Source organism: Ambystoma mexicanum, chromosome 9, assembly GCF_040938575.1.
Source record: "Ambystoma mexicanum isolate Mex_15411 chromosome 9, UKY_AmexF1_1, whole genome shotgun sequence".
Lineage (NCBI taxonomy): Eukaryota > Metazoa > Chordata > Amphibia > Caudata > Ambystomatidae > Ambystoma > Ambystoma mexicanum.
Window position 1 is genome coordinate 1,206,685,197 of NC_090931.1, and position 72,089 is coordinate 1,206,757,285.

Genomic DNA, 72,089 nt, shown 5'->3' on the forward strand with positions numbered 1-72,089 from the left:
GCAGAAGTGACGCACCCAGAAGAGATGCAAATGAAGAAAGAATTTAGATCTCATAGAATCTGATGACGAAGTAGCAAAGTGAGAAACATTTTGGGACTGAGATGAAGATTGCACGTGTGGAGAAGCACTGAAGAAAATGTAAAACTATTTTACAAATGTACAGACACAGTAGTGCAATTAGACAAAGTAATCGTAAGGGTGGCTACGTAGTGAATAGACTGCAGGCAATGTGCCAATGTATATTTATAGGAATGTATAGAATCTGGATGTTACACAACGCATTTTTGCAAACTTGGACCCTGTGAATGAAAGGGCTGGAAGTGTGGCGCAGCAGAATAAGAATAGCTGACGGTGAAGGAAGATTCGAGAAAGCTTGCCTGGCCCAGTGTCAAGAGTCGGGGCAGCCGAGAGCCTAGTTATGTTCTCGAGAAGATACAATAACGTGAAATGCAGGCTGGGCACCTGTTTGAGGTGTAATGGAAAACCGCTGCAAGTGCCAAGATTTCTTCATTTAATAGTATTAAATACAATGAAGGAGCTCAAAAACATGGTCTCCAGTCACATGATCAAATGAAAATAGACTTTGGGAGAGCTGCACCGAGACCAGAAGATAAGGCCATGATCCCACTCCCTTTTATTCTCAGGCATAGTGAGCCTCTGCAAGGCTCAGTTCTAACAGATTTAATTATATGGCAGACCGCAGAAGTGATGATGGATGCTGGGCTAACGGGATGGGGAGGCATGACCAGGCAAACCCCCAGCACCTGGTGTACCAGGTTGTGTGCTGCTAGCGAGTGTAATATTCCAGAAGGGTACAAGCATGCCAACCAATTATAGAGGGCCACGTAGTAAAGAGCCCTATAGTTTGCGAAGCCAATAGTACATTGTGTATTAGTCTGACACAGAAGATGACTTGCACTTGGGGTGGGCTTCATTGTCCAGCTGATCTTAAAGACCCAATCAGAACCCTGTATCCCATTGAAAGTATATGTAGATGTTCCCGTAGACCAACCACAATCCCTAGTAGTTTTTCTTATTTAGCCACGTAGCATGACATCACTTATGATGAATTTTTTGCATAAAATGATGTTTTTTATGATATGTTTCTGCAAACTCGTTGAGCGAACTGTGCAGCGTCCTTTGATGTCTGTTGTACACCCTGTTTTAAAGACTTGTCATTAAAACAGACTTGATTTTGCCAACTTCCTGAGTCGGTCTGATTATTGATGCATGAGTAAGATCTGCATCCCCATCCATCTCAGATACTGTTACCTCGTCTTAAAGGACCAGTCCCCGGGTTCATTATGGTTTGTCATTTACCGATTATGGTTGTATATGAATTGTTCGAACTACAATTGTTCGAATTACAATTGACCTTTGCACAATTGACCGAATTGTGAAGGTCAATTGTTACATATATGCCCATTTTATATATAAATATCAATATATATATATATATATATATATATATATATATATACAGTCAATTGTGCAAAGGTCAATTCGGACCTTCGACTTTCGGTCAATTAGGTAATTCGAACAATTGTGTTCGAACAATTTTGGTAATACCACCGATTATATAAGAAAACATCTCTCCTTTGATGTATTGCCTGACACACTGACTAACACATTAGAAAACAAAACTGATTCACTGGTTGTGATGTTTTTAGCAAATTGCTCCTGTGGAAATTGTCAATTTCATGGAACTGTCAAGTTCCCTATTTAGGAAAAGGTGATCATGTACAATGTATTGATGGCATCTTGAATTAATCAAGAAAAGGTCAGGCGTGAATTAATTTGTGAACTTTAGTTGGTAGGAAAACATTGTCAGCACACATTTGTTATTCTGAAAATTGCTGTAGGTTCGAGAAAACAATAGTGCTATATTGGGAATTACCCTACTCGATCCATTTTCCTTAACACAGTACAATACAGTCATCAACCCTAGATAAGAGATCTCTCAGTACTACAAATCCAGGGGGTGATAATTTAATAAACGCTGCAGCAAGAGTAACGAAGGACTTCAACTAATCCTTCTAATCTTTAGCAGTCAGGCGAGATAATGTAGTTCACACTAACTGCTGCCAAAGCCTCATTCACTTCTCTCTCTTTCTCTCGAACTCTTTCTTCCTCTCTCCCCTTCTCTATCTTTCCATCTCTCTCTCTCTCTCATACCCCTGCACCCAAATATGCAACGACAAACATGCGCGTGCATGTGCACAATCACTCATACCCATACATCTCAAACAGCTGAAGTAAAACGTGTACAAATAGGCCACAAGTTCGTCCATACCTTCTCCTGCTCCAGGTCAGGAGCCCACTTATTGCCCACGCTTCAATCCACGGACAATTATCTCGCCTGTAGAAGTGATGTTGTTGTTCAGATGGGACACTTCACATGCTGGTGAGTAAAGGGGTGCATCTGGTGACCAGTTTCCCCATTATTCTGCACCAAAGAGAAAGGGAAAAAAGGCAGGAACAAAATACAGAGGGATCGGAATGTTCAGAAGGATGACAACTTAGAGCGCAACTTTGGGATAAAAAGCATTCAGCAACAAAATTAGATGATCAATTAACTAGCTTTCAGATTATCAGCAAGATGTTACTGTGAAAAATATAAGTAATGATGTACTGTGAAGTTTCATTGGTAATGAATCTTACTATATTATTGCAATTTTTATACAGCTTGGCTGCTCTCCTAAAAGTGTGCTATTCTGACTGGCATTGGTGCACACTTCTTCTAAAATCCTTTTGGTAAAGAACTCCAAAGTATTAACATCATGTTCAAGACTTCCCATATCACCAACAAAACAATTACAACCAAAGCGTCACGCGAGTTGGCCCAGAAACTCGCCATCTCCTGAGGCCAGCGTAGCACCAGAAGCCAGCAAATAGCCAGCAGAGAAGGAAAGAACTTCAAGAGGGAAACCAAGAAAACAGGTCCTTTCCTGCTATGCACCCTGCCCCGAAACTTCTGCCAATGCGGAGGAATCTGACCCTTCCATCCTACACTTCAAGAAGAACCTGCAGACTCCGAGTTTCATAGAACATCTCATGAAATGCTGATCCCTCTGCCCAACATTTGTCCTCCTGCTCTGGAGTTCCCCCTCTCCTCTGCTCCCTATAACCATTACAGCTCCTCTGCTACCCCAGCACCATACCTGTTACTCCCCAGGTGTGACCCTTTTGTGCTGCACTCTGTTGCTTCCCAGCAAGATGTTTGCCTTATAAATTCCTTAAATACAGGCACATATACAAGGACATGGTAAGAAATAGCAAGGAGGAAACAATCTATTGCTCAAGAGCTACAATATTGTTGACCCCGAAGCGATTTGGAATGTGATATATTCCTCAAGGCACAGAGGCAGGACTGATTTGTGACATTGTGGGTGCATTGAATCAGATAAAATTGTAAAGCACTCTGTGCTGGATGCGTTTTGCATCTTTATGGAATCTCCTCTACTGGTGTAATTTACAGCGAGGAAAAGATGAAAATATCTTGACATGTCAGTTTGATCACCCTGAAGCTAGGATGTATAGCTCACAGTAAGATGAAATACGGCATAGCCTTTCCCGCACTAAACCATAATCTCCTTTACTCCAAGTCGAAATAACACGGCCATTATATGCAGCAGTCAGGGAAATTGACAGCCAAATGCTGCTATTAAATTGACTAAAGACTGACTTTAATAGCTATTGATTGTGTGATCTATTTCTTAATATATTCACAAGTTGCTAAAAACAGAGGGTAGCACTAACGTCCACAACATCCCAGTACAAGCGAAAGGTCAAATGTTTTCAGTTTTTAAGGGCCCTCAATATTCTTGGTTGACTGGATGAGAAACAATGACGGCACGGCACGGTGCAGTGAGAAAAGATAGTGCCACATTGCACTGCACTTCACCAACCAACTACCTGTCCAGGTATTACTTCTGTTAAGATGAAAAATAAATTCTTGGTGCCCAGGGTCTGAAAGTTGCTTTACCATTCTGAAGTCACTGAGTGCTGCATCCCCCAAGGGCTGCCACCGTCTAAGTCATGACGATGTGCCCAATTGTTTTCTAATTATCCCAAGGCATGAAGACATGTTTGCTCTGGCTGAAATAGCAATGAAAAACTAAGCCATTCACCTACATAAAAATGGCCGCTGACAGTGAAGAATTGTATTTATTTGCCAATCACCTCAGGGTGAAATGAAGGCAATGTGTGAACATCAGAGTCGCCTTGCCTTTCAGCCCTGGACCTTGGAGAACACATGAGTATGCCATGCAACTCTTAAAAGCAGTCAACGCCTAGAGCAACAGTAGACTTAAATCTAGGAACGGAAAGTAGAACTGGAAATTTTATTTGGTAATTTGGGTATACTTCCTTGTTTTGACCTAAGATGTGCATGCTGTCATCTATTAACAATACATGGTAACAGCAGCCCAGGTCGTGAAGGATATACAAAGGCTGGATTATGCAGTTTCATTTCATAAGAGCATAGCCTAAGATTTCCTGCCTCACACAGCAGCTCCATAAAGGCCCTATCAGGCCTCAAGAACTTCCAGGAAGCCTGGTCCATGTCTGGTCCATGGCTTTGCTTCCAGGAATGCCATGGCTGAAAATCCACACTCATTAGAAAGTAGCCATATGTCTTTCCATCTTTCCTCTCCATAGAACCAGGATAGTTTTGGGGATAGAAGAGTACTAGAAGGGTGCTGCTGAGCCAAAGATAGGGTTCATATCCTTACAGATGTTTAACTAAGGAGAAAGCCTAGGTTGCTCTGAAACTACTGAGATGATAACTTGGTGCAGTATAAAAATGTGTTGTTAAGTAGAAACAAAACAAAAAAAGGAACATTTTGCACATTTTGCAGCAAGTTGTGAACATGGCAAATTCGCCTTTCGGACTCCCTTGTAAATCTTGTTATTAATATGATTTCCAGCATGCAGGGCACCCAGATCACCATATCTCTTGCCTGTGAGCCTGTTTTGGGGCATATTCTCTCCTATTTGGATGTCTGGCCAGCTGAGAAGCCCCTTAGCTCTGATCTATGTATGCACTGGTGTCACTTTTGTTGGCTTATGACTTAAAAGCTCCCTTCCATGATACTAAGTCCTGTGAGGGGAATTTCAAGTGGCATAACGCACTGTACATGGGGGTCAAAGCGTCATGGTAAAGGTCAAAACATAGTAACATAACATGATTGAAGGGTTCCAGTCTTTCACTGAATACACAAGGACAGACATCTGGCCCTTCTCTCCTTACAAACCCTGTTTGGGGGCACATCCACCGCCTCCTTTCTCATAGTCTACATAGGGAGCTCAGGCTGTACCTTCATACTATAGAAGGTTCAGCATTACTATGCTTTGATAGTCTACTTCCTGTTAAGGCACCACCCAGCCTCACTGTGAACTAAAATAAACTAAAGCATGACATGACATGCAAACATCTCTTAATAAGTGCCTTTTTGACATCAATGGACCAGGCCATTGTAACTTTACAGTATCAGCTTGACCACTCCATTCCCTTACCTTCTGTTAAGAACAACCTTCACCCGTATGCACTGTCTATCCTTGACTATCCCTCATTTGGCTCAGGTTTGGCAGTCATAGAGTTAACATTCTGGAGTTTGCCTTGGGGTACAAAGCAATTTGTACCCAGAGACATCCGGGCAAATAAGCCCGCAATATTCTGGATTTCCTGAGCAGATTCTCGGGTCCTTTTCGGCTCCATTACTTTGGGCCTCATTACACGGCAGGTGCTAAAAAATGGGATTTACCGGCATGGCGCTATTAGCGTGTCCGCTCTCACAGGAGACCGCCAATAGCGCACCATTATGAGTAAGCGGACACGCGCATAGGGCCATGCCGGTAAATGACCCTACCGCCATGGCGCTAAAGCACCTTACCGGGCCCGCCCAAAGTGCTGATAGCACCTCCGCCCTCACTGTACATGCTATTTGCGGTCACCGCTATTAGCGATGACCGCTATTAGCGGTGACCGCTATTAGCATCGACCGTTAAATAGCGGAAGCGGAAATAGCGTCATCGCACCGGAACGGGAAAGAGCACGACGGCCATCTTTAAAAACACAATCCATTGCCATCCTCTGCCCCCTGGACCATATTGGAGTAGTGAACTGTGTGAAATCAACCGTGACACCTGCATCATGCCCAAGGCCCTGAAGAAAACATGTGACAGGCAGTGGAAGGAAAAGTACACCAACGAGGAACTGGTCATGTTGACGCAGACCCTTGCAGAGCATGCAGAGGTCGTCTTTGCAAATGATATGCGCCGCGCCACCTTGCTCAAGAAGAAAGCCATCTGGGAGGAGGTGGCAGTCAAAGTCAGTGCCGTGGGCACCAGCACGCGCACTGTGCGCGAATGCAGGAAGAGGTGGGACGACCTCAGGCTGCGGGTGAGGGGCATCCTGGCAGAGAACCACCGCATTGCCACTGCTGGCGGAGATGGCTCCCCAATACACCTGAAGGAATGGGAGGAGACATGCGCCAACATGATTGCCACCGAGAGCATTGAGGGAGTGGGCAGCATGGAGGTCGGCGTGGCTACCACTTCTGATGCAGGTGAGTGTACACATGACAGGATGCGGTGTGAATGCACAGTCACCCCCATATGTGAGCCCAGACCCCACTCATGCATGGACACACATCCACACATGCACCCATCCATCACCATGTCAGTGTCAGACCCAAACACGCACACATCACCAGAGACAAGTCCCAAACTCAACCATGCATGGATGAGGCACTGAACTGGCACATCACCTGCATCCACAACTGCTAAGTCCCAATGTCCACAACTGCATAATCCCTGTAATTTACATTGAGTATATTGAAACGCAACCAATGCCATCCCCCTTCTCGTCCCTGACAGGCTCACATACAGATGGGGAGGATTCTGCAGATGCATCAAAGGCACCACCTACATCAAAGAGGCCAAGGGCACAGGAGCCGGAGGAGACCCCTGCAACATCCAGGGGCAAGGGTGGAAGGCCACACCTGAAGAGTGGCAGCCTACGTCACAGTGCCACTGCCAGGGCAGCAGTAGCTGCACCACCAACTGTGGCCCCACCACCGGAGGCAAACCCACTGGCAACAATGCCAGACACCCAGGGCCCACCATCAGCTGCGGCAAGCTCTGCTGGTGAGGCAGCCTCCACTGGACCCCAGTCCGATCCAGAGGACACCCTACTCCAGCACATGGAGATGCACACCCCAAGCCCCCCAGGAAGCCCAGAGCCCATGGCATCCCAGACCCCTGGTTCTGATGGGACTTATGAGGACACCAACCCTGCAATAATGTCACCCATGCTACCATCACCTGTTGCATTGGAGCCATCTGTGGGCACGGCATCCAATGCACGGTCGCCCGGCACTGATCAGCAATTCACCGCCATCCTGCAGCGCCAACAGGAGCTGACCGTGCTGGTTGGGCAGCATGTCGCTAAGGCAGCAAATCTCACCGAGAAGATAGTCCAGACGGCGAGGCACTCCACTGAGCGCATGGACGCCAACACGGACAGGATATGCAATGAAATTGCAAGTCTTAGGGAGGTGCTTGTCCGCATGGCAGACACAATGGACCGCCACTTTCACCCACAAGGCCAGTCTGCCCCATCCTCGACTTCCGGGTCGACTCAAACAAGCCCCCTCAGGCGCTTGATGAGAACCACCAGGCGCACGTCTGGCAACCCTCAAGACCCTTCCAAGGACAATTGCAATTAGGGGGTTGATGGGGATACTCCGGTGTGCATTGGCCATGGCAGAAATGGCAGAGACATGAGGGACTGTTGTGGGGGGTGGTGGGAAGGGTGTCATGGGTCTGTTGGGGGGGGAAGGGTGTTATGGGTCTGTTGGGGGGGGGAGGGTGGTGGGATGTTGTGGGGGGGGTGGGAAGGGTGTTATGGGCCTGTTGGGGGGGGAGGGTGGTGGGATGTTTTTGGGCTTGCACTACTACACCTTCATGTCACTCAATACACTGGTTTCTGAACAAAACACAGGCTTGGACATCTTCATTGTGTGTGTGTACTTCATTGGCGACAGGGTCCATTGCGTGCTTCAAAACATACACCAGTGCATTACCCCCCATATCCATGTGACAGTACGGAAACATGTTCCTCAGAATATTTGGTTCATCAGATGCTGTCTCACAGCACGTCCCTCCTGACCATCCCCTCTTGCAACACCTGCATCCCCTTCACCTCCGTCCTCATCACCATCATCATCCTCATCAGGTGCTTCTATTTCAACGTCAGGGGGCAGTGGCACATTCCGTCTGATACACATATTGTGCAGCATGACACATGCCATGGTGATCTTGGCCACCTTCTCATGTCCATACAGGAGAGCACCACCAGACCTGCTAATGCACCTGAAACGTGACTTCAATAGTCCAAAAGTCTGCTCGATCACGATGCTGGTACGGGTATGTGCACGATTGTATTCCTCCTCGTGCCTGTTCTGTGGGTTCTGTACAGGTGTGAGGAGCCAGGGCTTCAGGGGATAGCCCGCATCACCTGTATGGGGGAATGAACGGGGTCCTGTTACTGTTCACCTCAAGATCGGCCTGTTCACATCACACAAATTGACATTGCATTGTGATTCACGTACTAAATTGACAGCATACATGCAGATGGTCTGTGTGACAGCAACGTGCAAGGGGGAGGTCGACCCTGCAAGTAGAAATGCCACATTCATGCCTCCAACAGTAATTGACATGTCCTGGGTGAGGCCAGGTTTTAGGTGTCCCTGGCCCATCCAAATTAGGTAACGCACTGCTAGTGTACTGACATCCTGACACCGATCTTGCCATGCTGTGAAGCATCACTTCAGTGGTTCCATAGGTGTGTGGTTCAGTGCTATGTCTAGGGGTGATCCCTTTGCATGCCTTCAAGGGCGCGTTGCTGGATTGATGTTGTGCTGCACTGAATCTGTATTACGGTCTTGACACCGTTGCAGGTTTGTGTAATATGTGGCGTGGCATGATGTGCAATGTGGATGGATGTGTGATGTTTTGCAACCTGCATTGTTCTCAATGTTCTGCACCTTCGAATTGCATGTGGGTTCCTCTCAAGTACATTGTGGCCTTCCCTGAAGGACATTGGCGTACATCTTTATGTCCATTTTCCCTACGGACGCCAGTCAACACCCAGTTGGAGTATGCATCTCTCACCCCCCATTCACACCCAGTTGGAGTATGTATCTCTCCCCCCCATTCACACCCAGTTGGAGTATGCATCTCTCCCCCCCCCATTCACACCCAGTTGGGGTATGTATCTCTCCCCCCCCCCCAAATCACGCAGCCATGTGCTTGCCCTGCTACTCACCAAGTAGCCACGAACGTTGTCCGGTGTGTCGCTCCATGTAGCGTGGGATAGTTGAGTTCCGCAGAACCATGGAATCATGTGTTCATCCTGGGAATCTGGCACAGCAATGTGTGATTATCTTATTGGCGTCACATACCATTTGGACATTGATGGAGTGGAATTGCTTCCTGTTTCGGTAGACTACTTCATTGTGATGTGGGGCCACCAATTCCACATGGGTACAGTCGATGGCCCCGATGCAACTTGGAATGCCTGCCAGTGAATAGAAGCCAACTTTTGTGTTTGCAATCTCCTGGGCAGTCTGTGGCATGGATATGTGTTCAGGTGCATGCTTCAGGAGTGCATCGAGTACCTGGTTCAGCGTGCGTGAGAATACTGGTTGTGAGATGCCATGCATCTGTCCCACTGTATGCTGATAGGTGCCTGTGTCCAGGAAGTGGAGCACACTCACCACCTTCAGTAGCGGGGGGATGGCAGTTCTGATGTCTATGAGGCTCACAATGTCGTCGTGGATCATGTCCACGATGCTGGTGATGGTAGCCCTGTCCAGACGGTACAGGGTGTGTATCTGCTCAGGGGTCAGGTTGAATGGACTGGCCCTGATCCTGGGTATTGGTGGGTGCCTCTGTGGTATGATTAGGTGGCGATGTGGTGCCTGCTGTGCCTGTCTTGCCCTCCTCCTCCTCCTCCTGCGTCTCCTTTGTGCTGCCTGTTGTTGTAGCAGCTGCGCTGCAATGAGGTCCTCCAGGCCATGTAATGCTGCCAGTATTGGAACCATCTTGGTGTGGGGAGGGGTGTGGGAAGGGGTGTGGTGTGCTCCTTTTGAGCTGCCACAGTCTCCATTGCCTTCACCTGTGGTGATTTGGTGCGCCTGTGGCAGGTGGGAACACTGCTCATTTCCCATAACGGGTGGTCCGCGATGCCGGTATTTGCACCATGGCGGTATGGGGTTTGGGGGGATTTACCATGCCGCTATTTGCATGTACACTGGCCTTGTGATGCTGTGCTAATAGCGGCATGGCGTAATTTACGGAATGGAGGGTCGCGCGCACGCGGCGTGTCCGCTATTAGTGGCACCGTAATTAGCGGTGCCGCTAATAGCGGTGTGCGGGGTCGTGATCCACATAGGGATTTAACATTACCGGTAAATCATTACCGGTAACGTTAAATCAATACCGCCTTCCGTGTAATGAGGCCCTTTGTGTACTTACAGTGCAGGGTGGACTGGGAACTAAAAGAGGCCCTGGAATAATGTTGAAATTGTCCTCATACTACACATTTTCAGCAAGCCCAACTCTGTTCCCATGAAAATATTTGCAAATATAATTGGGTGCCACACAGCGGGGCCTACCGGGAAATCTCCAGAGTTCACTAGAGGCCAGTCCACCCCTGCTTACAGTTTATAAAATATGCCTTTGAAACTCAACCGAATTACCAGAAAACTTCAGGACATATCTACCACCTCCCTAATGCAGAACCGTGATCCAACTAACAGGCATTACACGCACCTATGCTATCACAAAGCAGTTTCCCACCGCTGTCTCTCTCCCTCCCTGTGTTTGTAGCATCTACTTCCCTCTGTAACATCCTCTTATAACTCCCCCTCTCTCTTTGTGTTTCTTCCAGCAGACTATGGTCTGGCTACCCTTAGCGGGGCCACAGTGCATCACTCTACAGACAAGCCTAGTCTCTCTGATGGCACGTCAGTGGTGATTTGGCATAGTATAAAAGCATAGTAATATAACATAACACATTAATATGATGTAAGTACTTTAAACGTTCGCTCCTAGCTCTAGAAAAGGATGCAGTATTTTGACCATTTGATTCTGATCTATGTTCATAACACTGGATTTACACATGCGTAGCCTTTTCTGTGGGCCTCATTACACGGAAGGCGGTAATGGTTAACGGCCACCGTTAATGGTAACGGTGACCGTTAACCATTACCGCCTTACTACGAGGTCCCTTAGCGGGTTGGTGCTTTAACGCCTGCTTTTTGCAGGCGTTAAAAACCAACCCGCTAAGGGACCTCGGAGCTAATTACGGCACCGCAAAATTGCGGTGCCGTAATTAGCGCCTTCCCCATTCCCATAGAGCCCTATGGGGCAGAAATGGGAATGGGGAAGGGCAATGGCGGAAGGGGGATTTACCGCCCCTCCAACCTTGGAATGGGGCGGTAAATCCCCTTTCCGCCAAGGCGGTGCCGGTATTTTACCGGCATGAGCCATGGCGCTAGTAGCGCCATGGCTCACCGCCTTCCGTGTAATGAGGCCCTGTGTCTTCCAGCTACCTTAAAACATGCAAGCATTACGGTCATAGCAATGTTGGCCTACTGTTTAAAAAAGAAAAACATGTCATACATTTAGAAAGATAAGGGGCCTCATTACACGGATGACGGTATTAGCACATGGACCAAGGTGCTATTAGCACCTTGGTCCATGCCGGTAAAATACCGGCACCGCCTTGGTGGAAGGGGGAATTACCGCCCCATTCCAAGGTTGGCGGGGCGGTAATTCCCCCTTCCACCACTGCCCTTCCCCATTCCCATTTTTGCCCCATAGGGCATAATGGGAATGGGGAAGGTGCTAATTACGGCACCGCAATTTTGACGTGCCATAATTAGCACCAAGGTCCCTTAGCGGGTTGGTTTTTAACGCCTGCAAAAAGCAGGCGTTAGAGCACCAACCCGCTAAGGGACCTCGTAGTAAGGCGGTAATGGTTAACGGTCACCGTTACTATTAACGGTGACCGTTAACCATTACCGCCATCCGTGTAATGAGGCCCAAGGACTTTTAGCATAATTATTGACATGTATAAAATATGCCTATGTGGTGTTGTGGACACGAAATGTACGATGGGACACATTGAACACATGCATAACTAATGCATGTTGCACATTATGCATACAAGTGTTACTACTCAAAAAGAAAAGGCACTTGCATCTAAAAATGTAGACGTGCCATTGTTTCTGCTATGTAATGTAAAGTGCACAATACATAAGTGTATAAAAAGGAACTTAAACGTTACACTCTGTGAATTCCTATTTTCACGTTCCTGAAAATAATGTAGCCATTGAGGTTTTCGCTTCTGATGCGAAGGCTGTCACTTCTAGAGGACATGATTCTCAGTCCGCAACCCACTGCCACATTATAAATTGACTCCTTAGGTGTAAGTTGGGTTAAATTGTGGGAAATGCTTTCAGAAAGGTTGATATGTGCACCGGAGCAAGTACCGTGAAAGTACCGCTTGGCCACGTTACTCTGGACCAGTCTACTCTTCCTTGCTGTTTCGTCTCCATTCGCTTTTATTATTGTGGACTACCTTGCCCATAAGGCTCTTCTGCTTAAACCCTGTAGGCGGAGCTATAAATGTCAGGAAGCGTGCGCACCACTTGCGCACACCGGAGCAAGTACTGTGAAAGTACTGCTTGGCCGCGTTACTCTGGACCAGTCTACTCTTCCTTGCTGTTTCGTCTGCATTCGCTTTTATTATTGTGGACTACCTTGCCCATAAGGTGAACAATAACTCTACTTGGCTATAACATCACCAACGTAAAAAAGGAGAAAGTATTTACCTTTATTTGTTTTCAGGCTCTTCTGACTAAACCCTGTAGACGGAGCTATAAAGGTCAGGAAGCGTGTGCACTTCGCGCGCGCACCAGAGCAAATACTGTGAAAGTACCGCTTGGCCGCGTTACTCTGGACCAGTCTACTCTTCCTTGCTGTTTCGTCTGCATTCGCTTTTATTATTGTGGACTACCTTGCCCATAAGGTGAATAATAACTCTACTTGGCTATAACATCACCAACGTAAAAAAGGAGAAAGTATTTACCTTTCTTTATTTGTTTTCAGGCTCTTCTGCCTAAACCCTGTAGGTAGAGCTATAAAGGTCAGGAAGCACGCGCACCTTGCGCGCGCACCGGAGCAAGTACCGTGGAAATACTGCTTGGCCGCTTTGCCGCGCTTGTTGCGCTTTTGCGGTTTCGAGCGGCACTTTCCGGTACCTGCCCGCTGCAATTACTGAACATGTGTCTGTGTTAAAGGCAAACGCTTAAATGAAGCAAAGTATTGCCTCTTTGAAATCAGGCATGCCGTTGCGGACAGCGATTCAAAAGAACACTACTGCTGGCGTTTCATTTTCCTCCCCGGAGTGCCCATTAAAACGTGTTCGCTTCTCCTCTAACAAATGCTCAAACTAAGGCTGCTCTCCGGAAAAAGGAACCAAGAAATACAGATATTCGTTCCTTTTGTCAGGAAACTAACATCCATGGCACAATTCAAATGGATAAAGACTCTGCATTACCTGCTTTGCGGACTGCTGGGGTATAACTGCCAGACAACAACACGGCTTACCCATTGGATTTAAAAGGCAATCAGAATACAGTAGAGCTTGTCGACAATTCTTTTAAGGTAAATACGAAACCAAATGTTAATGTCCCTGTATCTGTTATATTCGCTAAAGAAAATGTAGCGCTTACTGATAGTGCACTACTGCGTAGTGTCCTAACCGGTGCCGGTGTGGAAACTATAAATACTTCCGGATTGAGTTCCCCTGCTGATCCGGTCGTAATCGATTTAGACCCTGATGCTTCATGTTTTTCATTCCATATTTTACCTGAAAATCTGTCTAAATCACCGGACATGTTCTCGAACTCTAGTGGTTCTCAATCTGTTAAGCAATTATCTTTTGCAGTCCCAACTCCTTGGAGATAGGGTTCTATCCCCTAAGCTGCCCCTTCCATTAGCAAAGTCTTTCCCTCTTCCCCCATGGAGGTGGAACAAATAAATCCAGCAAATGGTCTAACTGAAAAAGCTCTTACCTTGATGAACTTTGCGATCCAATCTTTGGTAAAACTGTTTGAAACCTTAAATGCAAAGATAGCTCTCCAAGCTATACAACTAGACAAACTTTTGACCTGGCAACAAACATGCTTAATAAGCATTAAACACCCCGAAGGAACAGCAATTTCCACACAGGCAAAAATATAGAAAAATACTCAATCAACTATACAAGAAGTTGCATTGGAAAATAACAAAACTAAACCAAATGCCCTAACAGTATCTTTTATATCAACCCCAATTGTTGATCTACAGTGTGAACATGTTCAATCCATCACACAAGGCCCTAAAGAAATCACCATGGAGAACCAAACTCTACCAAATACAAAAACAAATTATGCCTTGTTTTCAGGGCCTAGTGACCAGTCTTTAGGTCCGAAAGACAAAACAAACAAAAAAAAGCAGTTCACGAAAAAAAGTCACAGAATGTCAAAAATATCAAAAGTATCTCTTCCTCCCAATCGAAACAATTTATTAAAAACTTGTCACAACCAAAATCTGTCGCTGCTACAGCCTTCAAAGCAAATACGAAAGAATACATGTTGCAAGCCTTCATAAAGAGGCAACCTGTTCCCCCAAATAATGAGAATCGGGCTCAATCATATCGACCATTGGATGAACTGGTGGCTGCCGTAACGGCTGCACCTGTTAACAGCATATCCTCATCCATTGAACCACTGAGATCAAGCAATGATACTGACACTCTGGCATCCCGTCATAGTGAAATAAGACAAGCAGTGGATGCCAATATGGCTGCCCTTCCTACACAAAAAGCTCTTAGATTTTGTCCATATGATAAAGATATTTTGAATCCGAATATCAATGTAAATGATCAAGGATCCCGAAGGGTTCAAATAAACCAAGAACCCAAGTCTATTCTACGAAATTCCACCTCAATCAGGAAAGAATCTACTCAAGCTCTAGGCAAAGAAGTGGTTGAGTCTAACACTAGTGCTTCAATAGGCCATTCTATAAAGAGACCTTAATCTTACTTCTAGAAGAGAAAAGTTCCCCCAATGAACAGGCCAAACAGGTTTTGGGTACAGTGGTGAAAAACGCTAAATCTATGAATCAATTAACTAAAAGGCCAACAATCCATTCACTCACATTGATGTGTCGCCCATTGCCATGTACTCAGTATACCTTAAACCGTTCTTCGGTACTTTCAATCTTTAGTGAAATTCCAGCCCTTGATGACATTGGTACAATTGACATTGAATTGGTTGAATTTGCGGATTTACCGAAAAGAACTTCAGTTATTCTATGGTTGAACTCTAGGGTGGTACTTAACACCATTTGGGCTGTCAGATCCCAACTCTTTGAATTGGGCTTTGTTGTATTAATGGGTCCTACATACTCAGAGAGTCGAGTATCTGTACAGCCCCCTCAAGAGACCTCTCTGATGAATGATGTTGGGAAATATCAAATATCATCGAATGATCATTGCAACTGTGGTTCAACACCAATTCAGAATTAGCTAGTAACTGCAAATTCTACCTCCATATCTCTAGTTAGCTGGAACTCGAGGGGTTTCAAGCATTTGATTAACAATAAGGAATCTATATTGGTAAAACATGACTTCATTTTATTACAAGAAACCTGGCTTTCGATTTCCCCTCTCTGGAACAACTATGATATCTTTTTGGTTCCACCTAAAAAGGTCAAATATGGTGGACCCACCTCTGGCATTCTTATTGCCATCAAACAGAGGTTACAACTAAATTCTGAAAAGTGGTTTCCTCCAAATCCATTCCTCCAGATGATCAAACTGCGGATGAAACAAACTGTATATGCATTAATTAATGTGTACTGGAATCCGGACGGGTTGAGTGACGACAGGTTTCTGGAATCCATGACTGAAGCTCTGGATTTAGTAGCCCAAGAAAACAATTATTGTCATATAATATTAGCAGCAGACCTCAATTTACATTGCCCTGATTCAGACCGATTTCTAGAACGAACGAGATTACAAAAATTGAATAAATTAATCAAATCCAGAAATCTGTTCATGCTTAACGGATCCCTGTCGTCAGACATCCCTCCTAAAGCAACCTGGCATAGATGGTCCTACTCAGCTATTATTGACTTCATAAATGTAGATGTGGTTTTGTTCTCACAAATATCGTCTTTTCAAGTTTTACATTCTGATCTAAGTGATCACAATATGTTAAATCTTTCTTGGGTACTCAAACGTTTGATGGAGATAGCTCCACGCAAATTATATTTAGGAAACCTAACTGTAAATACTGCATGAAATAGACTGATCTGGTCGGAGACAACACTGAAAGCTTTTAGGAAACATTATGCTCCTGAGGTCCTGCATGTTAAAAATGATTAACAAAACTCTTGTGTGGTATATCCGGAGTTAATGCAGTTATTTCAATCCAACTCTGTACAGACAAAGGGCCTCATTACGACCCAGGCGGTAAGTTACCGCCTGGGTCGTACATTTACGCCATGGTGGTTGGCGGATTTACCGCCCCATTCCAAGGTGAGTGGGGCGGTAAATCCCCATTTCCCATTTACCCTTCCCCATTCCCATTTTTGCCCCATAGGGCATAATGGGAGTGGGGAAGGAGATAATTATGCCACCGTAAATTACGGTGCCGTAATTATCTCCAAGGTCCCTTAGCGCCATGGATTTTAACGCCTGCAAAAAGCAGGCGTTAAACTCACCATGGCGCTAAGTAACCTTGTAATCAGGCGGTAAGGGTCGACGCCGTTTACGGCGCCGTAAACCCCTTAACGCCTGGGTTGGATTGAGGCCCAAAGTCAAAACAAACACCCCATTTGCATGTTTACAATCACGAGGTCAAAAAAATGAAAACTATTGTGAGACAAGAAAAGCGTGAAGCTCTAACGTCACCATCTGATAGCAGAACTAAGGCCCTAATACAAATTAAAACAAAATATAAGAACTGGATTAAAGGTATGAAGTCTAGGTTGTATCAGGAAGATGGCAGTAATATGCTGAGGAAATTGGGAAATTGTCTAATAAAAACTCTTCCCAAATATGGACCCAGCCACAGCTGGAAGTCAGGTGACAGTACAAGCAAATTCAGTAAAAGAACAAGATTGGATTGACTATTATCAAAAACTATATAGTCTACCAGACTCTACTATAACACATGAAATTCACACAGGGCAAAACTTTTTAGCTTAAATTATAATCGTGATGACGTACTTTATTACATACATAAAATCAGTCATTCAAGAGCTCCGGGTCCGGATGAATTGTCCAACTCAACTATGAAACAGTTTCCAGAAATTTGGGCTGACATCTTAATGATCATGTTTGATAACATACCAGTCTCCCAAAAAATTCCTAAATCCTGGAAATGCTCGATTACTATTCCTGTTTACAAAAAGGATGATCGAGCAAACCCAGCCAGCTATCGTCCGATATCATTGCTAGATGCCCCTGGAAAAATATTTCGTTGTATCATCTTAAAAGAACTAAACAATTGGTCAGCAAATAACTTTAAGAGAGATCCTTTCCAATCGGGCTTTGTTAGTGGGATGGGAACAGCTCCTAACATGAATGCACTTAATATGATTCAATCACAAAGTGCCAATCGGAATCAACCCTTATACCTCGCATTCATCAATTTTCGTATGGCCTTTGATTCAGTGGACAGGAATCTACTAGTTGCTAAACTAGAGGCTTATGGCTGTCCCTCATCATTACTGGCCCTAATTAAACAACTTCACACAGGTACCACCATGCAAGTAAGATTGTCCCATGAAGGCCTACTTTTGTCAGCATTTAACACCTTATGTGGCCTTAAACAAGGGTACATAATGGCCTTGATATTATTTAATCTATTTATAGTCGATATGGGGGTCTCTTTTCTTAATGTTATATCAGATGCTCCTAAATTGGGAAATCAGCGTATAGCCTGGATGCTCTAGGCGGATGATTTGATACTCATATCGCAAACCCCGAAAGGCCTTCAGAATCTGTTGAACGCATTGGCTGAGTTTGTTCAATTAAATAATCTATTAGTCAATCTTGAAAAATCACAAGTTCTAATCTGTAAAAACTCAAGAAAACAGAAGCGAAGCAATCATGTATGGACTTTACAAAATGTAGTCCTTCAAATTGTTTCTGAGTATAATAAATAAGTAATAAATATTAACTGTGCACAACAAAATAGCGAATACGACATATCTATTAAATCTTGAAAATAAAATAAATGTTCTGATTTCACAGGCAAAGAATCTAATCTTTAAATATGGCAAGTTTACTTACAAACATGTGTTACTGTTCTATGAACAAAAAGTCATCCCTGTTCTGTTGTACGGAGCAGAAACCAAGTTAAATGTACAAACAAAAATGTGGAATACCTTAGAGGCACGATTCTGGAAAACAATCTTAAAATTACCAAACTGCACTCCAATGCCGATTCTTCATCATGAGTTGGGTTTGGTTTCGTTAGCAGCACACTTACTTTGGCGAATGTGCAGTTTATTTCGTAAATGTTTACTGGGATCAAATGCCAACAACCTTTTGAGTGTGATAGCTCAACAGCTTATATCATCTTCTAATCATTTCACAATGGAATGGCGCAAATGTGTAGTAGATGCCATGGCTGAAGCTGATGTCAGCATAACTTTATTGCTTGAAAATCCATCACGTGCTAAGGTGAAACTATATCAATGGGACTGGATAAAAAATAGGTCGAACTGTATGTAATATAAAGACTTTGACACTGATCAACTTGGTTACAAAAGGTTGCGGTTCACGTCGCGCTATTTAGTAAAGTGTCCATCAACAGCTATAAGGTACACATTTTTAAGATTCCGGTTAAATCTCTGGCCCACAAGGGAAATTCTAGCCCGACGGAAGGCTATATTACTCTCTCTGAGCTACTGTCGTTATTGTAATGTGATTAGTGAAAAGGAGACACTACAGCATATATTGGTATCATGTCCCAAACTGAATGTTCAAAGAACGTTATACTTCAAAAACCTTTTATGCCTGTACAATGACGCAGGTGATGCTAATATTTGGCATCTGTTGTTCTCAACTGAGAGAATGGTAGTCATGAAAGATATAGTTCAATTTCTGGACTTTGTTTTACCACCAGAACACACGTCTTGAAGAATTATTCATTTGGTATTTGGTTAACTTCCAGACTAAAATGGAAACTATGAGACTTTTTTAGCTTGTGCTAGTACGATGTATTAGATCTCGTTTAATAACCGATGTCCAATGTATTCAATGAATTTTAGATTTAAATAATTGTTAAAATGTAATTTTCTTATTTCTATTGTTATTCTTACAATTTTATTATGTTTTGGTTTAATCTGTTGATGAAATACAAATAATCTGTATTTGAAAAGTTGATCTTTCAACTAAACCAAATTCAAATATAAAAAAAAAAATATGTAAGTATGGATTGGTAGACCAATGCCAGCATTTACAATTACATCCCCTAACATTCCCATAGACATCACCTAGGGCCATTTTTGTAGAGCAGGTTCTAATTTCTGAGCACATAGTGAGTGCCTGCGTGTGAGCATGCAATGCACTCTTGTCAGATGTATGGATAACTCCAGTTGATAAAAATGGATGGAAGTCAAATCAAGGTCCATCTCTGAAATAGGATGTCGCTGGTGACGAGGGCACATCTGGCATATGTTTATGTAGTGTATGTATAGGGTTTATACTCCCACAAACAAGCCCTCTCACAGCAGATAAAATTGCGGAAACTGCCATTTTCTATTTTTCTTAAACTTCTCATAGAGAGAGAAACGAGCAGAGCAGGCTAGCCTCCAGGATGTGTCATATATTTATGTACCCCTAAAGCTGCCTGTTAAACGAGAGCTATGCTCACAAATGAGCTGCTGCGCACATTAGAATGCCATCAGCAGCTTGGAAAGTATGAGACTTGCAGCCCATCTCCAAAACGCTCAAAATATTCTGTGTCACACACACCACCGTGCACGTCTCACGGCTCAGAATCACTTTCTCTCTGGGAAGTTAATTTGTGCAGATATCAAAGAGTACACCAGGCCATGGTCCATGTTAAAAACAACTGCAGGGTCAGCCTTTCTTCGCCAAATGCCAGTTGGGACTGTGGTTAAGGGTGGGTGGGACCATTTGTGATCTAAATGGTCTATGGAGCTCAGATGTGAATTGTCAGATGATGAATGGTGTGATGTCACGTGTCACGGGAGACCGGGTCACGTGTCAGGGGGCTGGAGACGGAAATACAGAATCACACAACTGGCTGTTTGGTGCCAGTCCGGGTTTATGCAGCGAACCTAGTGGTTGCGTCTTCCTTTAACACCGCGATTCGAGCTCAGGCCTAAGCAAGCCCATGCACCTTGCCGGGACTCTGCCGCAACAGAGTGTGCCCAACATCACACTGGTGACAAGGACGGCACTTTCCCCACATGCCCACGACTACATTTTTCATCATTGCCCGCCGAGATATGAATCTCCAGCTCCATCACACCACTAACGGCAGTGCTGCATTCCAGTAAGAGCTGCCTTCAAAAGCAAGCGGTGGCTGCTTCAAACTCCACACCTCAACGAGACCTACGTCCCTCATCATCCCTCTCTTGTGAACATTCCGCTCCTCACCCTCAGGTCCCAATGGCTCTTAACAGGATTCATATGCAGATTTCCGGCACACGCGCGTAAATGCCTATTACAGAAAGCGAGCCTTGATTTCAGGCCCCCAACATTCCAAAGAAGAATCCGGCAATCTGTTTACATCGCGTATGAATGAACATGGAATGTGAGCCTCGCTTTCACAACCTCAACGTTCTATGGGGATTCCAGCAACCTAATGTCATCGCGCATGGCGCATACAACGCTCTGGAGGCAGGCTACATTACACGCTCCACAAAACCATGTGATATCATCACGAAAACACTGGTGAGTGACTCCTTCCACTCCCAACAACCCCCAGTGGCAGGAGGTCCTCCATCAGCGTGCTCACCATGCAGTCAGCAAAATAAGCCCCACAGCTCTTCAAATCACAGGCTAGCACTAGCTCCAACGGGCTGGATGTGGCAGCGAACAATGAGGGGCACCTTGGGCTCCAAGTGACTGAACCACCAAGGGAGAGGAGCCGCTTCCCGCAGCCACGTGTGCAGCGAACCACTAGAAGCATGTGCTTGCACCTGCCCCAGAAAGGAACTGTATTTCCCACGCACAACCTGTGGCCCACCTCATAACACCATAACCTGACCATGTCCAGCACAAATGCAAGCCCCTCAAGGGCAAGTGCAAGTCTGCTAGAAGGATCATCAACCCAGACCACCCCGACCCAGCACTCACCACTTTCAAGGCACCTTTTGACCCATTCACTACAAGGGCAGCTATTCGTTGGGGCATCTGGTTACAACAATTCAAGATGCATTTCGATGGCAGGGAGATCACTGTGGCAGAAAGAAATGCACTTTCCTCCTACTCAACATTGGAGCAGCGGCACTACGCCTGTTTATCGCCATCCCCAACAACAGCGATGCAAATGACTACGACACTGCTAAGAATGCGCTTACAAACAAGTTCAGACCTGACCTTAATCCCGACTACGAATGATTCCACTTCTGTATGGCTAGGCAGCGGGAGAATGAGATTGTGGACAATGTCCATGCCCGCTTACGGGCGATGGGAGTCAGTTGCGAATTCCCCAACAAGGAATTCGCCATCCGTCTCCAAATAATCAACGGGATCTTATCAGAAAAGCTGAGGAGAGCTATCCTGTCAGAAAAGAACATAGCCCTATCTCGCATCCTCGAGATGGGGCATCTTCGGGAATGCACTGATGACCAGGTGGCAGTAATCGAGGCTGCAATCCAACGGCTTTCACTAGACAACCTGAGAAAGACAGAGAAAGTTGCAGCTGTCTTGAGACGCCAAAACACCTGAGAACCAGAAGGCAAAGGAACAAACCCATCCAAACCCCACATGCCTGAAGGATGAGAGAACTCATGCAAGTGGTATGGTGGCCCATAGCACTGAGGAGAAACATGCCATGCATGGGTGTGGACCTGCCGCAAGTGCAACCGCCTCAATCACTATGCAGCAGTCTGCCTACATGCCTACATCCACCAAGCGGAGGAGACCGAGAACAACCGCCGCAATGGCCACAAGTACACCGAAGAAGTTTGCCCCTCGAGAAACCTCCCGTCAACCAAGCAGGAGGGGGAGAGCGAGAGCCGTAGACCACACGCAGGGATCACCCAACATGAGTGAAAGTGAAGAGAGCGAAGACAGTACCTTACCTGACAGGCGGGACAAGGGAAGGCGAAAGAAGCCCAGCAGGAGAGTACATCGCGTACACCTCATTTCAGTAGTCGAACCCAAGAGGTCCAAACAGCGGAAAGACCATCCTGCACAGTCATCTCGGATGGCAAGCCAATAAAAGTGGTCATCAATACCAGCGCAGCCATTAACGTCATGCCAACAACAGCGTTTTACAAGCTCCACTCGAAGCCGGTACACCAAGAAAGGAAGGTGCAACTCTTTGCATACGGCTGCAAGAAACCACTGCTGGTGCAAGGATCCTTCAGATCAGATCTCTTGCACAACAACACTGCATGCTGAGCCAGGATCTATGTAGTCGACACCAGCTGTGAAACTCTCCTAAGCTGCAGAACAGCAGAAAAACTGCAACTAATCCACTTTGCGTTCAGCATCCAACACGCAGAGATCAACAACCTATTCCAGAAACACCAACAAGTGTTCCAAGGCATCGGCTGCCTAAAAGGCAGCTCCATCAAGCTACACATTGACCCCACCATTGAATTGAAGGCAGTGTGACACCGCTGAATACCGTTGCACATGAGAGAGACCGCGGAGAAGGAACTTGAGAAACTGGAAAGAGCAGGCATCATAGAAAAAACCTCAGGACCAACCCTGTGGGTGCCCCCCATTGTAGTGGAGCAGAAACCTCAACAACCAAATGCAGTGTGAATCTGTATTGACATGGGCCCCAGAAATGCAGCCATCGGAAGGGAGCAACACATCACGCCTACCATAGATGAACGTATCATCGACCTAACGGGCCCGACAATATTCAGCAAACTGGACCTCAGGTCAGGATACCACCTGCACAAACTAGCAAAGAGTCTAGGTACATCACAACCTTCTCCTCCCACCTGGGCCAGAGGAGATACAAATGGCTGAACTTTGGGATATCGTCAGCCACTGAAGTGTTTCAGCATGAAAACTGAAAAGTCCTGAAGGGCCTAGAAGGAACGACGAACATCAGTGACGATATCATTGTGTAAGGGACAAACAACAAAGAACACCACAAACGCTTGGCGGCAGTTCTGCAATGACTTGAAGACACCGGGCTAACACTGAATGCAGAGAAATGCGAGTTTGGCAAGGAAGAACTCTGTTTCTTTGACTAACTTTTCAACTCCCCAGGGAGTATCACCCGATCCAGCAAAGGTGAAGGACATCAAAAGCACCAGAGCCCCACAATCCGCTACTGAAGTAAGGAGTTTTATAGGCATGGTGACTTACTGCGCCATATTCATCCTGGACCTCACCACTCTAGCAAGCCCCCTCTGTGAACTCACAAAGAAAGACCGGAAATGGGAATGGTGGCCCATCCACCAGCAAGCCTTCCAACAGATCAAAGACTCGCTATCTGCATCCACGACAATGGCGTTCTTCAACATTGAAAGAACCATGGAACTCCTCGTCGATGCAAGCGCGTTAGGCCTGGGAGCCGCGCTTACCCAAATTGACACTGAAGGCAACATACACCCCATCGCACTTGCCAGCCGTGCATTGACCAAAACTGAACAAAACTATGCCCATATTGAGAAAGAGGCCTTAGCAATCCTCTGGGGATGCAGACATTTCAAAGTTTACCTACTGGGAAAGCAAGCAAAGGTGTTCTCTGACCACAAACCCGTCATCCCTATATTCAAGGGCTCTGCACCACACCCCCTGGCACGCATCGAAAAGTGGATGCTACAACTTCAGCCTTACAATATCGAGGTGGAGTATCGGGCCGAAGCAGACAGACCAAGAACAACAACATGCTACTGAAACCGATGAACACGTCTGTCACGTGGTCACCTGCGCCCGACCGCAAGCCCTCACCTTAGAAGACATAGCAGAAGAGACCGAGGCGGACACCATCCTCACCCACACCACGCGAGCCATCCAGTCAGGGAACTGGAAGAACTTTCTAGCCACAACCACCCAGCGCACGAAGTCAGCCCAGGAAAAGCTGCAAGCTATCTTCGGATTCCAACACAAACTCATCATAGCTCCCAAAGGAGTGATACTGAAGGGACACCGAATTGTTAATGTTAATGTTAATGTTAAAGGACATTTGTACCGCGCACTATCACCACCGGAGTGGTCCCCTGGCACTCTGGCGGCTCTGAAAGAGGACCGGAGGGGAGTAAGTAGGGGGAAGCTGGAAAAGTCCAAGAGAGCAGTGATGTGCTGTTGGCGGCCTCAGCCCGGTGGGTCCGTTGGCTGGGCCTGGGGTGTTTGCGGCCAGTAGTCATCGGTACTGTTGTGCAAGTCTATGTGTGTTTTAGTTTTGTTGTTGCAATGTAGTGAAGTTTGTGCGGTTTGCTGTGCTGTAAGTTTGTGGTTGTGTTTTGTTCAGAGTTTGAGAGATGTATGCGGAGGGTGGAAATTGTTAGTGCAAACTGATTAGTTGGCATTTCTATCCTCATTTGAGGCGGTGGGCTTAGGCTTCTGTAGTCTCCCCGATGGGTTTTGGGGGCACCCCAGTGTCTCTGTCCTGATTTTGGTCCGTTGGGCCTTGAAGGTCCCTTTCAAATCTGGCCCCCTCCTTATCTCCCTCACAGCCTTACCTGCCTTCCCTTCCCACTCATATGGTCAGTGCACCTGTCAATGTCCATAGCTCAGTTATTGTGATGTTTGATAATATCCAGACAAATTCACAGCACTGCACAGCAAATGCGGATGTTGGGTGGGGTTAGGCGGGGTTGTTACTCCATCTTTATAGGGTGTTGGCTGAGTTCCACTCTATACTCAGCGTCACTCGTCCAGGTGCCGTGGGAGCTACCCTGTCGGGTCTGGGAGTTGTCCGTGTTCACTCTAGTTTGTCATCCCTATTCCTTTCTGCTTTGGTTTTCAATTTGATCTGTGGTGTTGAAGAGCCAGGTTTTTAGTAATTTCCTATATTAAAGGTGAACTTTGGTGTTTCTTATTTCTTTTGGGATGTTGTTCCAGGTTTTTGTGGCTAAGTGGTAGAATGAGGTGCCTTCAAGTTTCTTCTTGAGGTATGGTTTAGGTTCCAGGCGGATGTCGTTGCTTGACCTGAGGGGTCTTGTTGGTTTGTAGATTGTTATTTTCTTTTGTAGGAATTCCGCTCCTTGTCCGCTGATTGCCCTGTACGTTATGCACATTATTTTGAAGGTGATGCAATGTTTTACTGGGAGCCAGTGTAGTGTTTTTAGAGCAGGAGTGATGTGTTCTCTTCTTGATAGTTTAAGGAGTAGTCTGGCTGCTGCATTTTGGATCTGTTGTAGTTTCTTCAGGAGGTATTCTGGTATTCTGAGGTAGAGGCTGTTTGCATAGTCGATTCTTGACATGATGAGGGCAACGATAGTGAGTGTTTTCTGCGTAAAGGAGAGGAAAGGTAGGATTCTTCTTGCCGTGCGGAGAAGGAAAAAGCATTTCTTGACTGTTGCATTTATTTGTGGTTCTAAGGTTAGGGTGTTGTCCATCATGACTCCCAGATTTTTTACTACCTTAGATGGTGATGGTGCGGTTCCCATTTCCGTTGGCCACGGGATGGCGGTTTCGTTCTCTTGGTCTTTGGATATGATCATGATTTCTGTCTTTCCTGGGTTGATTTTAAAGTTGTTGGCAGTCATCCAGTTGAAGACTTCTTTTAGGCACTTGATTAGGTTTGAATGATCGGCTTGTGTGTCTTTGTAGATGATTTGAGTATCATCTGCGTATTTGTGCATGTAATGTTGTACTTTTTGAAGATTCTGGTACTCAGAGTCTGATAGATGTTGAAATACAGTGGTGATAGTGAGGGTCCTTGTGGCACTCCACAGTTGTTAGCTCTTGGAGTGGATTTGAAGGCTTTAATCCATACGGATTCTGTTCTGTCTGCTAGGAATGATTTAGTCCAGAGAAGGGCGGTGTCTGTTATGCCTATGTCTTCTAGTCTTTTGGTTAGGGTGTCATGACTAACTGTGTCAAAGGCTGCGGAGAGGTCGAGTAGGATAAGGGCTGACGTTGTGTTTGAGTCTCTGTTTGTTTTTAGGTCGTCCCAGATGGATAATAGGGCTGTTTCCGTTCCTCTTGCAGGTCTGAACCCGACTTGAGCTTGGTCTACCAGGTGGTGTTTTTCTATGTGTTGTTGGTTTAGTTTGTATACGTAGGTTTCCAGGAGTTTTGCCGGGTAGAGAATGTTTGAGATCGGCCTGTAGTTGGAGAGGTCTTCTATGTCTCCACTTGTGGTTTGATATAAGCTGATTTGAAGGTCCTAGGTACAGTTCCTGTTGCTAGTGATAGGTTCAGAAGGTTTCTGTAGTATTCTGCTGGCGTTCCTTGTGCGAGGATTGGTTTGTACATGCCCGAGGGACAGAGATCCATGGGTGATCCAGCTTTCTTGCTCTGTTTCACCAGCATTGTGAATGCCTCTGCTGATATTTCAGGAAAGTTTTTTAGTTTGTGCTGAGGTTCTGTGATAGGTTCGCTTTGTAGTATGTTGTGGTTGGTTGGTATGTTTTGTATGGTTTGACGGATGTCATTGATGTTTTTTTTGGAAGTTGTCTGCCAGGTTGTTGCATAGTTTCTCTGAGGGGGCTGGGGTGTTGTCACAGCCTGGTGGTTTTCTCATCTCTTTAATTATGTTAAACATTTCTTTTTGGGTGTTGGTGGCATTGGTGATTCTGTCATCATAATGCCTTCCCTTTGCCTTTTGAATTTCCTTCTTGTATGCGCGAATTTGTCTCTGGAATAGTGTTTTTTGTCTGGGTTGTATTCTTTCCTCCATTCCAGTTCCATCTTTTTGTTTTCCTTATTCATGGTGCTTAATAGTGGGGTGAACCATTTTGCCGTTGCTCTTTTTTTGGGGTGAATGGTTTTTCTGGGGCGATCTTGTCAATTCTGTCTGCAATCCATTTGTGTAGTAGCTCCGCTTTCCCGTCTAGGTCAGCTTGCTCTAGTTCTGTAGTTGAAGGTTTGGTTAGCTCCAGTTGTTTGAATAGGTTGATTTCTTTGACGTGTTTCCAGTTTCTTTTGGTGGTGGTTGTGAGTTTAGGAGGGTGGATGCAGATTTGAGTAGGCATTGTACTACCAACTGCACTGGAAGAAAGAGCGCTCAAGCTAGCCCATAGTGGGCACCAGGGGCTCGTTAAGACAACATCATACCTGAAATCGCAGATGTAGATGCCCCACATGCAGCAACGAGTGATGGACCTTGTAGAGTCCTTTGCAGCATGCCAAGCCACCCGGAGAGCAGAAAACCCAGAGCCCATCATCAACGCCCTAAGGAGAGGTGGGACTCCTTCAGCGTAGACTACTGCACCATTGAAGAAGAAGGCTACCTACTAGTTCTGGTAAATGAGTTCAGCCAATACCCAGAGGTCGAACAAGTGGCGTCCACCAACGCAGGAACCATGATCCTAGCACTGGAGAAGATATTTGCAGTACACAGCGACAATGCCCCTCCCCCGTCACCAGCCAAGACCTCAGCATATGGCACAAAAGGATCACCCAAGGCTGGCCACAAGCTAACGGTGATGCCGAGTGATTTATGGGGTCACTCAACAAAGTAATCCACATTACAAAGGAACGATAACAACCCTGGTTAATTGCCGTGTACAGATTCCTTAGGACTCACTGCCAGACCCCACACTCCTCAAGAGGGATCAGCCCCACCGCGCTCACGTTCGGGTTGCCGATCCAAGCGGAACTCTGCGTACACCCAAACTGGGGGGCACCCGATCCAGACACTCCCGTTATAGAGGCAAGACGAGTGCAGTGGAACGAACGGGAGAGCTGCACTCGCTGCGCCAGCCACAGAGAGTTGCAGCCTGGAGACACAGTGCTGGTCAAGAACCGGCCCCCGCCTAAGAAAATGTCACTTAATTTCAAATTCATGCCATGGACAGTCAGCGCGACAAACCACAGCATGATCACCGCCACCAAGTGTGAACTGCTTTCGTAGACACAATTCCACAATGAATTGGAAGAACTATGATGAGATACATAGTTCTATGTTAGGCAAAATCCAGTGCAGTTGCCTTTGGGAACACTACACCAGATTAGGACTACAGGTGAGAGCAATAAATCCCCTTTTGGTATCAGTCTTTACCACAAAGATTTAGTTGGTAGCTGTGGCTGAGCAGTCAGACTTATCTCAAGAGGGAGATGAGCAGTATTCAGGGTTTGCACAATAGGTATCACAGTACTATGGAACAAGGAAACACTGACCAAAGCTTTGTATCAAAAAGAGAATATATTTATTCTATACACATCTAGTTTAACACATAAATCACAGTTGATAAAGTAAGTTCAGTTTAGTCAAGGAAAAGTATATACAACTCCCTATTCAATTGTAGACAAGTTTGCGGTAGAGTGAAAACTGAGCAAAACGGCACAGTGAAAACCAACTACAAATGGCACTCTAACAATTTACCGAAAGGGAGAGGGAAAGCACAAGTTAAACCGAAATATCTTCAGACACCCCCTAGCAACACTTCCCTGAAGTTTTGTGAACAAGTAATGCACAGTAACACTTTAGCAGAAAGATAAGTGAATGAAAACTGAGCAAAATGGCACTCCACAAGTTAAAACAGTAGGAAGGAAGAGGGGTTTAGAAGATTTAGGTGCATCAACACATTTCTCATTGAAAACCAATCTAGTGAGAGCAGATCTAACAAATCAGCCAGAATCAATAGGCCTGAGCCAGAGTCAGTGGTACAGGACCAAGAGCTTAGGAGCAAAAATGTTCTTGTAGCTGCAGTCAAGTCTTTAGTAGAAAAATATTGAAGAGGTGGATGCGAGGCGAAAGACAATGCTAAGAGAGAGGGCGGCCAACCCAACAAGTAGATAAAGGATTTAAAACACCTTTAGGGCAACCACGGGAAAAGGGAGGCCTGGCGGAACAATGTACCTTAAACGTGAAGAAGTGGCTCCTGCGGTGGCAGTTGTTCCTGGTAGTTCCTGCAGTTCGAGGGGTCCAGCAGAGGAAGAGAGACTCTCGTCGTGGAGGAAGGTTCGAGTCACTGCACTACCCAGGGATGAAAGCAGCTGCGGTACTGCCAGACTGTCGATTCGACAAAGGCAGGTCCGGAGAAGCAATGGGTGAACTGGTTGTTCCCACCAGCTTAAGGGAAGAAGGCTCTTTCGATGAAGATCTCCTCTCGTCGTGTGGAAGAAAAGTGGTGAGACGATCCGGCAGGGCTTCTCCGTTGGTGTAGATGCTGAAGATGTCTGTGGCATCTCTCCCCTTCGGTTCCATAGTTCCAGTGATGACGTCTTGCTCTTCCAGTCCTCAGGACCCTGCTTTTATGCAGAAAGAGACCCATACATACAGCCTAGCTGTCACTCATACAGTGGAGTGGTGTCCTTGGTGGGAGACCCTCCAGCCTATCAGGTTAGAGTGCGACTTGAGTTGCTGTGGCAACTCTGTCCAGGGGTTCTACTCCCCCTCCCAAACAACAGACCCACCCCAGACTCAGAGGCGCCGAAAGGAGGGCTTCTTGGCAGAAGCCCGCTAAAAGAGCGAACAAAGGATCCCCGACCTGGGTTAGGAGTATGGAGTAAGACTCGAGAAAGAAGTTATATTAAAGTTCTGGCATATAAAACCTACCGGAGTAAAGTTAATAATAAAATAAACCGGCAGTATGTTAGAGGCTGTCAGTAAAAGTATTAGCCTCGAACAATGGGAAAATCCCATAGGAAAATATTCACGGTTCAATATTTTTGGTAGTGACCACTGCCACCAGCCAGAAACTTTAGAGAGCGAGACTTTATGGTACCCCCCCGAAAATGAACCTAAGGGAAAAACTATTAATCCTTTCCAGGACTTCCATAGTAAGATGGGTTATACTGGTTAAATTCGTAAGTTTTGACTAGTAAAGTCAATGGAGACTTTAGATGCTCTGGGAGACAGTAGTCAGCCCCAGGGTATGGAGTCTATGTTTGGGGTTCGCTACGACACCCCTGTGTCACTGCATGGAGGGTGCTGTGTAACACATGTGCATAAAGATGGTTCCTATGGGTGAGAGAAAACCCCATAGGCATTAAACACATAAAAATAGCCTAGATACACATAGCAAAAATGCCTAAGAGTGGGAAAAAGAGTCTCACTCTTAGCAGGTAAAAAGAAACAAACCCTTCAAATCCAGCAAAGCTGCTGGGGCCTCTATAGGTAAGGGAAATTTGCCATAAAATGAGAATTCTCCCTAACATTCTTCAAGGAATGCATTGCTATAAACACCATTGCATTACAGAGTTGTTTCCAGTACATGCGCCCAGTCATGTAGAAATATAGCAATTGTCTGCAGCATGCACCATACAGGTGCAATAATCAAAATCTTCAGATGTGGGATCGTACAATGATGAATGCTTTCGTTTGAGAGCTTTCTGCCATGTGACACATGCAATAAGTATCTACACATGCCTCTTTTACTACATTACTGTATTATTATACACAACACATAAAGAGACCACAACGTGTACAAATATGAGCATACATAGAGAAAGTAAACTAAATAAAAAAGTAGGAGTACCACCAGAAAGTGTTCATACGCTCACCGCTTATGTTCATGTACGGAACTGATTGCTGTGTTTCAGGCTTGCTATGTATATGTATTTTATGATGTGACTCAACCCTAAGGAAAGTAGTGTCAGAACATATGAGAAGGGTAAGGTCAACAAATATAGCACCTTTCTCACTTTTAGTTCATGACTCCCAGTGAAGAAAAGCACCCGTGTACATATGTCACTGAACAAAAAAAGGGGGAGCCACACATGTGATGTCATCAGTCATGTAATGGATGACATTTGTGATGTCATCTTTGATGTCATGGATGTTAGTCCTTGCAGTGCACAGGGGTAGCATGAGTTATGATAACTATATATATATATATATATATATATATATATATATATATATATATATATATATATATAAATATTTTACAGGGCCTGCTGTAGCAGCCCTGTAGTAATGGTTAAGTTGCTCAACCCATAGGAAGAGCACTTTTTGGGCATCTTATAACTTGGCCCTTCTGGACAACTCCTCACAATACTTGCACACAAAGTATATGGCCCGTCAGATTGATCCTGCAAAGTTTGGTGAGGTTTTGTTAAGAGGGGGGGGAGTTATACGAGGGGTTCCAAAATGTGTGGTTTTTAGCCATAGACGCAATGGAAAACAAATGTGTTCACACCTACAGCCCAAACTGCTGGACGTATTGTGGCAGGAGTGGTGGCTTGATCCTAAAAACGGTCTTTTATAAATTTGGTGTAAATCCATCCAGTATTTTTTTTTTAAAACGACGAAAAGGAAGGTAAAAAAAATTGTGATATCTGGGTACCGTCTACGGACTTACTTCCCTGTTCGGTCCGCGGACGGGCCACTGATTGGTCTAGAAACCGACATGAGGTCCACGGACATTGGATGCGCGCAATGATTGGATGGTGAAAAGTGTGAGGTGCATCATATTTTTGGAAGCACCTGCCATGTTGGATTTGCGGACAGCTGCAGCTGACCGCTGACAGTGTGGTGGGGAAAAAGTCTGGAAAACACATTTTGGGTCATTTGATGGTGGAAAGAGGGGCTGGGAAGGGTGGGGGAGTGGAAAAAATATGATTTTATGCTGTTTTTGTAGGTTGAAAAAGGCTGGATAGGTGCCATAGCTGTTCACGGACAACAGAGTAGTTTGTGGACAGGGCCGTGAACTGGCAGCTTGGAAAAGACATTTGGGCTTATTTGATGGCTGTGAGGGCATAGAAATGGTAGGGAAGTGGAATAAAGGTAATGTGGAGCTGTTTTTATAGGTAAAAAGTGGGTTCGTAATTGCTACAGAGTCTATGGTCTATTTGAGTGTCCGCAGACATCCCTTCTATTGCAGGGGGTCAGGGTGAGTTTTATTAGTTGACGGTGTATGGTATGTACTTGTGATACAGTTAATTGAGTTGTGGTCAGTGGACAGATTCTGGAGGCCATGGCCCAAAGAATATGTGCACTGGGCACAACCACCACAGTAGTAATATGTGTATAGTATTTGTAGGTAATGTAGTAGGAGAATGGCCAGAATCATCATAGTAGCAATATGTGTACAGTAATTGTAGGTAATGTAGTGGGAGTACAAAGTGTTTGTAATATGGAGGAATGATGTAATTGAACTGTATTGGGTACTTATGATTGGAGTGCAATTGAGTATAGTGCTCACAGAATATGTTGGTGATTATAATTGCTGTGGTCACTGAGTGCTGTAGCGTTATGAAGATGCAATCTCTGGTTTCTTTTCTGTGGAAAAAAAACAATACAATAGGTAAAGCATGATAGTTCAAAAGCTGTAGTGGTTTACAGTTTTAAATATACATTTTCTTTTTTAGACCCTCATAAACAGTACATTTTAAGTTGTTTTGACATAACATAATCATTGGGAGAAAAAATCTGTACTTCATAAAAAAAACAACTTTTACAGTTACGTGAGCGTAAGGGTGATAGTATGCTAGTCTGAATTATGTTGTAATTAAGGGAGTGCTTGAAACAGTTAGATGCGTGTTCACGTATTCTAACTACATTAAAGGTTAGAAGATGTTTTGTCACATAAGAATTGAGATGGCATATTTGAAGTGCTTTGCAATGAAGGGTGTTTTTCAAGTAGTTAGATACCTGTTGGCGTATTCTAACTATATTGACTTTCAAAACTGCTGTTGTAGTATTATGGATGTAGTTAGATACCTGCTGACATATTCTAATTGTTAATTGTGCTATAGTATAGTGACTAAATTTGTGCTGAAGGAATTTTAAGTAGTCATTTGCTAAACTTGCAGGTAACCTATGTTTTGGAGTAACTGAAGTATCATTACATTCAAACCAACCACTTATTTTTTAGCATATGCAGTGTAGTGCCCTGAAGTGGTTGTGGCACTAGAGTGGCATATCATACCTACTGTTGTGAAGGTTTTCTTTCTTTCAGAGATACTTGGCCATGTGTGAAGCATGTAAGCTTACAGTTACTTTTGGTACCATCTGCATTGTACCTTAGAAGCATTAGTATGACATATTGGCTATGTGAGTTTATTTGTATGGTGGAACAATTGTCTGATTTGCAAGAACGGTATAATATGCCATGATTTGCATTTTGCAGAAGCGGGTGAAATGGAATGGATTCAGAATTTAGTATGGATACATATACAAATCGTTCATTAGGGATGTGGTCTTGTGAAACATGACTGCAGAGAGTGCATGCATGTTTCCACATGTAGGAAATCTGCAAGATTTCATTTATAGGGATGTTTTGGTTTCCAGTACGTGTAGTAAGTACATTAGGAATTCTTGTGGATCTTCCTGTGTGTTTATGGTAAATTTTTGCATTCCTGCACAGTAGTCCAATACATGCCTTATATCTAAACACTGTAATTATTGTGAGGATTATTTGTGGCATTTCTGTGAAGGGCAGACATTTGCAAACATAACTGGTCCAAGCTGTTTAATTAAAAATTGTGAACATTTGGTGGCAATTGAAAGAGAAGATTAATTGTCACATTAGCATAACAATTTACATGACAATACTACAATTACACATAACAGTTTCTGAATTTAAGTGGACCAGAAGGTTCTGTTTGTGGATCGTTTGATAGGTCTGCAGATGTATTTGGAGACAAGAGGTGTGTGTGTTTCTTTTGTGATGGGTGTGCCGTTGATTTTGTACTAGACAGTTTTGTGGTTGTATTGTTTGATGCGAGAGTTGTTCGTTGTTTTTTATTGGTATTGTTGTGAAATCTGCTATACCTTCTGTTTCTATTATTTTTCATTTTAAAAGGTTTTTTTTTTGAGGTACAGGGTACATATCTAGATGTCGGTGTATAGTGCTGGTAGCTTGTTATATTCCTGGCTGTAAGGAATGTCCGCATTGACTTTGTTTGCATCAAAGTTAACTAGGAATATACCATTGAGTGTACAGAGATGTGAAAGTGCTACGTAACTCATACCTTCTTTAAAGACAGTGCTGCCAATGGGCCTCATTACACGGTAGGAGGTAAGGGATTACCGGCACTGGTAAGTGTGCCGGTGCCGGTAATCCCTTACCTCCATATTCCGAGGTCCCTTAGCGGGTCCCTTCCTTAACGCTTGGTCTGACCAGGTGTTAAGGACGGGACCCGCTAAGGGACTTCAGAGCTAATAACGGTACCGCAAATTGCCTACCTCCTACCGCGTAATGAGGCCCAATGTCAATCTATGCTTAATCTAGGGTTAGACCTTGTGATTTTGAACAGTGAAAGCATATGCAAGAGACAAATAAAATTGCTCTCTGCGTACATACATGTCATTGAAAAGATGGAAACGTTCGATTGTCAGGCCAATTTTTTTAACTTCTGCAGGTTTGTGAAAATGGATATTGACAAACTGAATGTTGTTGTCATGCGGATATGTTTGGAAGCCAACAACTGTACCAATTGCTGCATTGACTAAGCCTTGTTCTTGTAACGCTCACCTGACTCCCACGGAGGCGCTGGCCTGGTTCGCGCTGCTGTGACCTCTTCTAAGGGGATGCGCAGGGTTCGGAAGAAGGACTGGACCGGGCCCCCAAATCTGGCTTGTCTGGCTCGCAGAAGTATCCTTCTGTAGGCGAAAATAGGGGATGAACTGTCTGCGGAGTAATGCAATCAGCCTGCCGCTTTCCCCTCTCACCCTCCTCGAAACCCTTCTATGATTCCTCGTAGCGTCTCACCTTAGGGTCTGGAAGGACGAGCTCTCCATCCTGCTTCTGATGCAGGGGCGCGTTGGTATCCAGTTACTTCACTGGATTTTCGGATTGGTGAGAACCAAACTTGCTTGGCTTCCAGGTACGTTTTTTGATAAGAGGTTCCCCTTGTGTCCATGCATTAATGTACTAATGCTAGTGTCTTTTTCCCCATAGGGGCCGGGGTACGGAATGCCGGGGAACAGGCACCGACCCGAGATGAGAGGTGAAATCCTTGTAGAAATCAGGTAAGTCTTTAATGAGCGTTTTTTGGTAATGTCTTTTCATTCGCTCATTAACGCTGATGTCTCTTTTTCCCCTTAGGGGCCGGGGTCCGGAAATGCCAGGATGCGACGCGGACCCGAAATGAAGAGGGAATGAATCAACAGGTAAGTCTTAACATGGAGATTTAGCTTTCTTTATTCCCTTCTCTCTCTCACCTTTTGTTTTGGTCTTTTTCTCCCTAGGCGCTGGGGCGTGACTGCGAATCCGGATGATCGCTGCTGAACATGGAGGCCCCCAGTAAAGGTGAGTGGAATGCGGCGCTGCAGCGATCGACGCAATGAGCTTTTAAATAAAAGTCTTCCTTTTCAGGATTGTCGGCGAGATGTCTCTGGGATGGGGATTTAGCAAGTAAGGACTTTTCCTTCTTCTGTTCTCTTCTTCTCTTCCTTTGCAGGTGATCCAGGATGCTGGCAGGCGTGGCAGAAGTTAGGATGCAGGAGCAGACACGGTGAGCGTCCAGCTGCTAGATGCAGAACAACGTGAAGCACGTGTGGCTGTTCGGGTGGGGTTTAAATAGCCTTGGAAGAAGTTCCAGGTATGTATCCTTCCTCCAATCAGGTATGTATCCTTCCCTGACCACGCCCGGATGGTAAATTAGTCCCACAGGTAAAGTAGTTCCTTTCAGGCCTCAAGGAGGCCGGGATCCTGCAGCATGGTCTGCATCTGGTAAGTGCACCCAAGCACATCCATAATGAGCCTGGCACCTATGGTGCCAGGACTGATGTCTTTTCTGAGCCTGGCTCCATAGGCGCCAGGACACTGTCCAAAGGGCCCCTATATGGGGTTGCTGGGTCCTTCCTTGGGGACTGGATGTCCACTTTCGGGGACGCAGGGCTTGAACCGGCTCCCCGGGAGCGGACATCATGACAGCACTCCCCCCCAAGGCCCCTCCCAAGGTTGTTCCCTCCGGGGGTTTTGGTTTGTCTGGGAAGAGTCGGTGGAATTTCCTGACTAATCGAGGTGCATGCACATGGTCGCTGGGTTCCCACGACCTCTCCTGAGGTCCGTACCCCTTCCAATCAATTAGGTAGAACAGTTTTGACCTAAACATTTTTGAGTCTAAAATGTTCTTTACTTCGAATTCGGGCTCCCCATCTATTAGAATAGGTTCTGGAGGTTTGAGTAGTCGGGTTCCGGGTACCACTGGTTTCAGAAGTGACACATGAAAAACAGGGTGAATTCGCATACTAGCTGGTAAATCAAGTTTAACAGCTACTGGGTTAATTATTGCCGTAATAGAATAAGGTCCCAGATATTTTGGGTTAAAAGTTCGAGGCCCTTTGAGAGGTAAATGTCTGGTAGCTAACCACACTTGATCCCCAATCTGATACGGAGGTGCTTCACTCCGATGTAGATCAGCATTCTCCTTGTATTTTCTCTTGGCTTGTTGTAAATGCGTAGTTGCCTCTTTGAAGGCTTGGGTAATTGTAGAATGCAGATGTTCTACTGCAGGCATTCCGAGGTTCTGAGGTGAGTGAAGGTTTGAGATTCGAGGGAGATGCCCAAACAAAGTATAAAAAGGACTGTGGCCAGTTCCAGAGTGTACCGAAATTTTATATGCGTATTTGGCTATCCAAAGAGTGTCTTTCCAGTTGCTTTCAGATTGCTGTAACATACACCGTAAGTATTGCTCAAGGGTCTGATTTGTCCTCTCGGTCTGACCATCGGTCTGAGGGTGGTGACTGGTCGATAATCTTACGTCGATCTGCGCCATTTGACAACATTTGCGCCGGAAGTGGGAAATGAATTGGCTTCCCCGGTCAGAGATTAGTATAGATGGGAATCCATGTAGCCGAACAATATTTTCGAGGAATTCTTTGGCTAGGACAGAAGCTGAAGGTAAACCTTTCAAAGGAATAAAGTGGGCCATTTTGGAAAACAAATCCACAATTACCAGAATAGTATTGTACCCCGAACGAGGAGGCAGGTCCGTAATAAAATCCATTGATAGGGTGTGCCAGGGTGCTGGTGGTATGTCTAGAGGTTGAAGGAGACCGGCTGGTCTTTTCTTTTGACTTTTATTTTGGGCGCAAACACCACAGGACATCACAAAAGATTTAACATCTTTTCGCCAAGAGGGCCACCAACATTGTCGTTTCACCTTTTCCTCTGTCTTGGCAATACCGGGGTGTCCCTCTATTAATGCATCATGATAACCGGAAATAACTAGTTCATGTAATTCCTTATGTGGCAGGAATAAGCGTCCTTGAAAATAAGGTAAACCATTATCTATGGTAAAGTCTGATCCCTTTTGTATCCAATCCTGTAAGGTTGTAGGGTCCAGGAGTTGTTTCACTATGGCTTGAATGTCTTCAAGCGTCTGTAACGAAGTCATGCCTAGAATCCTCTGTTCGGGAATTATTGGTACTGGTTCTGAGTTTGTATCAGATTCTCCCATTCCAATTCGGGATAAGGTGTCTGCTTTGCCATTCTTGCAGCCAGGTCGATAGGTAATCACGAAATCAAATTCAGCGAAAAACAAAGCCCATCGGAGCTGCCGTGATGATTGAGCCTTGGCGGTTTTCAAATACTGTAAATTCCGGTGATCAGTGATCACTGTGATGGTCTGTCGAGCACCAAGCAGATAATGCCGCCAGGCTTTAAAAACAGACTTAATGGCTAACAGTTCTTTGTCCGTGATTGCATAATTAACCTCGGGTGCCGAGAATTTTCTGGACCAAAATGCTACGGGATGCAGTTGGTTGGTTTCGGGATCTCTTTGGGACAGGACAGCTCCTATGGCTAGGCTGGATGCGTCAGTCTCGTCGACATAAGGGAGATCTGGACGCGGGTGTTTCAATATAGGTGCGGAGGTAAACTTAGCTTTTAAATCCTGAAAGGCCTGCTCGGCTTCTTCAGACCATTCAAAACGTTTATTTTTCCTCAAGAGTGCAGTAATGGGTTGTACCACGCGTGAACATTCCGGGATAAACCTGCAACATAAATTGGCAAAGCCGAGCATGCTTTGAACCCCTTTTACAGAGCTAGGTGATGGCCATTTGAGGATGGCATCCCCTTTTCTTGAGTGCATTCGGACTCCTTTGGGTGTCAGGATGAAACCTAGAAACTCGACTTCTGTGGTATGGAAAACACATTTCTCCAATTTAGCAAATAGTTTGTGTTGGCGCAGTTTTTCAAGTACTGCCCTGACGTGTTTTCTGTGATCAGATTCCGAAGAGGAGTACACCAGAATGTCATCGATATGTACGACAACACAAACATCGATGAGTTCCTGAAGGACATCATTCATGAAGTATTGGAAGGCAGCCGGCACGTTACACAATCCGAAAGGCATCACCTGGTACTCGAATAATCTGTATTTAGTATGGAAGGCAGTTTTCCATTCGTCGCCTTCTTTAACTCGTACCAGATGATAAGCCCCCCGGAGATCTAACTTGGTGTATATGCAAGCGTCCTTCACCTGGTCAAGGAGTTCAGGGATCAGAGGCAGAGGATAACAGTTTTTAACCGTTATCTGGTTCAATGCGTGGTAATCGATACAAGTTCTAAGGTCGCCTTCTTTTTTGGGCACGAAGAACAAAGCCGAGGATGCCGGGGACTTTGACGGGCGAATAAAACCATTAGCTAGGTATTGATCCAAATATTGTCTCAAATGCAGATTCTCAGGTTCGGTAAGGGCATAAATCCTGCTAAAAGGGGGTTGTGCACCGGGCACCAGATCGATTTGGCAATCGTACGATCTGTGAGGAGGTAACGTGTTGGCCTGTTCCTTTTGGAAGACGTCCTGAAAGTCTTGGTATTCCGGAGGTAGTTGCATGGAGGCAGAGGTTACAGATGCTAGATTAATCTTCAGGTTTTCTGGGTAGCAGGTTTGCGTACAATCCGGGAAGGTTATTCTCTTAGCTCGCCAATCAATTTGAGGATTATGTGTCTCTAACCAAGGGATTCCAAGAATAACCTGAAACTGTGGAGCCTTGATTACATCAAACACAACACCCTCCCGATGGCCGTCGGGACCAATAAGAGTCACCTCAGTAGTGGAATGTGTCACCGGTCCAGAGGCAATTTCAGTTCCATCGACTGTGGTGATGACATCTTTGCTGCTTTTAGGACGGAGAGGGAGGTTAATCCCAGAGACCAATTCACTATCCACATAGTTTCCAATAGCCCCACTATCGATTTATGCCTTTATTGCATGCAACCGCTTAGGCTGTTCTGGATCTACGAGAACCATTGGCACAATGAAATGCGAGGTCTGAGAGTTAGTTTTCAAGCTCGGCAAGCGGACCCCTACACTTGTCGGGTGGAGTCGTTTCCCGAAACAGAGTCTTCATGGTTTTTATCAGTGGCTCCTACCGCCTTTCGGGGCGGTTTTGCCGGGCAATCTCGTACAAAGTGTCCAGAATTCCCACAATAAAGACATAATTTTAACTGCCGCCTCCTTTCACGTTCCTTTTGAGTTAAGGGTCCTTTAACCCCTCCAATTTGCATAGGCTCAGAGACATCAACTCCCTTGGGATTAGCATGGGTCTTGACCAACACCCGGGTCTCAAACCTGGACCGATCTGCTTTTCTGTTTTGAAGTCTGTGATCCAATTGGACCACTAAGTCTATATACTCTGTGCATTCTTGGGGCGGATTTACAACTTGGGCCAAGACATCTTTAAGTTCTCCGCTTAGGCCTCTATAAAACAACGTGACTCTTTTATCCTCTGGCCATCCCGTTTCCACAATTAGTCTATTAAAGGTTGCAATATAGGATAGGAGGTCCTGATTGCCCTGTCGCAGGGATAGAAGTTCATCATCCAGAGCCTGTCCCTGAGAGTGTCGAGCAAATAACCTTTCCATGCTTGCTTGAAACCTTTGAAAATCACAGAGAATCGGGTCATCTTGAGTAACCAGTGGAACTGACCAATTGGCAGCGCAGCCGCTGAGATATGACAATACAAAGGCTACCTTGGTCTGATCGTTAGGGAAGGCCCCAGGTCTGCATAGGAAGTGCAAACGACACTGATTCATGAATACGGCAAATCGTTTGGGGTCCCCAGCAAAGCGTTCGGGTGGGGCCAGCGGCATGTTTCCAGGTAGATTAATCTGCACAGGGTTACTGGAAACCACAGGAGCGGGGTTCCCTCCGGAACCGGGTAGAGGAGTTTGCCCAGCTTGACCTTGCAAAAGCTGTCTGGCCAGGTCATCAATTCTTTCCTTTGATATTATTAATTCCCTCCTGAGGGCATTAGTCTCTTGACAAGCGGCATGTACTTCGGCCCGTAATTCCCCCAGTAATTGGGCCAACTGATCAGTCTCAGAACTTTCCATAGCGCCTGGGTGGGAATTTGTAGAAAGGCTTCGCGTTCTGTAACGCTCACCTGACTCCCATGGAGGCGCTGGCCTGGTTTGCGCTGCTGTGACATCTTCTAAGGTGATGCGCAGGGTTCGGAAGACGGACTGGTCTGGGCCCCCAAATCTGGCTTGTCTGGCTCGCAGAAGTATCCTTCTGTAGGCGAAAATAGGGGATTAACTGTCTGCGGGGTAATGCAATCAGCCTCCCACTTTCCCCTCTCACCCTCCTCGAAACCCTTCTATGATTCCTCGTAGCGTCTCACCTTAGGGTCTGGAAGGACAAGCTCTCCATCCTGCTTCTGATGCAGGGGCGCGTTGGTATCCAGTTACTTCACTGGATTTTCAGATTGGTGAGACCAAACTTGCTTGGCTTCCAGGTAAGTTTTTTGATAAGAGGTTCCCCTTGTGTCCATGCATTAATGTACTAATGCTAGTGTCTTTTTCCCCATAGGGTTCGGGGTACAGAATGGTGTCCAGTCATTGGGTCGACTGAAAACTGGTCGAATGACATTTGGTCGACGCAATTTGGTCGAAAACCAAATGGTCGATTTTTTTTTATTTATTTATATATTTATTTTTCAGGTTTTCGTTTTTTAAAAAAAGGGGTTTTTAGAGAAAAAAATGGGGTTGCGGGGGGCCCCCCCCAAAAAATTAAAAAAAAAGGGGTGAAAATAAAAATAAAAAAAATGCGACCATTTGGTTTTCGACCAAATTGGTTCGACCATTTGTCTGGTCGACCAATTTTTTTCGACCAAATGTCTGGTAACCGTACGGAATGCCGGGGAACAGGCACCGACCCGAGATGAGAGGTGAAATCCTTGTAGAAATCAGGTAAGTCTTTAATGAGCGTTTTTTGGTAATGTCTTTTCATTCGCTCATTAACGCTGATGTCTCTTTTTCCCCTTAGGGGCCGGGGTCCGGAAATGCCAGGATGCGGCGCGGACCCGAAATGAAGAGGGAATGAATCAACAGGTAAGTCTTAACATGGAGATTTAGCTTTCCTTATTGCCTTCTCTCTCTCACCTTTTGTTCTGGTCTTTTTCTCCCTAGGTGCTGGGGCGTGACTGCGAATCCGGATGATCGCTGCTGAACATGGAGGCGCCCAGTAAAGGTGAGTGGAATGCGGCGCTGCAGCGATCAATGCGATGAGCTTTTAAATAAAAGTCTTCCTTTTCAGGATTGTCGGCGAGATGTCTCTGGGATGCGGATTTAGCAGGTAAGGACTTTTCCTTCTTCTGTTCTCTTCTTCTCTTCCTTTGCAGGTGATCCAGGATGCTGGAGCAGCGTGGCAGAAGTCAGGATGCAGGAGCAGACACGGTGAGCGTCCCGCTGCTAGATGCAGAACAACGCGAAGCACGTGTGGCTGTTCGGGTGGGGTTTAAATAGCCTTGGAAGAAGTTCTCTTCCTTTGCAGGTGATCCAGGATGCTGGAGCAGCGTGGCAGAAGTCAGGATGCAGGAGCAGACACGGTGAGCGTCCCGCTGCTAGATGCAGAACAACGCGAAGCACGTGTGGCTGTTCGGGTGGGGTTTAAATAGCCTTGGAAGAAGTTCCAGGTATGTATCCTTCCTCCAATCAGGTATGTATCCTTCCCTGACCATGCCCGGATGGTAAATTAGTCCCACAGGTAAAGTAGTTCCTTTCAGGCCTCAAGGAGGCCGGGATCCTGCAGCATGGTCTGCATAAGGTAAGTGCACCCAAGCACATCCATAATGAGCCTGGTGCCTATGGCGCCAGGACTGATGTCTTTTATGAGCCTGGCGCCATAGGCGCCAGGACACTGTCCAAAGGGCCCCTATATGGGGTTGCTGGGTCCTTCCTTGGGGACTGGATGCCCGCTTTCGGGGACGCAGGGCTTGAACCGGCTCCCCGGGAGCGGCCATCATGACAGTTCTACATCAAGTTTATGTTTTAGAATTACTGTGTGATTCAGACACAAAGGGCCACATTACAACCTGGCAGCTTCGGATCGCGGTGATTCTGTTACGGCGGTAATAAAGTTTCCGTGTCCGCAAGGTTGCGGAAAGACCGTCGATTACGTGCTGTCGGTTGCGCGCACCACACGGACGTGGAAACGTTGTTACCGCCGTCACGGAAAAAGCCACGGAAATGGACATAGCGCTGCCACAAGTAGCGTAAAACCCGTGTCTGCCTCCGTCGCCACGGAAACGGAACCGGCAAATACCATGATCGCCAAAAACCGGAAACAGAGAAGCGGCCATCATATAAAGCACAATCCATTGCCATCCAGTGTCAGCACAAGCACAATCCATGCTGTGAGAAGGCAAAAGGGACCACCAGCATGTCTGCCAGGATTCCAGCGCAGAGGAAGCGCAAACAGCGCTTCAGTGAGGCGGAGCTAACTGTGCTCGTGTAGCACATAGTGGAGCATGCAGAGTTGCAGTTCAGTGCCGATCAACTGCATGCCACATAGCAGGGGAGGAAGGAAGTGTGGGCAGAAGCAGCACACTGTGGGCGTGACAGTGAGGAGCGTCAAGGAATGCTACAAGCGGTGGGACAACCTCAGGCTGAGGGTTCGTAACCTCATCTCCACACACCGCCAACACAGCAGTGGGACAGGTGGAGGAGCCCCTTCCCCACTGAGGCTGCAAGCATGGGAGGAGCGTTGCAGCAGTGTCCTCCACCTTGAGGGCATTCATGGGATCGGGGAGGCTGAGGCAGGAGTGAGCCCACCTGCAGATGCTGGTAAGTGGTCAAACATGAATGCCATAAAAGAATATGTTGATGGCATTACAGTGCCAAAGGACCCATTAATAACCCCCCCCAGGCAGTGCATGACTGGCCCAAAGGACCCATTAATAACCCCCCCCAGGCAGTGCATGACTGGCCCAAAGGACCCATTAATAACCCCCCCCAGGCAGTGCATGACTGGCCCAAAGGACCCATTAATAACCCCCCAGGCAGTGCATGACTGGCCCAAAGGGCACATTAATAACCCCCACCCCCAGGCAGTGCATGACTGGCCCAAAGGACCCATTAATAAACCCCCCCCCAGGCAGTGCATGACTGGCCCAAAGGACCCATCAAGATCCGTATGGCACCCAATATCACAACAATGCATACCCCAAGCAATCAGATGCATGTAACAAACACCATACAATGACCAACCTGTATGATGCATGTGATGCACCCATCAGCCACCACCACAACACTAATTACATGTCCTCTGTGTCTCCACAGCCGTATCCAGTGACAGTGACACTGCACAACAGGCCGGCAATCAGCACCGGCACATGCCCAAGCCACCGCCCCCACACAAGAGGATGCTGCCAGCAGTTCGGCATCTCAGCCCCCACTACCAACTGCAACAAATGTGCCAGCCACCACCACCGACATCCCCACTGTCTCCACGCTGCCTGAGGCAAGACAGGTGCCACAGGAACCCACCATGCCCACCCAAACCAACACAGAAGGCAGCTGCACTGCAGAGGAGGTGGCCTGTAGTGACAACAGTGCCCCGGTAGAGCACTCTGATACTGGGCCACAGGGTGCGACGCCCACATTTGATGACCTGGGTTCCTTCCATCAGCTGGAGTTTAGCCCCACTTCACTCAGAAGTCCCATGAGGTCACCCACCCCATCCATGGCAGAGCTGAATTCCCGCATGCAGCGGATGGAGGAGCAGCAGGCAACCCTCACACAGCTGGTGGAGAGGCTGCTTGAAGAATCTAGGCTGCAGAGGGAGTGCTATAGCACATCAGTGCGTCGCCTCTCAAGGTCTATTGGACGCTTTTCAAGCACAATAGTCACCCTGGCACGCCATGTGCGTGAGGGTAACGACAACACCTCCAGGCTCATTGAGGCCATGTTGATTGGTCAACAGGCAAATCTTGCACGGATGCCATCCATACCGGATTCTGTGCCATCAAATACCACCACCCCATCAAGCTCCACTACTGCCAGTCCAAGGAGGCGCTCAAGTCAGCTAACGGGGCTCTCGGGCAAGGATGCACAGGCACAGAAGCGCACACAGAAGTGATTATATGTGTGTGGGGCACTGCAGGACACACATGGACTTGAAGGGTGTGAGGGGTGGGTACATTTGGGTGGTGGTGGAGGTTGTTTTGGGTGTTTGAACATTGGGGCCTGGGTGGGGGTGGGTACGTTTGGGTGGTGGGTGGTCTCTAATTCATCAATATATCATCATTTGAAAGCAAAACATACATGTGTGGACATCTATCATTTCATTTGCAGCACAACTAATCATTTATTGTCATCACTCTATGCATTGCTGTGAATGTGCTGTGTCTCAAAAGTAAATGCGAATCAGCTCATCCCGTGCTCTTTGGCCATCAAGTGCACCCCCAGGGGGAGGTGGTGCCATCCCATCCCCATCCCTATCCCCATCTCCATCCCCATCTTCTTCATATGCATCTGGGGGCATTGGGATGTTCCTGCGCAGGCACAGATTGTGCAGCATGGCACATACGAGCGTGATTTTACCCGTCTTCACTGGGCTGTACAGCAGTGATCCCCCAGATCTGCTCAGACAGCGGAAACGGGCCTTCAGCAGTCCGAATGTCCTCTCAATCATTCCACGTGTGCGGACATGTGCCCTATGGTATGCCTCTTCATGCCTGTTCCTTGGTCTCCGTACATGTCATCAGCCATGGCGTGAGTGCATATCCAGCATCACCTACATGGGATGAAGATGGGCGGACATGTCAGTGGTTGTGGTATCATGTCTTAATCTGATGCTGTGCTATCTTGTATCATTGTTCATTCATGCATATGTGCCATGCAATGGTTTGAAGTGTTCATTGGGCATCACAGTGGATGTCCCCAACTGGATATTGGCCTACACATTTATGTGTATGTGTACTGTGCCCTGCGGGTGACGTTGGATTGTGAGTATGTCATAGTGCAGTGATGTGCACACATGGCAGAGTGACTCCACTGTACTGAAGTAGTCAATGCACAACGTCTCATTTACAGGCATCTCGTGCATTTGGAGGGCAGTGTTCCATTTGTGGGTGGGTGTCTGCAGTGGCACAAGGTGTATGGGACAGTGACAGGATGGGCTGTGGCAGGGTGTGTACAGGCACACTGTGGTGACCTGTCATGTCTTCCTTGGTGATGTTTGGCATCCGCTGTCTATTTGGTAGATGGGAGGGGGGTGATGCATGTGCGGTCCAGCGGCACACTCACATTGCTCATTGGCCTGGACACATACATAACGCTTCAACAGGGTCAGAGCATTGTCAGCTGTACTCACCCAATAGCCATGTGCTTTGTCCGGCATATCGTTCCATGTACCGTGGCAACGTGGAATTCTGCAGTACCATTGAGTCATGGGTTGAGCCTGGGAAACGTGCGCAGCAGTGTGTAATCAGTAGCGTGGCATCACATACCATCTGTACATTAATTGAGTGATACTGTTTCCTATTGCGGAACACCATCTCAATTGCACGTGGTACTGTCAGCTCAATGTGGGTGCAGTCAAGTGCACCTATGCAATTTGGCATGCCTGCTATGGCATGGAAGGCCAACTTTGTGGCAATGACCTCAGGGAGGGTACGGGGTAGGGCTATGTGTTCCGACATATGGCGCAAAAGGGCATCCAGTACCTGTACCAGGATTTTCGAGAAACAGGGTTGTGATATGCCGTGCAGCTCACCGACCGTGTGTTGATAGGTGCCAGTGCCAAGGAAATGCAGCACAGACACAACCTTCAGGAGGGGGGGATGGCAGTGGGGGTGTCTATGTGGCTGCTGATGTCGTCCTCAATCATGGCAGTGATGTACAGGATTGTTGGGCGGTCCAGCCGGTATAGTGTGTGGATCTGTCCTGGGGTAAGGTTCCAGGGTGAGGCCCTGATGCGTGGTATTGCAGGCTGCCTGCGGGGTAGTAGTGGCTGCACAATGGGGTTTGCCATAGGTGCAGGGTTGGCTAGTTGGCGCCTGCACCTCCTCCGCCTCCTCCTCTGCACCATTACTGCCATCATGTGCAGTGCTGCCTGTTGGTTGAGTAGGCCCAGTCCAAGTGCTACTAGAGCTGCTGCCTGCATGGTTCTGTGTTGTGTTGGGCTGTGTGTGGCCCTTTTGTGGGCTTCCAGTGTGCTGCTGGGTCCAGCTGGGCTGATTTGGTGCACCCGTGCCCTGATTCTGTTCAACAGGCACTGTTTAAAGTCATGTTCACGGTGGCGGCGGTACCGCCACCATGATCACGGTTTTAATGCCATTTTTCTGGCGGTGTTTCCATGTCCGCGCTAGTTGTGATGCTCGCGGTGTTTCGTGTTGCCGGTAACGGAGGGGTTTCCGTGCAGGTCGACTTTACGGGACCCTTAACTCTGTGGTGGCGATTTGAGGAGGTGCTATTTCCGGGGCCGCGGGACATGATTGGGCAGACGTGGAAACGGTGCCGGTATGGTTTTACCGCCGGCGTTAACTCCGGATCGGTGTACTTGTAATGAGGCCCAAAGTCAATATTTTCAACAATCCCTAAGCTATTTAGTCATGCTGTTGCTTGTTGACACATAGGATGTGTTGTTCCGTGCACTTCTCATTTGTCTGTGGAGCTGATATGCAGTATGGGTTGCATTTTTATGTTCAACATTGTCTAGTTGAATTGACTACAGCATGCAAGGGTTGGTATTAAGGACATACATTTTAGATTTTGTTGAATTAATTGTTCCATGACATCAAGAGCAGATGTATTTCGCCCTTATAGCTCATGGATTAGTCTACTATTTAAGATGGATTTTGCATCTTTAGTAAGCAGCCCTCTGGTAATGCTTTTTAAAATGTTAGTTTATGTGAGGTCTGCAGACTGGCACATGTTTTGTGTTAGTTCTCTGTAGTGAAAATGTCCCTGGGATTTACATTTCCAATGCTAAAGAGAGTATTGCGGCATTCTTTGTGCCCTAATGTTTTGAAAAGAGGTTGCCCTTTCACTGACGATAACTGTAGGAGGTCTCCGAAATCAATAAGACGTTTTCCTCCAAACAGTTTTTTATAGTTGGTTTTTAGGACTAAGTGCATTCTGAGATGAATTAAAGCCAAAGTGAGGTTGGACACCATGCGTATTTCATTTATCCGGAGTACTTTCATTTGTTTTAGAATTCTGTTTACCTCAGTAGCAGCTTTTTCTGACAATTTGTAGTATTCTAATTTGTTTTGGTGTTCTACAGGGAGGTGTTGTAGTCCATGCAAAGTTAAACCACCTGTGCTGTAGGCAACTAAACCTGTGGGGGCTGTTAATACAGCTGAAAAGGTTGTTGTTTAACTTTTGTAGAAATGTGCTGATTATTTTAATTAAGAAGGTTTTGCCAGACCAGCTTCACCACTTACATACAGGAACAGAGGTTTATAATTGTTATAGCTACAGATGTTAGTTTCATGTTGAAAACCATGTTCAATTTCTTGAGTGTCTTCTAGATAAATGGTAAGTTGTTCATCATTTAGCTTAGATTCCAGAACTGTCTTCCTCAGATTGGTTATGTTGATACATGGATTTTTCTATCTCAGTCATGGCTATTTCTGTTTCATTTAGAATGAGTGGTTATCGAAGTGGGTCTTGGCTTCCTGCAAGGGAAGGTTGACTGCCCTCAGGAGTGTCTTTGTCTAGTTTAGCTTCAATTTCTTCCTCTTGGTGGCGTTCATTGTCCAACATTTGTTTGCATTGTTTGAAATTGTCATTTTTTATACTGCTTTCATTTGCTTTGAATGCAGCTTCAAATGAGCCATAGTCATTTAATAACTCTTTTTCTTTCTCCAAGTTTGAAAAAGTTGGAGTAGGAAAATGTAATACAGTTCTCTATGTTGTGGAGATTTAAATGATAACTTTACATGATTAATTACACTGGGTTTGGAGAGTTTCACTAGGCTTCCTTCACAAGCTGAAACCGAATATTTGCCAGTTGCCTCACTTGATGTGACATTGTTTTTGTAGGTTTCGTTTTGGGCAATGTCGTACATACACATGTTTTCCAAAGCAGTACTTCTATTTGGGTATTATGTGTCAAGTACATTTTCTTTTTTATTTCCTGACTGTTTGGAACATTTGTGGCTATGTTTCCTATCTCTTGGTAGTATTTTAGTACTCTTTGTTGGGGAGAAGCTGGTCCAAGGTTCAGCCAGACAATGTGCTGAGATTTGCAATATAAGGCTTAGCATGTTAAAATGTCTGCTGCTTTGGTTGCATTGTAATCATTGATGTACTTGGATGCTTCGTCCCTTTTAATGTTGTATGATATTTTAGGGGATTTGCCTTTTACACTGTGTCTAACAGAAGACATCAAGCTATCTACTTGTCCTTTTTTACAAACTGGTCTAGGGAAGCTAAAGCGACATTTGGTGTAGTATTTCCCTTTTTTTTAAATATCTATGTTGGCAGTATTTGCCACATATATGTTTTTGGAAGCATAACTCTTGTGTATGTAGGTCACTATATGTGGTTTCTGAAGGGATGTCACAGGTAATGTATTTTTTGATAAACTGTAAAAAAGTGGCATTAATATCATGGCCAAAGTTTGGAGCGTCTTTTATCCACAAAAGCATGTGGATGTGTGGTGCTGCTCTGGATTGACATACTTTTCTACAAAATAAATTTTGCTCTACTAAGAGCACAGTGGTAGTTTTATTGCCAATAAAATGCAGCATGGCAATGAAACAAAGGTGAAAGTACATTGATACATTTACAGCGTCAAGAGAACAGAGTTCTCCTGGTGTTTTAATGTCTATTCCGTCTTTATTTTAGTTTGCAGTGCATAAGAAGTTGTGCAAGTCATCCCATGCATGCTCTTCACAACTTAAAGTAACAAACCATGTGGGAGGGCCTAGGTTCCTTAGCATACAATGTACATCAGCGTGACATGGGAACCAGTATTATTTGGTACCATGCATGATTTTCTTTAAGCAGTTGGGTAGCGGATATGCATAAAAAGTTAGAGCCTATTTTTAATGTGTTTGCAACTCCATAACATAGAGTTGCTAGTTCACGTTCGAAGATCAGGTTGAAAATGTACTTGACATTTTTGTATGAATCTGGGGTCTTCAGAATACATCCGTCTTCTGATGCACTAATTTGTGTGGACCTTTCATCAGAGCTTCCTCCTTTTTCTGTAGGAAAGTGAAGAGGAAAAGAATGTGCTTCTACACTTTTTTCCCATATGCTTGTAGAGTATCCCCACTCCAAGTGCCCCGCCTATGTTACCTGAAACGTATGAACCAAAGTATGTGACATATACTAAACAGGTAAACCAGCAAAGAGAAGAGCAAGGACTCTGTGCAATACCCATGAGAATACCTATACCTAAGAGAATATAGGAGGTCAAGTACCTATTGAAGAAACCATACCTACATCCAAGACAATATGATGGCCATTTGAACAAAATTCCTGAAGAAGCAAAGAAATGAAATGGCAAAGATGAATGGTGACGTCATACAAAAGTGAATCAAAACCCACACAGAAAGATAATCAGACCAGAGAGGCAAACGATTCATAAAGTACAAGAAGGTATCAAGAATAAGTGACATCTTGGGATGAAGATGACAAGGCTTATGCCACAGACCTGATGAAGATACTTAGTTTAAATGTGTACAGATGCAATGAAACGCAAGCAGCAAAGAAATCATGAAGCCAACCACATGCTTTTAACTAGATTAGACTGCGGCAAGCACCAACATATACATATATGCCTCTATAGACATATGGACTAAGAAAGGATGAATGTTTCCGCTATGTATATAAGCAGTACTGAACAAAACAGAAGGCCTCATTTCAGTGTCGCAGTCATTGAATTAAACAGAATAAGAGCTCAGCTAAGGAGTTGACTGAGCCAAAAAAACCAAGGTCAGATACAATTAACGTGAAAGAACAGAAGCTCCTGTTCAGAGAGGTCAAGCAACAACAAAAGATGTCAGAGGACTATTGAAAATAAAATCAAATACATGAAATGCTCAATTTCATGGAGTCCAGTCATGTGATAGAAGGAAGTTGAACGAACGAGATGGTCACACCTACGCACGGAGGCCAGCTAGTGCCAATACTTCTTAACCATTCTCAGAGAATTGTACAAACTTAGAAGCACTAATTGTCACTGAACCATTGAGGTGATGATGGATGATATTTTAATTGGTGGGAAGCTGGTGCAAAGACAAGCTCGCCCGCACCTTGTTGTTCAGTCTGCATGCTGCTCACGTAGTTGGAAAAGTACTGACGGGGGTTAGAAGCCAACCAATTGTAGAGGACCACGTAGTTGGGGGTCCTATAGTGTGTGTAGCCAATGGGATGTTATACATTTAGTGACGTTCATAGTGGCCATTTTTAGGGGAGGGCTTAGCTGCCCGACCTGATGTTAACTATCCAATTACCTCTTTCTGTTACTCCATACAGATATAGAACCTATGCTTAGTTATTCACTTAGAACCAATACCACTTCCCGATAGGTTTTTGTAGTTTGCCACGTAGGATAGCGTTGGTAATTACGCAGATCGGCACATCAGTGATGACCACTTTTGGTTACAAAAGTCCAAGTTTTTTATGAAGTAGTTAGAGTCAGAGTATCGAGCGATTGCTGCTGTTCGTTGTATTCCCTGTTTTAGATACTTGATATTAAAACAGACCAACTTTTGCCAAACTATTTATGTCGTCTTGATCATTGATGTATGAATAAAATCTGCATCCCCATCCATCTCCAGGTTACCACTATTCATCTTAAAGTGCTGGACGGAGCCTCCAGTTCACTTGCTAGCAGAGATTAGATGGTTAGATAAGATAAACCATCTGCCATCGACATAAGTAACTTTAGAGTCTCTGCAATATCATACGAACTTTGCCATTCGGCTGACAGGACGTGAAGCTCCCTGTAGAAGTGGTTAGAATAGGCAACTCCTTGCAAGGGATGGTTTGACAGGACACCTATTTTAAGATAGAAACCCCTCCCACATCTACGCAAAGCAGATTGAAAAGCGGCTCGAAGAGGCCGTATTGAAGGTGGTGATCCTGAGGGTCCGAAGACGAAAAAGATGCGAACAGTGAGTGAACAGACCAAGGAGTGTGGCAAAGGGATGCATGCATAGTAAATAACGGAGAGTAACAGAGGGAGGCGGGATAAAAAATAACGAAAGAGTATGAGTGTAATATATATATGTATATGGGACAACAAGATATTGACTTGAGTGTGGCAGAGCAATATATGAGGAAGAATAGTCGTGAGTGTGGCCACGCTATGAGGATACGCCCTGTTCCTAGATTTTAAAGAGTGCTAGCAGAAATTTTAATTCAGACCACCTTAGCGGGACATATAGAAGACGAGACTGGTTAAAGACAGTCTTAAAGGAATTAGCTTAAGTTCCAATCGGAGCAGATTTAGAGGGTAAAACGAGTCCTAAGAGAGGATTGTGAGTAGTACATTTGGCCGGTCAAGTCTGTCTGTTTGTTTTATGTGATTGAAAGGTGTGAAGACGTCGGAGACGAAAGAAAACAATTTTAAGTATTGGAAAAGAGTGAAGTTGAGACACGAAAATTGATTGATTTTAAATTAAACTTTGATGGTTGTTTTTTACCAAGATTAAAGTAAAAAATTTTGTTGTGACGGGATTTGAGCGTGCGATGATTGGTGCTCGCTCATAAGTGTATTTTGAGTGAGACGTAAATTGGAAACTGTAACTAAATCGAGTGGTAGCAAAGAGAAAAGTGAATGTTAGAAATGGAAGAGGTTACTCCATTAGTGCATCTCTGCAAACAGCTACCGAAACATGTGCTTAAGCTTAAACAATACAGTGCAGAGTGGGTTAAGGGGACTGCAGACAAAATTTTATGCCATAGCCACAAGGCGGATCATTATCGAGAGCAGTTCTGCAGCATATGACGACATATTTACATGCTGCGTACACAGGAAAAAAGTTAGACAAGCAAGTAGCTAGAGTCTAGAGCTTTAGAAAATGTACGAACACGGCAAGGAGGAGGAGCCTCCTCTATATTGGATACTCAATGTCAATGCACCATCTGAAATGAAAGCGTCAGCGGGATATAGCAATATGTCATATGAGTCACCTACGTAAAATAGTGACGAGGGACCAGAGAAAGATGTCGAGAAAGATATAACCTCCAAAGTCCCGAGGGACAAGGAGAGACGTGACAAGGAGAGAAGTGACCGAGCAAGTACATCTCTAGACATAAGGAGAGAGATAAAGAGATGGAAAGGAGACAAGGATAAAGCTGATGAGATGGCGCTCTTACAGAACGAATAGGTGGGAGGTCAGATTTTACTTAAACTCGATGGTAAAGGCATCGAGGACGTAAGACAAAGGAGAGATCAAGACGAAGAAGACAGAAAAGACGACGAGATGGAGGAACGATTGAAAGATGAAAGAGCGAAAAGAAAAGATAAATGTCACAACATTAACCCCTGACCTGGGAATTCAGGGCCTCTGGCCCTCACCACAGTATTCCTACAAGGCCCCAAGGGCCCAGTCGTGCCCCTCTCGGCTGTCCGTTGGGGCCATGCACATATGGTAGATGGAGCTTCCATTGGGCAATGGACCAACATGGCTGCACGTGCTTCGCCTTGTACTGCACTTGCAGCGTGACGTTCACCAAGACCTGCTCGCAGCATCCTTGGACTGCATCTTCAGGGAGAAGAAGAACACCGTTAATTCATCCTTTCCTGTTCTGCATCTAGCTCCTCGATCATTCCGGAAACTCCCCTGGAACTCGTCTTCTTCCACTAGCAAGATCCTAGAGAGGAGAGACAAGAAGAGGACAATTAGTAAGCGTTCATCTTCCTATTCCATCACCTCCAGTCTCTGCTTACTTACCAAAGCTCTCCTGGAAATTCTACCGCCGCCCAGATCTCTTCCATTCTACGCTCTGCTTCCATCAGCCGCAATTCTTCCAGGAACTTCTCAGTGACCTGCAAGGGAAGATAGCACAGGTTAGCCTTATTCAAAGACGCTCATAGCGCTGCGCTTCACGCATTCTCTTACCTACTCGAGCACTGCTCTCTCCATCAGCTCGATGTCTCCATCATCCCTTCTGCATCAACGAGAGAAGGAGAAGGTCAACAGGGCAACAACAATTGTGGACACTCATTCCTTTCAAAAGCTAAAGAGTTACCTCAAGGGCGGAGTCGCAGCTGGCCTGGACTCCCGGGCCCACGCCAGTGAAGTAACTCGGCAGAAAGGTGCCCAGCCACGACGCGACCCTGCACAGAACGGCAGGACGGAGAGTGCACCTCATTGAAAACAAGTTGAGAGAGGCTCCAAGGGGGGTCGCAAGGGGAACACTTGGGAGGCGGGCCCCGAGAGAAGGTGTTTTGGCTAAAACTGAACTCCTGTCTTCCAGACTAAGCCCACGGCAGCGCGAGTCCCCGGGGGAGGTGAATCCATCCCAGAAACACTACAGACCAGTTGGGTGGCGTCCCTGTGGCTACAAGGTGAGTGTTACAATAAACAAAGATGAAAACAGATAAATCAAGATGAGCAGGCTAAAAAAACAAGAGATAACAGAAGAGCAAAGAAAACGTGACAATAGAAAAAGAATAGAAGATGATGAACAGGAAAGGATAAGACAGAAAAGAGTACAGAGACGAAGGGATACGAAAAAGAAAGAGGAAGACAGGGTAAGAGAGGAAGTGAGAAAGCACAGAGAAGTCGATGATGACATGGAATGCAAAAGAAGACACAGAGCATGCAATCTTGAGTATTTGGAAAGGGAAGCAAGAAATCCCATCCACAGGTAGCATGAGAAGACATAGAGGAATTTTTTCCCTAATCCGAGTCATTACCAGGCACGTCTATGGTGAATCTAAAAGACAAGTTTGACTCGCGAATTATTGGGGAAACGATTGACCGAGCATCCCACGAAAACCAGGCCCAGAAGGAATCACATGGGAAGGGAAAAAATGAGCGTCTGGAAAGCACTCAGATGTATGACACGGAGGAAACCTCCTGTAGTGCTAGACACAAGGACCTGTCTCGAGACAGACTAACATTAAATAGAGATGATGATGAGAGAAGTCGCACGAGTTGGGCACAAGAAGTATCAGACGAAGAAAGGGAAACCTTCCAGAGGGAAGAGATAAGTGATGTATGTGATCCAGAGGGATATTCGCCTTTGGATAAAGGAGTAATATGGTCAGATTTAAAGATTCCTATGTCTAAATCACCAGAGCCACTGACACAGTCAGACCGACAGAAGGGGCAACCCCACGGTCAGAGGGGGGAGTCCCCGCCTTATGTAAGTAGGTGAAGATGATTGCCAGGTAGACAGCGATGTGGGAATATTACCCCGTAGGTAGATAGACAAATGATGAGAGATGAGAATGAGTTTGGAGCATCATAGTTCCCCTTGTTAGAAAAGGGAGGGGCCAGGCCCCAGATGGACAGAGATAATTTAAAATGTAAACACCCTAGTTTAACTTCATGTGCTGGAAAATGGATAGCTATAGAGGATATTAAAGGTCTTCTAATCACTAAAACTGGTGAAAGAACTGATGACGTATGGACACGGGCAGGTTACCCTGGTGTGACTACAGTCAACACCGCTCATGATGGAGAGCCATTTAATAATTGTAGAGCAGCAAATTGGAAAGCGCTTTGAGTGCTATATCCGGACACATCCGATATGGGAGCTATAATGACAAGAAATATGAAAGAGGGATGGGATCCGTTGCTTTACATTCAAAGTTTTCAAAACGCTTGGACGCTTGAAACACGCGAGGCTTGGGCAAAATCTATACCTGTGTTTGATCATATATTATGCCAATGGTTGCCAGAACAAGTACAGAAGCAGCTCAAGAAATGAGTGGGTATAGAAGCTAAACTGTGGTCAGAAATCCAGGTAACCATTGCACATTACTGCAGACTCCTGCAGGAAAAGAATCACAATAAAGATGATACGCAAAAATGTGAGGAAGCAAAATTAGTTCAGAAAAAACTGTACAAGTACGCCATTGAAAGTGCAACGTTAACTAGCGTAGGCGGATCAAATTCTCAGCAGGCAGTAAACATGCCACAAGTAAATAACCAAAGACACTTTGATCAGACAAATAGTGGATTGCTCCATGAGGAAGGGGATATCAAGGTAGAGGTTGGCAAGGTAATCAAGGGAATTGGTAGAATAATCAGAGAGGTTTTCAGAATATGCAAAATAGTAATCAGAATATGCAATATGGGCAGATGGGGAGATCACCGCCTATATGTTGGACATGTGGAATGACAGGGCACATGGCTGGAATGTGTAGAAGCCAAGCAATGGTGTAGAATGATCAGTTTTTAAGACAGGGAATGCCAAATCCACCTGCATATTCGCAGAGGAACGGAAATGGATTTGCGCAAGATCAAACAGTGCAGCAGCAAGTGCCGAGAGCGCAGCAAGGCTTGTAATCACAGCAAGTCACAGGTAATCAACCGCATGGACAATCCCAGCAATCTCCTATGCAACTTCAGCAGAGCACGAATACAGAACCGCCAAGGACACGTAGAATAGGAGGTGTCACTGTCGATGGAGGAAATCCATTCACGAGTGATGGAGTGAGACTGTACTCGAAATAGGACAGATCACTGGGAGACCTGATGTGTTCAGTCATATCTGTAATGCTGAATCCTCATGAGGAACCGAGGATAGACGTAAATATAGGCAACAAAGCTTTTTTGTTCGTAGTGGACACAGGTGCAACACGCTCGTGTATACGTGAGGGCACATTTTTAATGTCTGGCAATGCAATGAATACTCAGGGCTTTACAAAAGTGACAAGTCGAGTTCCTTTTACAGAAGAATTACCAGTCTCCTTAGGAGAATGCAATATGAAAGTGCCACTGCTTTATTCAAGGCAAACACCTGTCAACATATCAGGACGAGATTTGATGACAAGAATGAATATGACCATTTTGTTTACAGACGAAGGCATAATATGCTCGACACCGGGAATTAATTATTTAAATGTGTGCAAAATGATCATGGCATTCGCAGGGCAGATAGCACCTAGAGCAATACCGCTCTAACCCGAGGTGTTCCATTATGGGATGCGTATTCTGTTAACATGGCTACCAGGTCTAGTAACCAGAACCATGAAAATACCAGATGAGTTTCTATTTAGGCCTCAGACACCCATGGACGAAGAGGAGGAGCGAATGTTTCCCGTAGACATAGAAGCAGCTATAGTCCGAGGAAACATGGCTTTGCTTGATGCAACTGATGAGAAGGGTAGACGATGGAGCACAATAATTGCCATTGAGGAAGGCTGCAGAGTGACTGATGTCACTGATGAGGAATTGTTTGGAGATGACTTATCTGATGATTTTGTGATATTTGAAATGTGCATTACTTATTGGTTAGAAGCAATCAAGAGAGATGTTCCACAGAGAATGATGCTAGAAAAGAATCATCCTGAATGTTTTGACGAAGATATGGCAAAAATGACAGTTTCATTATGGACCACTGGCCTCTATGACGTAGGCTTACTAAAGGGTTTTGGGGAAGTGAAGATTAAATTGAAACCAGGAGTAATTATACCTCGAGCATGAAAATATCCCATGTCTCGAGAGGCAGATGAAGGCATTTTTAAGACGATTTCCGTCATGATGGACCAAGGTATTTTAGTGACATCAGAGTCACCATGTAATACATCAGTTTATCCTGTGAAAAAAGTAAGGGGGGGTTGTGGCATTTAATACAAGATTTGAGACCAATAAACCAAATTGTAGAGGCCGAGTTCCCTTTAGTCCCGAACCAGTCTACAATTCTATGTAATACACCTGTTGATGCACAATATTTCATGGTGATTGATTTGAAAAATGCATTTTTTTCAATCCCATTGCACAAAGACTCACAAGATTTGACATCCTTTATGTTTAGACAAGTGCGATTAAAAGTATGAGGCTGCCCCATCAATTTTTAACAGAGTCCTCCAGATGGACTTGAGCAATATTGCTTTAGAAAGCGTTGTGCTGCAATACATAGATGACATTTTAGTTTGCAGCACCACAGAGGAAGAGTGCAGATGCGATTCTGTTCAGCTGATGATTAAACTTGCTGACAAAGGATATAAGGTTGACAAGGAAAAGTTACAATTTTGTCAACAAGAAGTGTTGTACATAGGTCAATTGATTTCACATGAGGGGAAGAGTGTTACCCCTGAAAGATCTGAGGCCATTTTGAAAACAGCCAAGCCACACACAATAGAACAGATGCAGAGTTTTCTAGGATTATGCAATAATGTCAGGGCATGGGTCTTTGACTATAGCTAGAATACTAAAGGGTTAAACATATGAGAGGAAGAGGACGCTTCCACCCCGCATGCTTCTATCTTTATAGGGTGGTTGATTAATCCAGAAATTAATGGACACAAGAGATTGAAACAATCATTCATGCTTCAGGCTTTCAAAAATATTCCGGCTTTACGAACACTATCCACAAATGACATGGAGTGGATTAACCTACCACCGATTAATAACTATCGAATGGTACTTCAAGTACAATTACAAATAATTGCAGAATTAATCTGGAACCACACTAGAGAATTTAAAATGATCGGCCTATCCTTGTATCCATTTGATGCTATTGAAGAAGCAATTGTTTTTAATTAAATGCCTTTGGAAACACAAACCTTCACACAATCTTGTTGGGGGGATACACTGGCTGTGGCTACCGAAACAGCGGTAATAGCTGCTCTCTCCTTAACCACGAAAGACTGGTCATGGTTAACAGCATTAGTGGATAATCTTCATGGTACGCCTAACCCGGCCTCAACATAGTAGCACATTCTCATTGAGAGTAGTTTCATGGAATTCATATGGACTCAAAAACCTCTCTTCTTGGGTTGATTTTTCTAGCCCACACGAATATGTTGATATTATGTTCTAGCAATAAACAATGTGCATCTATCCATTCCATCTAAAGGGTTTTGCTGCAATCCATGTGGTTGCTCAACGGGGATTACAAGGTAGATCATATTGTGGCCTAGCGATTCTTTTTAACACAAACTTGTTGTATACTTTATTAGCACCATGGTCCATGCCGGATTCCCCCATGGTGGATGGCGAATTTACCGCCCCATTCCAAGGTTGGCGGGCGGTAAATCCCCATTCACCATGGCCCCTTCCCCATTCCCATTTTTGGCCCATAGGGCTCAATGGGAATGGGGAAGGCGCTAATTACGGCACCGTAAATTACGGTGCCGTAATTAGCACCAAGGTCCCTTAGCGGGATGGACTTTAATGCCTGCAAAAAGCAGGCGTTAAAGTGGGAATGTGGCGTTAAGGGTTTATCATAATCCAACTCAAATTCCCATTGAGTTCATCTTCACCAAAATTGTTTCTATGTTTGAGGAAATGTTCACCGAATGGCCCAACAGTAAGGTCCTTCTGGAAGGCAACTTTAACGCAGAATGCTTTAGCTCTCACAAAAGGGAGGTACAAACTGACAAGGTCCAAAAATGCTCATTAACGAGACAAAGAGGTATGCAATGGTGTGATTTCTTGGCCTACTGGGATATTTTTTGTATTGCCTTCAAGGCTAAGGGATTAGTGATTATTTTGCTGTCTCTATGTATCTAGTGCAAGACTGTAGTGAAACTAAACTTAGCCCCTCTGATTTAAGGGCCTCATTACGAATCAGGCGTTAAGGGGTTAACGGCGCCGTAAACGGCGCCGACCCTTAACGCCTGATTCCGAGGTCCCTTAGCACCATGGTGAGTTTAACACCTGCTTTTTGCAGGCGTTAAAATCCATGGCGCTAAGGGACCATGGTGCTAATTACGCCACCGTAAATTAGCGCCTTCCCCACTCCCATTATGCCCTATGGGGCAAACATGGGAATGGGGAAGGGTAAAATGGGAAATGGGGATTTACCGCCCCACTCACCTTGGAATGGGGCGGTAAATCCGCCATCCACCATGGTGTAAACGTAGTTTACACCATGGTGGTAAGGGTACGACCCAGGCGGTAACTTACCGCCTGGGTCGTAATGAGGCCCTAAGTGACCATGCAATTTTAAAATTAACAAGAGAAGCTATGAGCCTACAAATGAAGAGTGATGACACACAATCTTTATTACTTTATGATCGTCCGGGTATGTCCCTAAGGTGGAGCATCTATACATCCGACAAGTTGAACTCACTGATTGACTTGGAATTACAATCAATCTTGCGCAAAAAATCATTGAATACTTCCCCTCAGCTGACTATAAACCAAATGTCCAGGATAACATGCACTGCAATTGAAAAAGTGGCAAAGTTCCAATGGGCCATAAACCAACCACACCATGTGCACCCTTATAGTAACATAATTAAACTGGCTAAAGCAAAAAAAATTCCAAGCTAAGACATCTTAATACGTGTCCTTTAACTGAAGAGGATTTTCAAATATGTAAGAAAATTATCTGTAATCCTTATAGAAATGTATGCAAAAATTACAGAGTATATCTTCATCACGCTACCAATCAGGATAATATGCAACTTCTGTCGCAATGATAGGTGCTCCACCTGTGCTCTGTTATGCTCAAAGGAACAGTCAACCACTATAAATCAGACTTCGAACATCACTGCAGACGTGTGGACCCAACTTTTTGGGCAAAAATGTGCTCTGCCTGAGAGATTTGGTAATTCCGTCTCTAAATTTACAACCATGGCCTATATTAACTTTGCTGGTTGGTCGATAGAAGAAATTACCATAGTCATTGGGGTACTGAAAACTCCAAAGCCCCCGGACCTGACTCGATCCCACCCTGTACTCAAGAGAAATCCTTTTTTATGGGCTGTTTTGTTGAAAAATCAGATTGATAATATTCTACAAACTGCAAAGGTTTTGGCAATCTTGTTGCTCCATGATCTTTATAATCATTTTCGATCACACAATAGCCTATCTAGATTCCAAATTGGATTTCGTGCTCAACTTGGAACTACACTAAACGCATCGATTGTGGCTCACGTGCTTGTAAAATCAAAAATTCCCAGCTCAGGCCCAATCTATATGGTATCAGTTGATTTTTCGGCTGCTTTTGACTGTGTGATCCGTGGAATACTCTGGACAAAGTTAGAATGCCTGGGGGTGCCTTTACATCTCATTGCCCTGATAGCAAAGCTGCATCACAACACCTCCTCCTTGTTAAGGATGAACAAATCTGGCAGCAACCCTGTTTAACCGCTACCTTTGTGAGATTGACGAAATTTGGGAAAAGGAGATTTCTTATGCCGCAAGGATGGACCACTTAAAAATCCAATGGCTCGCCTTTGCAGATGATATTTTAATTTTTGACCGCACCCCGTTTGGATTGCAAAGAAACCTCAACATATTTGCAGATTACTTGCATAATCACAATCTACAGCGCAATGTTCAAAAATCAAGGGTTTTTACTTTTCAGAACTTGAAGCACAAAACTAGATCTACACAATGGTCCATCAACTGCATTGCCATCCCAAAGCTGTGACCCTAAAATATCTAGGATATGATATAACAGACTCAAACTCTCTATCAATGTGGAAGAATGGGGTGAATAACAAGGTCACCGCCTTGGTTACCCAAATCAGAATTGTGTATGCAGGTTCTGTAAATTCTCAATGGTGTCATTATTCAAAGTTTACATGCTTAAAGTGAAAGCAATAATTTTGTATGGACAGGATATGTGCCTTTTAAACATTGACAGTGTTCTTGACCAGATTCAGGGTGCACTCTGGAAGCGCACCCTGTGCCTGGACCAGTCGCTCCTTAATGTTGTACTCCGCCACGAACTGGGACTATTAGCATTGTCAATAAGATTTCACTGGCAGCGTTTGAGCCAACTTATCAAAGATGTTATATCCACCTCCAAACTCATTATATCAAGATTTTTGACGAATTATCATTGAGAGAAATCCACCATCGGTACTAAAGTTTTATGATTCCTTAAGCAAACTGTTAGAAGAATGTGTGCTTTGCCCAGCTGATTTCGAGTATCGGCTCCTGCACGTTAAGAAACAGGTATTTGAAAATGATTGGGTAAGAACCTCAGAACTGATAGGTACAAAGAAACTGAACATGGATGCTGCTTTATTTCCATCTAAGAGGACACTACGTCGTATGTATCTGATGAAATGTCCCTATTCGTCGTTGAGGGATATTCACTTACGATTTAAGTTAAATCAGTTACATACCTTAGAAAGAACCATGAAATAGGGGAACTCATCGGATACTGAGGGAAACATGCAGTGCCGTTCTTGCCTTAATTCAGTGCAGAATGAAACAATAAAACATTTTGTAATTTATTGTCACTATTTTTAGAACAAGCAGATTGCTCTATTGGGCTGGGACTTAAGGGGATTAACGTTGGTTGCGAGGGAATGGTGTTGGTGCTCATTCATGTGGGGATACTCTACCAAGATAGTATTGTCCCTAGCAAAATTTCTGGCCGAGATATGTATTGAGCTAGAACTCAAGCGTGCTAATTACCAACAGTGATGGTCTGTATCTGCAAACAATCTAAACACTCCTGATGAATGAATTGTAAAATATAAACTTTTGTGATTGATGTCATGTGAGTTTACATGATAGCCCACTGTTGGACTAGCGAATTTAATGTGTGCTGATAACACATTTTAGACACATGTCGCTTAAAATAGAATTAAAAAAAACTAAAGAAGAAAATTGCATTGATGTTAAATGGTGATGTTTATGTAATTGTTTTAGTACCAACAATAACCTTCATTAAGTGACTGTTTTCTTTTTAGATGATATGTAAATTTGGAAAAGTATCAATGTTGTAAAAGTTTGTTGAACAAACTAAAAACGACTTATTAAATCAAATAAAAAATATAGCTCGTATCCACAGCCTCTCTTACAGGCCTTGTGGACTGAGGCAATGGAAGAAGGGTTTGATGAATTGAAAAAAGCAATCTGCACAGCCCCAGTTCTAGGGATCCCCAATTATGCAGAGGAATTATTTTTATTTTCGCTTACAGATGGTACTTTTATGATAGCAGTACTCACTCAGAGAACCACATTGGGTTACAATCCCCTTGCATATTACAGTGGAATTTTGGATCCAGTAATGAGAGGTCACTGTCCATGCGAACAAAGTTTAGCAGCCACTGCGTTTGCCATAGAAAAGGCTGTAAGCATATTGATGGGTTGTCCTATGACGTTATTTGTTGAATACGCACTATTTACCATTTTGGAAAAACCAAAAGGCACGTTGACTTCTCAAAGGGCTTCTGCCTATGAGGTAGTCATATCAAATCCAGCGATTAAAATAGTTCGATGTAAAATAGTGAACCCAGCTATGTTTATAGCTGAGCCAATCACAGAAGGAGGGCCCATGCACGATTGCACAAACTATGAAGAGTTTTGTGATGAGCTCCGTAGAGTAAAGGAGAATGCACTCGCAAGGGGAGAGATTGTTTTCATTGATGTGTCTTCAAGATTTAATCAAAATGATGGGAAAAGATATACAGGTTCTGTGGTAGTGAAACATCTGGCACATGGAGAATTTCAGGTGCTTGTAAGTACTCAATTTCCATCTCATTATTCTGCACAAGCTGCAGAATTATTGGCATTGATACTCGCTATTGAGAATCACGCAGACCTGGAAGTGAGAGTGTACAGCGACTCAGCTGACTGTGCATGCCGGATTAGTGCGCTGGAAGTGGAGGGGCTACCTCCAAGCGGACGGCACAGCAGTGCAGCACGCACCCTTATTGGACAGGCTTATTAAGGCACTACAACTCCCAGTGGTCATAGCAGTTGTTAAAAGCGCAGCTCACACGAAAGGAACACATTTTTATCTTGTGTGGTAATCAAGCAGCAGACGCTGGAACCAAGCGCATAGCAAATACAGATACAGGGATGATGAATATTGAAACCATTGATGTGAATGAAAGAATGAATGTGATGATGATTGTGGGTGAGGGATATAATCATATGCCTAAAACACAGATAGTAGGGCTCCAAGGGGAGTCACCGCAAGAGGAAAAGAATTTGTGGAAGCGAAGAGGGTGTTCTTTAAACCCCTCTGAAGCATTGTGGTGACAAGACAGCACTGGTATACCAGTAATGCTTATAGCCTTATTAAGGGTTATGCTGGAACAGCTACACTACCCAGCACATACAACTAGGGAGAATCTTGCTGTAACTATTGCTGAGGATTGGTTTGTACCGAACCTAATGAGGCATGTTGCATTTTTTATGATAAATTGTATTGTTTGCCAAAAATTCACGGCTGGGCATACACCGTGCATAGTGAGGGGAGTCATCCCAAGACCCAATGGCCCTTTTCAGCACTTGCATATCGACTAGGTCGACATGATACAAGTTTGCAATGGATACTGATATTTGCTTGTTGTAGTGTGTCCTTTTTCTAGATGGATAGAGGCGGGTCCATGCACACACACAGACTCTACCTGTGCAGCTAACTTTTTGGAGCGAGAAGTGTTTCCTAAATGGGGAGTGTGTGAAGTAATGAGATTGGATAATTGACCTCACTTTGTTAATACAGTTTTTGAACAGATCAGTTCATTGCTTGGTATAAAGCACAAGTTTTCTTTGGCTTATCATCCGCAAGGAAATGGGATATGTGGAAAAGCTCAACGGCTGTTAAAAGAAAGAATAGCCAAGTTGAAGCTTACTCTGAAGAAAGGGTGGTTGCATTGCCTACCACTGGCATTATATGCATTTAGGAACCAACCAGATTCTGATCACCATGTGACGCCTCACAAAATTGTGATAGGAAGGCAAATGAGAACACCCTTAATGCCTCCATCATGAGTTGGAAGTGATGCTCACCCAACGTCAGAAGTTTTAGGACTTGAATTACAAAACTATTTGAACTGTTTGACATCCAGTTTTTCTGTAATTTCAGGACAGTTGCAGAGATGAGGGTGTAGGACAGTACAGAACAAAGAAGGAGATGCTTCAACAACCCAACCTCCTGACTTACAACTTCCCAAATTATACCCCGGAGATGCGGTCCAAGTTCGTAACCACACAAGGAAAAAGTGGGATGAGCCCAGTTTGAACGGTCCTTTTGTCGTTGAGAACGTAATTCCATCTGCTGTCAAATTGCAGGTTAGGCGCACTTGGATCTTCTTGGGAGATAAGAAAGTCTACTCTGGAGAAACCCCTCTGCCTACACCCCTCTGCAAAGAAGCTACAATCATCGGGGAAGAACCACAGCACATGCAGACGAGATCGATGATGAAGAAGAAGGACGCATAACCTGACAAGTGGAAAGCTTGAAGAACCCTTTATTTGGACTGTGGCTTGATTTTGGACACTCCCTTTTGAGCTATAAATAAAAGAGTAAAAGGACACATTCAAACATTCTGTGCATCTTAGTTGCAGGGTTAAGGGAAGATCTGTATTCTTAAAGCCACAGTAGGCATTGACTTTGGACTGTGGCATACTTTAAGCCTTGATAAGAATAATGATATGCCAGATTCTGATCATGGACACAGCAATTGGATAAGGGTACAATATCCTGATTCCTTCTACAGAGAGTTCTTGTTTGGTTCTACTCATGGTGTTACCCAGTGATGACTTTTCTAGGCACGTAGTTACATATTTTGAGTTGGTTTTACACTCTTACCCTACGTTGGTGGGGAGAACTTGCCACATTTCAGCTTTTATTGAAAATCCTGACAATGAAAAGCTCATGAGAAGATTGCTCATAATTATTACTGAAGAATTTTTGAAGTTGCCTGAGTACAGTGAAGGAAACACAAATGTCCTTATCAAACGGCGCAGCACATAGACTGGTCAGTGCAGTGTTCTTTTGTCTAATTGAAGAATACCCACATCTTGTTGGAAGACACACGGATGTGGTAACTTTTCTGAGAGATCCAAGAAACACTGCAAACTTGAATGTGATCCTGGAAGGCATAATAATCCAGGTGAGCATCTATTCTGAAGGAAATCACAGAGCGGTGTAGAAGATTTCCTCCGAGGGGCAGCTCGAGGAAGTAAATAAAAGACAATACTTTTTGTTCATGCTGACAGGGAAGCAACATGTCATTTGGTCTGAAGCAGATTCGAGGCATCGATTGGGAGCAGATAAATGTGGCAGAGCTTGTAGAGGCTTGCAGAGGACATTTTTCTTCACGATAAAGGAACATTTGCATCTCGACTGGTGAAAACATTGGTCCCAGAAAGAAAGATAAAGTCATTTCTTAGCATCCAGAAAGCAGGTAGTTGATCGAGGACGAATGATGAAGACAGCAGCTCCCAGAAAGCAATCAAAAGTGCAGAGCCATTAAAGTTTGATTTTCTTTCCTTAGCATCAAATGATCGAGATGGGGAACTTTAATAGCAACATTGTGTTTCCCCAGGAGAACAGACGCACACATTGTCCAAGAAGTAGATGCTGCAAGCTTATGTACCACTGCATTATATACACATGAATTATATTCATACTCATATTGCTTTGACTGACAGTAAGAACTGCATTTTATATAGGAGCACATGGGGCAAAGACTCATCTATATGTTTCTGAGCAGGAGGGAAAAGTGAGCGTGGCAACTACAAGGCAGCCTAGACCCTACATAGTTATTCCTGTCCCAAGAAAAGATGGGAAGATACCTGAACTTGAAATTAATGTTGTTAATGATGAAACAAACACAGCACTTGTTTTAGAAACTGCTTTTAAATGCCAGAGACAGGGTTGGCAGATCAGGAAATGTAAGGGGTTAATAAAGGTTGGACCTACACAGATAATGCATACATACACACCTGGTCCAGTGACAAGAGGCTCAAGCACGAGTCCCAAGGAAAGGTTACGTGCAGATATTATAGCAGAATCGTTATGGCTGTTTTTAGCTGTTGCTAGAAAAAGACAGATGGATAAAGAAAGACTTACTGAACTTTCGTCTACGCAGGGAACCCGGGCAGATGTTCCTGCAAACAAACCAGCCAGAAGAAGCTCTATTGATACATTAAGAGATGTGGTCATGGATAACTAAATGAAGAGTTTAAGAACCAAAAGAAGTACCCAAGAAGATAATTATGAACTGAATGATTATCTGGACAGCACAGCACATTTGGGAAACAACATATGGTACCAACACATGAAAGAAGTTGGAAGAAGACGTCAGATGAAGAATGCTTCGTATGTGCACTCCGGCCATACAGCATGGGGAAGTCAAAGATCTTCCTAGCTATTGAAATAGATATCCTAACAGCACACTGCATAGTGCACCTACCTTTCTGTAGTACAAGAGGCCAATTCATGGGTCGAACAGCATCTCTCAAATGGGCAACTGAAGGAACAGATCCAAATGAAGATGACTATGTTCAAGATGTAAAGACAAGAAACAATGCCAAGACAAAGAATATTGTGATCAGATACGAGAAACCTGGAGTGAAAGGAACTGGAATAAGAAGAGAATAAAATCAAAAACTGAAAGTTCTAGGACAATCTACAGAAGACATCCGTAGATGGAAAAACAGAGGCCAGATACAGATTTGGGGAACTGTCCTATCACCAGATGGCTGGGAAGAAGGAGTAGTAATCTGCAGATATTGGGTAATAATGGGTCACTACCAACCAACAATCGAGAATGCACAAATGTTGTGTAAACCATTATGGCTAAAACTTGCTAAACTACTGGCATGGGTCGAAGACAGAGGAGGACCCTGCAGATAGTACCATTGGAGAATTCTAAATTGTGCTTCAGGAACAATGATACAAGAAAAAAGGGGGAGAATCAGAACTGTGGATGAACCTTTGATGCACCAGGAATGAATATCAGAACATGAGTCATTACGGATCATTAGTACCTGGCACGCACTGCGCACCGGGAATGCAACGTGTGGATTGGCACTTTTGTGAGCCATACCACACAGTATTCCCTTGTACGCCGGTGTGTCCTGCGCGTCCCTTAGCCAATGAGGAGGCTTGAAATGGGGCAATCCCCGCTCCGAGCCTCCACATGGCTGGAGGCTTCCTTCATCCCCCGCCGGGGACTCAGGTAAGGCATTTGTGTTTTTCCCCTTTCCTCCCTCCTCCTACCTCCCTGCCCTCCCCACCCCACTTACCATCCATCCCTTGGTCTCTGCCAGGGAACGATGGAAGCCTCCATGCGTGTGGAGACTCGGAGCGGGCCATCCCTGCTCTGAGCCTCCACACGGCTGAAGGCTTCCATCGTCCCCCGCTGGAGACCGCAGTAATTATTTTTTCCCATTGGCCTCCCTTCCGCCCTCCCAACCCCACTACCTTCTCCTTTCTTCTTTTCTTGGGAGCGAATGCGCTGGAAACACTTCTGTTCCCAGCGCGTCCGCTCCCGATGGCCGCCATGGAAAGGGAAAGCGGACTATGTTTTCCCTTTCCCGGTGACCTTTTTTTCACTTTTTTTTCTGTTTCGAAACGCGGCAGTGTTTCTAAACAGAAAAAAATGCCATTCGTGCCCGGTCTAATGGGCTGGGGTACTAATGGCTATAAGACCCTCAGTGGTGGGCCAATACCGCCCACGGTAACTACAGCTCCGGGGGCATTACCTGGCCCGCCGCCTTGGGTCTTATTGCCACATTATTGGGCTTGTGGATCCAAGGCCTACATCAGACTGCCTGAAGATTGGGGAGGAATCTGCACATTGTGAATGTTGATGTTCCTGCGTTGGTGATTCCTAAAGGTGATCTGAACATTAACAGTTTCCCGAAAGCAGATGCACATCTGAGGAAGAAAAGATCTGTAGAGCTGATAAATCGAGTGAAGAGAGAGAATTACTTCTCTGCCAAATCAATTGAAGCTTTTGACTCTATTCTGTATGAACACAGATTGTTCAGCCAGACTTCTTCAGTGTTTACGTTGATCTTCATGCCAAGGATCCAGGTTAGAACAAATACCAAGTGGCTTCAAATCACCAGATGGGAATAGCAACAGATGATTAATACTACCATAAAGGGATTCAATGCAATCAGAGAAGAACTGAGAGCTGTAAGATTGATGACCCTCAAGAACAGATACATCCTGGAAATGATCACAGCTATGGATGGAGGTGTTTGTGCCAAAATCAGAGCATCAAGTTGCACATTTATACCTTCTCATGAAGACGAGAATGGAACCTTAACAGAGGCCATAGACATGTTAACGAAGCTCCATGGCCAGATGATAGAAGAGGTTGAAGACATTGCTGATGACAGCTGGTTTGGATCAATCTTCTCGTGAGTTCCACAATAGATGGGAGATATGTTCACATTTCTTGGAGCTTTGCTATTATTAGTGATGCTTGGATTCTGTGTGATCAAGATAATAATCTCACAATGCAAGAAGAGGAAAGAAAGCCATAGAGATAAAGATTATGATTGATGTTGAACCACGATGGAAGCCTAAAGATCTGTCTGATGAAAAAATCAGAGACTTTGTGAAGGCCAGTATCCATGCACCAGAGAGAACCAAGTTCCTGTATCCAAAGGACCATAAGAAGTATCTGGGAAGATGGATCTATTGCAGTCCAAGTGGACAGTGCATGTTCATGACATGGAACAAGGATGAGCATGTGAAATCAGCTGGATGCTTGAAGGGAGTCATTAAAATATGGATCCCTAAGAAGAATTTCTTCAGACCAGGATGTCTGGATGTAGAAGATGATGTGAGAGTGGTCGATAAATCACCCAGAGGGGGGAGTGTAGAGGAGGATCCAAGCACCCCCACTCCAACTGCCCTGCCTACATTTCCTGAAACTTAGGAACCAAAGTATCTGACATATACTGAACAGGTAAACCAGCAAAGAGAAGAGTGTGGACTCTGTGCAGTAGCCATAAGAATATGTATACCTAATAGAATATGGGAGGTAGAGTACCCATTGAGAAAATCATACCTACATCCAAGACTATATGATGGCCATTTGAACAAAATTCCAGAAGAAGCAGAGAAATTAAATGGCAAAGATGAATGCTGATGTCATACAAAAAAGAATCGACACCCATATAGAAAGATAATCGGACCAGAGAGGCAGACAATTCATAAAGCACAAGAAGATACCAAGGATAAGTGACATCTTGGGATCAAGATGACAAGACTTATGCCACAGACCTGATGAAGATACTTTGTTTAAACATGTACAGATGCAATGAAACACAAGCAGCAAAGCAATCATGAAGCTAGCCACATGCTTTTAAATAGATTAGACCTCGGCATGCGCCAACATATTCATATATATCTCTATCGACATATGGACTAAGAAAGGATGAATGTTTCCGCTACGTATATAAGCAGTACTGAACAAAACAGAAGGCCTCATTTCAGTATTGCAGTAAAGAAAAGCAATTGAATTAGACAGAATAAGAGCTCATCTAAGGAGTTGACTGAGCCAAGAAAACCAAGGTCTTATCAAACTGGAATTGGCTGACATTGGATACAATAAATGTGAAAGAACAGAAGCTCCTGTTCAGAGAGGTCAAGCAAAAACAAAAGACATCAGAGGACTATTGAAAATAAAATAAAATACATGAAAAGGCTCAATTTCATGGAGTCCAGTCATGTCATAGAAGGAAGTTGGACGAACAAAATGATCACACCTGTGCACGGAGGCCAGCTAGTGCCCATACTCCTTAAAGATTCTCAGACAACAGTAAAAACTCAAGGCCAACTTCAAAGCACTAATTGACACTGGACCATTGAGGTGATGATGGATGATACTTTAATTGGTTGGAAGCTGGTGCAATGAAAAGCTCACCCGCACCTGGTTGTTCAGTCTCCGTGCTGCTCACGTAGGTAGAAAAGTACTGACGGGGGTTAGTAGCCAACCAATTGTAGAGCACCACGTAATTGGGGGTCCTATAATGTGTGTAGCCAATGGGATGTCGTACATTTAGTGACGTTCATAGTGGCCATTTTTAGGGGAGGGCTTAGTTGCCCCACCTGATGTTAACTATCCAATTACCTCTTTCCATTACTCCATGTAGATATAGAACCTATGCTTAGTTATTCACTTAGAACTAATCCCACTTCCCAATAGGTTTTTGTAGTTTGCCACGTAGGATGACGTTGGTAATGACGCAGGTCAGCACTGACCACTTTTGGCTACAATAGCCCATGTTTTTTATGAAGTAGTTAGAGTATGGAGCGATTGCTGATGTTCGTTGTACTCCCTGTTTTAGATACTTGATATTATAACAGACAAACATTTGCCAAACTATTTGTGTCATCTTGATTATTGATGTATGAATATAATCTGCATCCCCATCTATCTCCAGCTTACCGCTACTCATCTTAAAGGGCTGGACGGAGCCTCCAGTTCATGCTTATTGGGGATCCTTTGGATTGATGCATTTGATATGTTTCTAATACATCGTCAATTGTATCTTTGGAGTACAGTGGATGAATGCTATACTGGTCTAAAATGTTGGCTGCTGTAACAGGATGTATGCATTAAAATTGGCCAGTTTCTGTTGAGTTAAGTTTTCCTCTATGTTTACATCTTTGTAGTAGGCATTGTTTTCTTTTAGATATTGTAGGGCTTATCTAACTTTATTTAAGTCCTCTTAGTCATCTAGATGTTGCCAAATGTTTTTGTCTTTTGTTGGCACACCATAAACTAGTACAATCAAAGATGGATCTATTGGCCGTTGCAGTCCTAGAGTTTGATCATTTTCTTTTAGATCCAATGGTAAATATACTACTTTGCCACAGATACCTTTTAGTAGCTCGAATGGAGGTAACTTAGTTGATTGTGGTTGAAGGCGTATTATAGCTTGAAATTGGTGCACTGTTTTTATTTTAATGCTCTCGTACTAGTTAAGCTGTTGGAGAGCTTTTGGAAGTGGGAATATTTCTAAGTTATTAGTGATAGCACAATAGCATTTGGTTATTGTCAAGCTGTGTGTTGCAGTATGTGCACACTCTTGAGGGGTTAGTTATTTTGTATTTACCTTCTGATGTTAGATATGAAGCTAATTGGAACCATTGGGATTCTTCATTGTCTTCTATTTTGTAAGCTAGATCTACTATTTTGAGCTCTTTTTATAACACGTTATGCAGCAACAGACACATATTTGGTCTGGTTTTTCAGCAGATGTGTTTTGAAATTTAGCTATTTCTTTTTTGTATGTCTTTAGGAGGAGGTTGGCGTTTATGTTTTGTAAAGGTACAGAATTTTCTAAGTCACCTTCAGTTCCAAAGTATTTAGGTTCAATGTGCTCTATTTCTTGAAGTAGTTCTTTGGCTGTTCCATGTAGGAGAATGTTATTTAAATGTTGCAGTTCTAGAGAAGGACATTTTACATAGTATAGTCGATGCACAGGATTCTGTATAGTAGAATGGTGTGTCGCTAACATTATGATGTTTTTGCAAGTGCTTTTACAAGCAGTTACTAACAGGCAAGCTAATCAATGTCCTTGCACACCATTGTGGCTGCATATTGGACAGGTGTCCATGGTTTGTAACATTTTCATTGTACTTTTGTCTTTTAGTTTCACATAGTGATTGAAGAATTGTTGTGAAAGTTGGAGACAAGTCACAGAATGTGGAGCAAAAGTAGGACTGCATAAGCA